This window comes from Aspergillus caelatus, assembly GCF_009193585.1.
Source record: "Aspergillus caelatus strain CBS 763.97 unplaced genomic scaffold BDV27scaffold_245, whole genome shotgun sequence".
In the NCBI taxonomy this organism is placed as follows: domain Eukaryota; kingdom Fungi; phylum Ascomycota; class Eurotiomycetes; order Eurotiales; family Aspergillaceae; genus Aspergillus; species Aspergillus caelatus.
Window position 1 is genome coordinate 1 of NW_022475508.1, and position 54,099 is coordinate 54,099.

The 54,099-nt window shown below is 47.0% G+C and overlaps 13 protein-coding genes across 13 annotated transcripts; 6 read left to right on the forward strand and 7 right to left on the reverse strand.

Annotated features, from left to right (window-relative positions):
• Positions 1–1,279: 1,279 nt before the first annotated feature.
• Positions 1,280–2,158, forward strand: BDV27DRAFT_149279 (uncharacterized protein; the record flags this gene model as incomplete). The annotated part of the gene is made up of 1 exon (XM_032071023.1): positions 1,280–2,158. One exon carries the CDS (start codon positions 1,280–1,282, stop codon positions 2,156–2,158), a length of 879 nt encoding a protein of 292 aa, XP_031922850.1.
• A 1,612-nt stretch (positions 2,159–3,770) lies between these two features.
• Positions 3,771–5,250, forward strand: BDV27DRAFT_168311 (endonuclease/exonuclease/phosphatase family protein; the record flags this gene model as incomplete). Its single annotated transcript, XM_032074736.1, has 4 exons — positions 3,771–4,231; positions 4,289–4,570; positions 4,626–4,796; positions 4,848–5,250. The coding sequence occupies 4 exons, from the start codon at positions 3,771–3,773 to the stop codon at positions 5,248–5,250; spliced, it is 1,317 nt and encodes a 438-aa protein (XP_031922851.1).
• Positions 5,251–8,586: 3,336 nt separating this feature from the next.
• On the forward strand, positions 8,587–9,404 carry BDV27DRAFT_168312 (glycoside hydrolase family 134 protein; the record flags this gene model as incomplete). Its single annotated transcript, XM_032074737.1, has 5 exons — positions 8,587–8,787; positions 8,854–8,885; positions 8,944–9,070; positions 9,123–9,250; positions 9,304–9,404. The coding sequence occupies exons 1-5, from the start codon at positions 8,615–8,617 to the stop codon at positions 9,402–9,404; spliced, it is 561 nt and encodes a 186-aa protein (XP_031922852.1). The 5' UTR covers positions 8,587–8,614.
• A 224-nt stretch (positions 9,405–9,628) lies between these two features.
• Positions 9,629–11,025, reverse strand: BDV27DRAFT_135582 (uncharacterized protein). Its single transcript, XM_032068574.1, has 4 exons — positions 10,866–11,025; positions 10,778–10,802; positions 10,560–10,708; positions 9,629–10,493 (listed from the first exon to the last, which is right to left on the reverse strand). The coding sequence occupies exons 1-4, from the start codon at positions 11,006–11,008 to the stop codon at positions 10,058–10,060; spliced, it is 753 nt and encodes a 250-aa protein (XP_031922853.1). The 5' UTR covers positions 11,009–11,025; the 3' UTR covers positions 9,629–10,057.
• A 281-nt stretch (positions 11,026–11,306) lies between these two features.
• BDV27DRAFT_135590 (uncharacterized protein) lies at positions 11,307–17,875 on the reverse strand. The gene is made up of 5 exons (XM_032068575.1): positions 17,493–17,875; positions 12,415–17,433; positions 11,702–12,364; positions 11,460–11,653; positions 11,307–11,410 (listed from the first exon to the last, which is right to left on the reverse strand). The coding sequence occupies exons 1-3, from the start codon at positions 17,839–17,841 to the stop codon at positions 11,730–11,732; spliced, it is 6,003 nt and encodes a 2,000-aa protein (XP_031922854.1). The 5' UTR covers positions 17,842–17,875; the 3' UTR covers positions 11,307–11,410; positions 11,460–11,653; positions 11,702–11,729.
• Positions 17,876–20,790: 2,915 nt separating this feature from the next.
• Positions 20,791–21,486, forward strand: BDV27DRAFT_162311 (uncharacterized protein; the record flags this gene model as incomplete). Its single annotated transcript, XM_032073367.1, has 2 exons — positions 20,791–20,807; positions 20,892–21,486. 2 exons carry the CDS (start codon positions 20,791–20,793, stop codon positions 21,484–21,486), a joined length of 612 nt encoding a protein of 203 aa, XP_031922855.1.
• Positions 21,487–22,391: 905 nt separating this feature from the next.
• On the reverse strand, positions 22,392–24,117 carry BDV27DRAFT_135598 (DUF3431 domain-containing protein). Its single transcript, XM_032068576.1, has 3 exons — positions 23,428–24,117; positions 22,811–23,380; positions 22,392–22,752 (listed from the first exon to the last, which is right to left on the reverse strand). Exons 1-3 carry the CDS (start codon positions 23,736–23,738, stop codon positions 22,695–22,697), a joined length of 939 nt encoding a protein of 312 aa, XP_031922856.1. The 5' UTR covers positions 23,739–24,117; the 3' UTR covers positions 22,392–22,694.
• Positions 24,118–26,618: 2,501 nt separating this feature from the next.
• BDV27DRAFT_135600 (Rab family GTPase) lies at positions 26,619–28,317 on the reverse strand. Its single transcript, XM_032068577.1, has 2 exons — positions 28,036–28,317; positions 26,619–27,971 (listed from the first exon to the last, which is right to left on the reverse strand). The coding sequence occupies exons 1-2, from the start codon at positions 28,079–28,081 to the stop codon at positions 27,142–27,144; spliced, it is 876 nt and encodes a 291-aa protein (XP_031922857.1). The 5' UTR covers positions 28,082–28,317; the 3' UTR covers positions 26,619–27,141.
• A 3,466-nt stretch (positions 28,318–31,783) lies between these two features.
• Positions 31,784–33,771, reverse strand: BDV27DRAFT_49971 (putative MFS monosaccharide transporter). The gene is made up of 3 exons (XM_032076783.1): positions 33,485–33,771; positions 32,759–33,407; positions 31,784–32,699 (listed from the first exon to the last, which is right to left on the reverse strand). The coding sequence occupies exons 1-3, from the start codon at positions 33,576–33,578 to the stop codon at positions 31,871–31,873; spliced, it is 1,572 nt and encodes a 523-aa protein (XP_031922858.1). The 5' UTR covers positions 33,579–33,771; the 3' UTR covers positions 31,784–31,870.
• A 5,209-nt stretch (positions 33,772–38,980) lies between these two features.
• BDV27DRAFT_135609 (L-lactate dehydrogenase (cytochrome)) lies at positions 38,981–41,027 on the forward strand. Its single transcript, XM_032068578.1, has 3 exons — positions 38,981–39,258; positions 39,312–39,625; positions 39,682–41,027. The coding sequence occupies exons 1-3, from the start codon at positions 39,150–39,152 to the stop codon at positions 40,759–40,761; spliced, it is 1,503 nt and encodes a 500-aa protein (XP_031922859.1). The 5' UTR covers positions 38,981–39,149; the 3' UTR covers positions 40,762–41,027.
• Positions 41,028–41,076: 49 nt separating this feature from the next.
• BDV27DRAFT_135610 (metallophosphatase domain-containing protein) lies at positions 41,077–42,408 on the reverse strand. The gene has a single exon (XM_032068579.1). The coding sequence runs from the start codon at positions 42,281–42,283 to the stop codon at positions 41,207–41,209; it is 1,077 nt and encodes a 358-aa protein (XP_031922860.1). The 5' UTR covers positions 42,284–42,408; the 3' UTR covers positions 41,077–41,206.
• Positions 42,409–46,290: 3,882 nt separating this feature from the next.
• On the forward strand, positions 46,291–50,738 carry BDV27DRAFT_135613 (RNA helicase SLH1). Its single transcript, XM_032068580.1, has one exon. It carries the CDS (start codon positions 46,307–46,309, stop codon positions 50,729–50,731), a length of 4,425 nt encoding a protein of 1,474 aa, XP_031922861.1. The 5' UTR covers positions 46,291–46,306; the 3' UTR covers positions 50,732–50,738.
• Positions 50,739–51,287: 549 nt separating this feature from the next.
• BDV27DRAFT_162318 (uncharacterized protein) lies at positions 51,288–53,151 on the reverse strand (the record flags this gene model as incomplete). Its single annotated transcript, XM_032073368.1, has 2 exons — positions 51,288–52,223; positions 52,285–53,151. The coding sequence occupies 2 exons, from the start codon at positions 53,149–53,151 to the stop codon at positions 51,288–51,290; spliced, it is 1,803 nt and encodes a 600-aa protein (XP_031922862.1).
• Positions 53,152–54,099: the final 948 nt, after the last annotated feature.

Here is a 54,099-nt window from a genome sequence, read left to right on the forward strand (position 1 = left end):
TGGCCCGCTCGTTGGTGTGGCCCGCTCACCGGTGAAATACGTTATAACCTGCTTGGTATTATTCGGGCACAGCTGGAGCCTCCTTATATCTCATAGCTCGGTCAAAGGTGTTTCTGCCCGAGTTCTTATCCGAGCTCAAAGATGTCACCGGATGAAGAGCGTACTATCTCCTGAGCTAAGCCAGAAACATACCATTATACTTGCGCATCATCTCCTACCTACTTGCGTCCAATTAAAACAAGGCTACCTTTCACAATTACTAGTAGATACCCCGCACTATGAATGCCGCATAGAAGTACCCAACCTAAAGGTTATATTGCGTTTCTGCATATTCACCTTTCCTTGCTTCTTTAGAATATATTGATTGATCGGTTGACAGCAGAGTAAAACATCTCACTACCCTTAGCCTCAAGAACGGTCTCGCTCAAGGTTAAATAGTATGCCTCAACGTCGTATCGACGCATACTTCTCCTACACATCGATACCAGGAACTCCATCGGGGACATCATTTTTAGATCTTCCATATTCACTCCGCCGCTACATCTATATTCTATCGGGGTTGGTTCGCTTCTGTCCCATTAGTTTCAACCGATCGGAGCTTGATGGTCCGAAATGCGAACACCCATATAGAGAAGAAGGATGCTTCTATAAGAATCGGCGGTTCCAAGGCAGGTACATACTTGGATCAGATGAAGATTTCATCAATAGATGTTCCTGCCCACCATTACCTATTCAGTTGCTCTATGTCTCGCCGACCATATCAGATGAAGTATCATCTATTTTGTATTCGGAGAACAAGTTCACGATCAGTCGGAGCGGTTCTTGGGGCTTACGCCCATTACGGAGGCTCAGTAGACATGCAATCCACTCGTTACAATCCCTTACTATTATCCTGAATAATTGCTCATGCGTCTTTCAATATGGACGGACTACCTTCCCGCTCATGTTTGCATGTCATCCGTTTTGTCGGAGTTATGGTCTCCATGATAAATCACTGGGTAGTGTGGCTCGACAAGACCGGGCAGTCCTGCAGGAATGGCAGACCATCCTTCAAACCCTAGCAGACAATATTCAACCTCGATTACTTCGTCTAAGCTTTATTTGTGATACTAGGGACCTTCAAACTGCGAGAGGCATTGTTGAATCTCTAGGATGTCTCCCCTTACTTCGTGATTGTTCAATTCGTCTCGGCCAGAACCCAGACTGGTCGACTTACTCTCTAGCCCGATCCATAAGCCTCCAGTTAACAGGCAAAACACCCCAGAGTTTCGGCTCCCGCATGACACCACACCTGCCTGATGAAGTCTTGGAACATATACTGTCCTTTACCGAACTTGTGGCTCCATTTCAGCTGGAATGGTGTCCTGATCGGGGCTTGTCTCCCTTTGACTGCTGCAAGACATGCAATGATTCCCTTGAAGGCTGCTGCTGCTCCTTCTACCATGCAGCCTACGCAACTGGGTGTACCTGTTGGAGATTGCCGCTTTCCATTTTCCTAGTCAATAAAAGGATGAATAGGATTGCCACTTCAATATTTTACTCCAAAAACACTTTTTTCATTGCTACTCTCCACCGCAGTTGTGTTATCTGGTCCCTAGAAAAACCACTTTTGGTCCCGACTATAACCACGGAATTCTTTAACAGTCTTCCGTCTCATGCATTTCCACACCTCCGCTCTATCACCGTAGGCTTCCTTGACTCTTGGCCCCATTTTGCCCTCACCCCCCAAGCCATGATGGGCTGGAAACAAGGCATTGATATAATGACCAAAAAGCTTGACCTCCTGAAGCTTACACTATCACTTGAGATTGAAGTACCCAGATATCTAGGAGATGGGTGGCTTCAGGCATGTCATTCAATAGTACATCCCTTAGTTCATCTGGGCAGGATCAAGGGGCTATTTATCTACCTCTCTGGTCTAGGAAAACGATATTATGAGAACGAAGGAAAACAATATGAGACCACGCTAGAAAAGACTGTTCTTGGGGATAAATATGATGCCGTGCCACAGGAGAAATATGATGCGAAGCTTCCGCTATGGTATGATGGCTACAGCCGGGAAGGCCCGGTTTACCAAGCTGATGGGCGGGAATTCTGGGCTCCACCTGAGGATGGCGACTCAGATTATTACTATGACTATTATGGGAATGCTCTATAAATCATGGAGCTCTAGTTCATACGTTTCTGCTCAACTAGAATTGTTTGTAGTTTAATATTTCTCGTGCCTTGTGGATACATTCCTCAGAATACCTCTTTGTGGGGCAATTTAATAGCCAGCCTACCAGCCATCCAGCGTTTAGTTCCCCGATGACAACTCCTAGGGCAAGGGGTACGTTGAAAATTGGACTTATTCACAGAGCAGTGAGACCATAGGGCTTGGTAAATCGTTTGACACCGTTAGAAAAAAGAGCAGGCTTCCGTAATCAAAACATTGCATATACAATATCGCCAAGAACACGGTAGCTATCTACCTTCATTGATATAGTTGGCAATGCTTTATGGCAGTCAGATTGAAGTTTACTCTTAATGGGCACATGTCAGTTACCATATCAAGAAACCTAGAGAAGGCGGTACTTTTGACGACAAGTTAACGTCGGATTTCTAGAAGGGGCTGAACTCAGACCGTACGTGACGGCGCACACGACTCCAAAACGTACTTTGGAAAGGTTTATATGGTCTAGAAAAACCTGATTCGGCTTTGTACATCATCAAGGTGATAGTGAATGCAGCTTGTGTTGTGCGTGATTCGCTCTACCGTGCCCTGGCTTGAGATTTCCATATTTCCGGGCCATTTGCGCGGGTCAATGTCGTTTAACTAATTGTTAATTTTGTCCCGTTAGGTGTATCAGGCTGATATTAGACTGGCATGCACACAGTATTCTGCAGTTTAAAAAAGTTGACAAATCTATTATCCTGTATTAAAGTAGACATCCTCTCCCACCACTGCGAGCGCGCCGGAGCCCTATATCTGGTTGGAAATGGCCAGCCATAGTGTGTGGCATCCTCCTTCCATGGTCCCAGTATCAGTTCTCATTCGAAATTCCTATAGGCGTGAGACAGTTTGGTAATGTTCGGCAGGTATATGATAAACTCGGATCGGTTCCAGTGCCTACGGCGAAGGATCTTCAGAAGGATCGGGTTTCATCCTAATTAGTCAAATAGGTTTCACCTTGGCATGTTGTTATTGAATCCATTGATAGTGTTTTTGTTTCCATTCCAGAATTACTCCGTAATATCTCCGGCCATGAATATTCTACGTTGTATGTACGTTGAGATCCAACAATTCTGAACTAGGGGATTAGGAACACTCGAAGCGAGGCCAGAAATTAACCATATAGCCTATTCGGCAAAATTTGTGCCTATCATTTCTCCACATGGCTTGACATTCTACGGCGATTCTTCACTGACATCATGGTCTAGCTAGTGTTAATTTATGCCAGAGATATTAATGCCCTAGGGCCAAGACACTACGGGCCATCCGATCCTTCCACGTGCAGGAAACACACCCTGAAGAATAGCAGTCTAAGGTCTTAGTATGAATTACTACTGCATTAGGCGCATACTCGTCACCAACGGCAGTTCTGCTACCGTCGAACTAGATCAATATTTTCGGAGTGCCCCTTTTCTTCTTCTTCCGAGCGACGATCCCCGACATGCAAGTACATAAGACCAGGCCCAGCGACGATCACTCCCCTTTTTCTTCACTTGTGACTTGACACTTTTCCTCACAGGCAAGCATAAAATAAATCAAAGAAAAAATAGGGAAGAAGATGCGCTCTATCGCATACCTCGCCAGCGGTCTTCCGGTCGCTTTGGCAGCCACCTCCGGCCAATTTGATGTTCTCTCCTTCAACGTAGCCGGTCTGCCGGCGATCCTCAACGGCAACGAAGTGCCCGGCGATAAAGCCAACAACTCCGAAGCGATTGGTGCCAAGTTCGCCGAATACGGTTATGATGTGATTCATGTACAAGAGGACTTCAACTACCACGCCTACATATACAAGACCGACAACCATCCTTATCGCACCGCCACTTCTGGAGGGGCGGCTATCGGGTCCGGATTGAACACACTTGCCAACTATCCCTGGGTGGACTTCGAGCGCGTCAAGTGGGAAACATGCTCCGACGCTTCTGGTGCCGATTGTTTGACCCCCAAGGGATTTACCACGATGCGCATGCGCTTCGACGAGGGTGTTTATGTTGATTTCTACAATATGCATACGGATGCTGGGTATGGACTTCCCACCTCGAAAAAAAAATAACATATCCAGATACTAATGTGTCGTAGTTCTGAGACCGACGACGTCAAAGCCCGCAGTGCCAATCTCCAGCAGGTGGCCGATTATATTGGAAACAATTCCGCGGGCAATGCGGTTCTGGTCTTCGGCGATACTAATGCGCGATACACTTCTTCTGGCGAGAATATCCGCGTGTTCGGAACTGAGCAGAACATGACGAACCCTTGGGTAGAGCTTATCTTGAATGGTGTCGAGCCTACAGAGGGAACTGATCCCTGGATGTGCGACAACCCGACGACGAACAACACCTGTGAGACGGTTGATAAGATCTTGTAAGTGACCGTTCAGCTTAATGTGTTGTTGAGATATAGCTAATATGTAAAATAGCTATCGGGGAAGCCGTTCGATCGAGTTGAGTGCGACCTTCTGGAGCTATGTTGGCACCAAGTTCGAACTTGATGGACATATTCTCTCCGATCATAACCCCATCACCTCCAACTTTACATGGACTTTGTCTGACTCAGTGCGCCAGAGTGATCTTTTCGGTGGACCTCACGGGTATGTATTATTCTCGGCACCTTGACTTTTGCACCGAGCTAAGTATCACAGAAACTGGTTCAACGATCTCTCCTCCGTCCCCTCATCTTCAACGGGACAGAATAAACCAAGCAAGATCACCCTTCGGGGCGAAAACCGCGTGGACAGTGTCGGCTTAGCTTTGACTTCGGGCCAGAACTACACCCACGGAGGAACAGGCGGTACTGCTTCCGAGCTTACCCTGGCGGAAGACGAATACTGGACTCAGGCCAAACTCTGCCAGGATAAATACGACAATCATACTCGCATCTTCTACCTGCTAGCAACGACTAGCGCTGGCAATACTGTCAGTACCGGGAAAACAACGAGCGACTGCAAGGAGTTTACTGCGCCGGATTCGTGGCAGATTGTTGGGTTCTATGGACGGGATGGGGATGAGGTGGATGAGTTGGGTTTTATTTATGCGCCGCAGTGAGGAAGGCTGGTGCTATGGAGGGAATTATCATTCCTTGTATATAATGTGACACCTTTAGTATTCTATGAGGTTGTGCGGGTTATGTAGAAAGGTCCTATAAGTACATAACGTTTGAGTGAATCGATTGCACGGCCTAGATTGATTAAATGGGCTTGGATTGATAATGTAAAGATGAAGCAAAAAATGATGTTTTAGGCGTCTCTATAGGGTAATTTATAGGGTTATTCTCAGGTTGACATGATGCCACTTATAAATTCTCGACCAATCAGAACTCAGACACTGAAAGTCAGCCTTCTCTATTGCTTACTTCGCTACGCTCCGTTGAGCAATTACGCACCAAAATATATGAGATTAATGATATGAGGACAGAGAACTTTGAGAAGTTCACTTGGGAAGTGTAGGGTTAAAGAATTGAGGAGTGCACTTTTGGAGTCAGAGGCGTCGCTTTGAGGAGTGAGTAGATGGAACAGACTGGAACAGAACATCGTGTTACGTGAATTTCCAGCGCATTGAGAGCCAGAATGATGAATAACCTATGGGATATGTCCTGTCCAGCTTCTCAGAAGGACAGGAGAATTACTGTCCTACACAAAACTATCCTCCTACCAGCATATTGCACAGCATTCATAGCTCCCTAGCCATTGACTTTATCTTCCTCGTACTAGCTTCCTGTTCTTCTTTGCCCCTAGCACCCAGAACTTGGTCAGAAAATCTCCTCTTTATTTGCCCTAGCTCATATTTATTCCTCCACCCCAATCCATGCAATTGTTGCACATGTTTTGGGATTTTAGCCACGTAGTTGCATTTATCAGTATCACCTGTATGTCCGAGGAACGCTTTATATAGACATAGGAAGAAAGGACGAGGAGGAGGAGGAGGGAGAGGAAGACGACGGAGAAGAATAAAGAAGGATACAAAGTAGGTATACTAAATATCTAGTTTATTAGATGAGGTGTTGGAATAAGTTGAATGGCATAGCTCCCAAAAAAAGATATGTGACTTGCCTATAACACAGCAATGAGCTATATCGTATAGGTCTCGCATTACTTGGCTCGGGACTTTTCAATCCTCATACAAACGTTTATGTGAATGATGAGAATTGCTGACAAAATCCTATATGATTGAGATAGGATTAAATGCATGCAACTATTCAATGGCGTACTGTGGTCGATGAAGAGAAAGAAAAAAAAAAAAAAAAGAAAAAAAGAAAAAAAAAGAACGAATGAGCTTTGAACATTCAAATGTGAGAAATTCATTCAGAGACATACTACAGGTCCATTCTTGTCCTCTCAGTTGCTAAATCATCAATGCTAGCTTATTCTCGAAACTACGTGACCGCTTGATACATCCCCTAATGCAGCAAAAAGCCACAGTGACCTATTAATAGACCCCCAGGGTAGCCACCACAAGATAAATATATCTATTAGTAAAACCGTTAGAAAAGAAGGATCTTGAAAATAAGACTTATCACTGTTGTGCTATTCATGCCAGCATACCCCTCTCAGTTAGAAAGCCAACATTGACAGTTCTTCTAAGCTTGCCCTATAATAGGCCCGACGTACCAGTTAATGCAGTGACAAATATCTTCTTACTTTGCTACAAACCCTTCTCATTGTACCTTAAATTACGTATAACAAGGCGAATAATGGGCAATCGGGCAACAGGACACGAATCAATGATACAAACCTCAAGACATGCTTTGTACTCATAAGTTTTATGGAGAACCATGTTCAAGAATAAGTGATACAGTGATGTAAGGAAATCATGTAAAGTCGCAATTGATGAATGCGCTGTATAATCACACATGGGCCATCAAGCTATATTTCGTAATTTGAGGGACAGGTCATGGCAATCGGTACTCACTGCGACTATCTCTACACTGTTTTCATTGCTTCTCACTGACGGCTCAGTCTGAGCTTTATAATATTATGACTATCCAAATCTCCCGTATGTCCATTCTCAACTCACGCTTTAACTGGCTTGATTCAGAGACATGTCTGTCAGTCAATATTCCTTCCAAAGCGGAAGTCATCCGAGTGTTCCGCTCCCACTCAGGAAATCAACGAAAGGGACTAAGATGTAGAAATCAATACTGACGATCAGTATCAGCTCAATGCTCACCGACCCGAGAAAGGTCAGCTTCTTGCAAGTCGCCCACGCTGTTAATATGTCTGCGCTGTACTAGTAGGATCCAAGTACAAGCGCTTTTCCAGATCAGGCTCTCGACTGGAATTTAATAGAAACTCGGATTGTTCGGGATGCCGAAAAGTCAGTGTTGGACCCATAGAAATATATTAGTCGAGATAATTATATCATTCAATACAATGTTGTTCTGTGTGCTTGGTGATTGTGATTTTTGTTGAATGTTATGAGTGATTATTTATCCCAGAGCAATACTAGTTTGTTTCTAGCACGCTCAAAAAATCTCCGTTCGTTATGCCCGCGCTCTCAATGCATCCTATTATTATTAGCTGCCTGAAACAGTATCAGCTTAGAAATGATTATCAGATCTCAGACCATGTATGTCACAATAGAGTTCGATAGCCAGGGCTCGGCAGCCAGGGTCCGGCGCCCGAATTGCGTAAGCTACGAGTCTTTGCTGCCTGCATGCAGAAAACATATGACAGATGCAAAGCCAGCCAATCCTTTACCTTCACTACATATTTCTAGTTCATCATCTTCAATTAACAAGACTGGTGGCGTAGCGGAAGCTGTATTCCGAAAAGTCCGTTAAAGTTTTCTTAGGGTTATGTGTAGCAGTCTGAAACTCGGTGAAGATCCCGTGTCCAGTAAAGAGGGAAGGAATTTGCTCCGTCTAAAATAGGGCAAGCCACCAGAAGGTTAAGAGCCGACTGGCTTGGTCCCTTCATTTATCGTACGCGGCTCTTCAGATACACGAGCTCCACAGGACCCACTGTTTTAAGCTCATCTTTACCCCTTTTACTCATTCCACAGCAAACACGGGCCATGTTCCAGGTTTCCAGAACCACAGTGCACATTCTGACCATTACCGTTGAAGAAGAGTCTCGGGGTGTTTCGGATTTTGTCCCCTTTTTACCGTTTTGGTTCCTTAAACGCTGGAGAGCTTCGAATGGATCCTGTTCTAAACTTTTATTCTCTTAGAGATCAGATCATACGAAATGGACCCAATGGGCACTAGAAGATCATTTCCTATTCATCCACGGAGCTCTATAGCTCTTTACTGTCTATATGAGTATTGATATCTGAATGATAGGCTATATAAGCCATGGGACACCCCATGAATAACTCTTCATACCAAACACAAACCCTGCCAACTACCAACTTCACACATTCATTTCAATCATTTATTCTTTCGCTCCTTCTATCCACCCAACTATTCACAATGAAGCTTTCTCTGAACCTTCTGCTCCTTCCTATGGCCCTCGGTGCCGCCATCGGTATCCGTGACGAGGGTCGCCGCGGCAACTACACTGTCCAGGGCTTGGGCGAGCGCAAGCAGGCCATCGTCAGCGCCGGCGGTAACACTATGGACCTGGCCATTGCCATGCTGGAGAAGTAGGTTCTATTTTGTGGAATTTGGAATAAGGCATCAGGTTTTATACTGACCGGTAAACTTTAAAGCGACAATATGGACCCCAGCACCTACCCCTACGGTAAGTCCATATCCAGCTAGATTGGTCTCAGTGAGCCAGATATTCTAACAGAACACAGGTGACGGCAAGACTGGCGATGCCACCAACTTCGGTATCTTCAAGCAGAATTGGATGATGCTGCGCACTTCCGCCACCGAGTTCCTTGGCCAGAAGGTTGAGGATGTCAAGAATGGCGAGGTCCTGAAGTAAGACACTCTGCTTTGCGGTTCTCTGTAACAAAATCTAATACATCTGCAGCACCAAGCTCGAGAAGGATATCAAGGCCCGTCACGACGGCGAGAAGAAGTACGGCTTCGATGTCTGGTACGCTGGTCACCGCAACGGCGCGTCCGGTCTCCAGAACCCCAACACTCAGGATATCACCAGTATGTTTTCTGAAAGATTTATATCTTTGTTCTTGTGCTGACTAGACGAATAGACTACAAGAGTGCCGTCAAGTGGATCAAGTCTCAGATTGAGAGCGACAAGAAGTACCAGAGCGACGACACCCGTTTCTGGGTTGATGTCGTTGCCATCTAAGCTGCTCCTCGAGATGGTGGCTGTTCGCTAGGGAGAGAAGACATGTGGCGGTTGTGTATTCGGCAGACTTCATTCTTTTTCCTATATTTAGACTCCGGGACTGGTTCCCTGTCGCTCCTTCAAATTTACTTTCAATAGACCGTGCTATATTACCTAGTCTTCCAATAATTGTCTATTTGCACTGCGTCCTTTAGTATGAGTCTGAACCAACTACTAATAAGTCATTTTGGCTGAATAGATACATGCTGACATTGTTATACCTATAGTACATATACATTAAGTATCATCTAAAACAAACACATCCCACATCTAAAACAGAAGAAACATAAACTGTTTCAATAGCACCAGCCTGGGGTTTCATCCTTACTCATTTTCTCATCATTTCTCTAAGCGTAAGGATATTGAAAGGCTTCAACGTCCCATGCCGTTCATACATATTCGTCCTATCCTGCTCATACAACGTAGCACAGGTAGTTTTTTTTTCACTCTTCCACCCCGGAATGTGTTCGTGTTAGTCATGTATTAAATGTAATGATTTCTCTTTTGCTGGTTATTCGGTGTCATTTATGAAAGACAACGTATTAACGGAATAGCAGGAGGACCATGATGTATGACTTGATACTCTTTCCAAAAGCACAGACCAAGTTATACGATCACGGTTTAGGCAATCGCCAGAAGGCACCTCCAGCAATTCCATGTCTGCCTTGACCTCTTTCCCTGCTTCTGTCACCCCCACCTGGAGATGAAGTGGGAGTTAATGGGGGCGAAGGCGCCCGAAACGAAGGCGCAGTGTCACTCTCACTGCATGTTTCTGGCACCTCTCTCAGATAATCTTTAGCTGGAGCAATAGCATGCGGGTAGGACACCTCATCAGAGAAGTCCGGTGATTGTGCTAGCCATCTATTTATAGTAGCCGCTTTACAAGCCACCGGATAGCTATTATTCTCTGAACAAACAGTCACAGAGTCATCGTCGGAGTCAATCAGAGTCACCTCATCGCTATCCGGATCAGGAAAAAGCTCTGGGAACATGAGGTGCAAACGCCGCTCGATTCGATCCAATCGCCTCGATAGTTCTTCGGCGGTTGGTCTGTACCCGTCAGTAAATGATCGCTTTTACGCTTACAGTGTCAGAAGTAAAATAAGATGCACAGACTTATCACTCTCCTGCCCTTCACGTTCCGTTACTACCGTTGGTAGTAGACATTGGCCCCTGGCAGGCTTCCAGTGACGCACGCCAGCGGTCTTCTTACGACAGATTCGTCCATTCAATAGACATGACTTGGAAAGAGATCTGTCGTCAAACTACCAGGCTGTTTAGCCGCCCTTCTGGCAAGATGTAACACCGCTTGTACAGAACAAGGGTTATCTTACCTTAAACTTCTTCCACCGGCAGTCACTATCTAACTCAGCAATTCCGTCAAAGCGAGCAGATACAAAATACAAGTTATCCCAGACCTACCAAGTCTTTAACATAGATCTACCCCGTATCTGCCGTTTCTTGACAGGCCTATCCGATTCGTTGTCACTATGGGAATCACCTGCAGGGCGCTTAGCACCTGTTTGGCGGTAGGCAGTTGTTGTATCGCTCAGACGTCGTGCCATTGTAATTTAAAAAAAAAAAAAAAAAAAAAAGGTTGTATATTGTTTGTATCCTAACATATTTCACTCAAGTATGTCAGTTGAGACTCTTCGCTCATTTGTACTATCGGCAGACGGTCCATAAGCGTGGCGTAGCGTGTCTTCCGGGAATCTCCAGATCGTTCCGCCACTCGGCACGATTAGTCAATTTCGGGATTATCGGAATTGATGCCTTCGAGAGTTTATGATTATATAGTAATAGTAAGCTTATCCTACTGTCGGATATATCGGATACTATGGATTCGAAATCGTGGAAGTGTGTGTTAATTCTTTTTACAAGCTTGACTGTTATGCCGAGGTGCCGTTAACCAGGCACGGAATTACCGGAACTAGGGGACGGAAACGCCGGAGTGATTTTAATGGACCGTAAGTTTCGGTGATATCTGCCTAGATATTATCTCATAATATATTCCAGGGTCTTGGAGATGTTGGAACTATTATATGGGTTTGTAGCATTCATCTATATTGTTTTTGTTCGCAAGAACTTGCTTAAGCACAAATGTCATTGACGCTTTGTTTGACTTGGTGCTATGAAGTACGTCGAGTTGTTACCATGAAATTGTAGTTCTTAACAAAACGAGACTATATCATATTCAATTCATTCAACTAGTAAGTATCATCGAGACTATTACATTATTACTAGACAGGAATATACAGGAAATCATAAACAAACACGGAACATAAATCACAAAGCACTAATGGAAATACGCTTGGCTCCCGCATTGCCATTCAACAATGCCGATCCACTGGTCTGTCTCAAATGGTTGTGATGCGTTTCCAGATCCTCGACATCCAAACTGAACCGACGGGGTCGCTCCCACATACCCACATTCTCATCAGCACCAGTGGTCGCTTCGAGCTGCTCCGACGAGAGACCAAACTTGGTGGCGATCTGCTGCACTCGTTCTTGTGCGGCCGCTGGATCAATGGCACCCTGACCCTCCTTGGTAAGGCGGGCTTGCGCATGCTGAAGCAGCTCCAGATGCTGTGTAACGGCCTCAATGGCACCTTCCTGGTGGTCGGTTTCACTGTTGAGAAGCTCGGCAAGTGCAGTTTCGTGCAACGCTGCTGCTGCCAGGTGGTTACCCGAGGCTGTGTACAGTCCGGACAGCAACTTGGTCATTTCCAGAGTGACGGGGTCACAGTTACCCCAGACCTGACGGAGGTTGTAGCAGATGTCTTTACCAAGCTGTGTGGCTGACGAAACGCGACCACGGCAGAAACGTGTTTCGACCAGTCGGCGCCCAATCCAGACAACAGCTGGGAGTGACCAGGTCTTTTGGACAATACGCGAGGTCCAGAGTTCGGTGAGAATGGCCTGCTTTGTTAGCATATCACTTGCTCTATATTTTTTACGGAAGTACATACCTCCAAATCCTCAAACATTTCATGTTCACCCAACACAGTGACAAGGTCATTTAGCTCTGCGAAAGGAAGTTCGGTGAACTCAAGTGGGAGCTCCTTGGTCTTGGTCATGATTTCTTGTAGCAGCATCTGAGACTCCATTGACATATTCTTTGCGGTTGTCTCTTCGGTACACTTCTTGGCCTGGTACCCGTTCAAGAACATGCAAAGCTTGATAGCAGTGAAGATGCTTTCCGGAGTACGCAATCCATCGGTTAGATGCACGAAGGAGTGGAACACCCCAGTCACATCTGCTGCGTCCTGGAATTGCGAACGATCGCAAAGGTTCTTCACCATACCCATGGTTGACGTGACTATGTTGATGTTATAGTCGTCCCGAAGTGATTCCCGCCTGCAAAGAGCGTAGAATTGCTGCACCGCATCCTTCTTCCGGAGCGGCTGTGCAACAGACAGGGTGTTGCAGAAGTAATCGTACAGCTTGTCCTGGGTGTCCTGAGCAGAGTTGTAGCGCTTCTGGTTCGTTTGAAGCGTGTAGAGTTTCTCGCCAGCTGCCAGTGTAGGCATGAGATCATGGCTGGATAGACTTCGCTGGAAGGCACTGTAGACCTGGCCCTCGCGAGACAGCTCGTCAAGGATCTGCTTCGACGAGCGTTGTTTACCAAAGACCTCTTCAAATGCAGCGACAAAGACGGCAGGACGATACTCATTGAGTGATTGGCGTTGAGCGGCAGGTGTCTCGTTGATCACACGCTGGTGCAGGTCGTCAATCAGTCGATTGCCCTCGTCAATGTAGCCAAGCTCCAGGTAAATCTCGGCTAGTCTATGAGCACGGTCAACCAATGCTTCATGGTTAGCAGTAACGTGCACCACTTCATCAACATGCTCATCAAGCAAAGCTGCGCCCTTACGACGCGACTCGGGGGACTCTTGGATAGCATGCATCCGAGCAATCTCTCGCAGCCACGAGAGTGTGGCCGGGGCGGAGAGCCCCTGCTGCTGCTTGGCCAACGCTAGCTCCTCGGCATACAGGGAACGTGCGGGTTCCGAAGTGTCCTTCTGGCGGAGATACAGCTGCGCCATTTGGTGCTTAATACTAATTGGGAGGGGCTCGGACATATCAGGCAGAGCACGCGAGCTTTCCAAGGGTGACACCCAGTCATGAGTATTCAAAACTTGATGGTAGTTGTTAATCGCCTCCCCGGCATGCTGATCGCTATCTGCGCAGAGGGCAGCAAGTGTAAGGGTTGCATCGCGTGTTCGTGCGTCCGTGGGGCCATACAGCTTGCGACATAGCTGCTGGTGCTGAGATGCGACCTGGTACCGCTCTGCATGGCTTCCTTGTGCAGCCTTATTGTTCAGAAGTTCCATATAGCCAGTGTAAGTCTTAGGTAGTAGTCCCTCGAGCAGCGCACGGTCATAGCCATCCTTTTCATCAAATCGGACAAGGGTAGGCCACAGATGGCGGTAGACCTCGAGCGCTGAATCCCACTGTTTGTTCTGCACGTAGATGTTGACCAGGGCCACTGCAGCCTTGACACCAGAAGAGCTAACTTTGCCATCGCGGATGCAGGCTTCGTAAATATGACGATAGCTGCTTTCAGCTTCAGCTCGTTTATCCAGGCGCAAGGCCAAATCGCCTTCATAGTATCGAGTATCGATTGTGTGTTTGTCGTGGTCGCCCAGTCGAGATCCAAAGAACTCGCTGACCTGATGAAGGAGAACCAAGGCTTTTTCAAACTGGAAAGTAGTCTCGTAGAACTCAACCACGGTCTTCACCACAGCGGTGACTGAGGGAACTGCCACCTGATCTGCCGTGATAGAAGCCTTGAATGCATTGCCGTATACCACAGAAGCAGTCTTAATGTCAAGGCGGCGGAACAGACAATATGCATGATCCAGGGCCAAGTTAGCCAGAATCGGAGCCTCACTAGAAGCGAACTTGGCCTTCGACTGTGGATCTTCCACTGTGGGCCATGCATGCTTCAGTACTGCCCATGCTGTGTCACTTCCATCACGCCACTCCTCATCACGAATATGCTGTGTGGTGAGTTGGTGACATAGTGTTAAGAGTGGCAAGGTTCGTTTCTCAGCTCCCGCAGAGGCAATAGAATCGATCCAACCTGGAAGGAGCTTACTCTCTTCGGGGGATAAAGCTCCCATGCTCTCCACATTGCCCTGGGCCGGGAGTGATCCCCTGGCCAGTGACTCTGCCAGGGTAACAGCCTCTGGTGAGTACTGTTGGCCACTAGCTTGGTAATATTTCCAGATCTGCAGCGACAACGCGCGTTCCATATCATCCAAGCCCATTTCGCGTGCTTCGACGCGCAACTCCTCCGCCCGTGAGGCCATTTCCGGGGATCTGACACCGCCCTCAGCCTCTAAGTCTGCTGACAGTTGGCGGAGAATGGTAGTTGCTTCATCAGGTCGACCTTGACGGCGCAGGAACTGTGAGTAGTAGAAAGCGACCTTTGTCTTCTGATCCCAGGCGGGGCTTGTTTCGACATTGCGCGCTGAAAGACCTGACCAGAGTCGGGTCAAAACAGCTTCGGCCTTGGCAGGCTGCCTGCTGTCTTCGTACATTTGAGCCAATTGCAGCGAGTAGGCAACACGACGTGGATCGGTAGCATCCATAGAACGCATCATGGTCTCATACTTGTTCCGTGCAATTTCTAGTGCCATCTCATCGGGAGGCGCTATGTTGAAATGTTGAGTGAGGAAGTCAGCAGCCTGCATTGCTTCAGACGAGTGGGAACCATATGTCATGACCGTCTGTCGGTAGAACTGCTTTGAGACGTCGTATGCAGCATCTTCTTGGTTGTTATCTCTGTAAGATTTAACCAGGCGATCGAGATATTGCAGGCGCTGGGCAAAGCTGATATCGGATGAATCCCAGCCAGACAGTGCCATATCACGTAGCGCGTCAGTCTTGAAGCCGGCTACTTGGTCTGCCTTACCACGGCCCTCAGGGGTGGCTACAAGGAGTTGCTCCAATTCGCGGGTGATGGGGTCCGATGAACCAAGCTGGGAACGGCTACGCATCCAGGCCTCATACAGATGATCATTCGCCCAGGAAGCCTTCGCCATGTCTGCTGCACGTGCACTGAGGATCAAACTCTGCAGCAAGGCGGGCGAATCGCCGCCCAGCACACTGCGGCGTACTGTAACAGCCAAACGATACAGTTCTACAATGCTGGATCGAGAAAACTGAGACTCGCGGTTGGTCAACTCCAGCTGAGCAAACAGGACTGAGTCTGGAATGGCCTGACGGAAGGGCTTCGGAAAGTTGAGCTCCTCACGTTTGGAGCTAGCAATTGGAGATGCTAACATATGGGAGAGCCAGTAGCGAGCCGTGTACTCAAGCAAAGTATATGCGTCTAGATAACGGTCACGAGCAGTGACGCGAAGCTTGTCCCAAGAAACCGCAGTCTCATCAGTAATCGACTTGCGAACCCAAGCCAACGAGCGAATCAATAGATCATAGTGGGCTTCAGATAGCGAGAAGGGCACCTCCTGGCCCATCAGTGCCCGAGCCTGTATGTGATCACGAATCAAGTGATGCTTGAAGGTAACAAAGCCGTCGCGGACGGAGATCAATCGAGATAGAGGCTGGAAAACTTCGCGTTCAGTATTCGATGGGCGAGATGTAATTTTCAGGGTCTTCAAATCCACTGCCAGTAGTTGCTCTATCTCCTGAATGCGTAAGGGACGCTCCGCAGCCAGGAGCCAGGCAAGGAGACTCTGGGTTCCTACACGGTTGAGGTCAATGCCGCGTATAAGTCGATCAATCAAGTCACCTAAGGTATGCGGGGAGGCCTTTACTGCAGATTGCATTTCGTTAAAAGTTGATACGCTTCGGATAGCCTCAATGGTGAGCTGAGCCCACACAAAACATCCCTGCGCTCGAGGAACAATAGCCGCTGCCAATGTATCTCGTTGTGGTGCATCAAGACCAGCAAATGCAGCATCGGAAGTCATCATGTCAACTAAAGTTGCATGAAGGTCATTCTGTGTCAAGGAGATGTTCATGGAAATATGTTGAGTCGTGGTTGTCTCCCTCATAGGCATCTGTGCAGCTGCGAGCGGTCGACTGAAGACGATAAGCTTTGACGGTGTATTGCGCTCGGAGACAGCGTCTTGAAGGCGTTGCAAGAACGGGCCGACGGTGACTTCCGAGTGTTTGAGCTGGTCAACGCCATCTACTACTAGCATAAAATGCATGTTTGACTGTAACGCTAAGCGAATAGCGGTCCATAGCTGTTCCTCCACTTGCGGGTCTGGTGCTCCAGTCATAGCAAGCTCAAGAGCATTCATAACGCTGGAGAGAATAGACTCATGGGTCTTTCGACTAGTGACACAGCGATCGAGAATCTGAGTTAGAAGACCCTTAAGGATGCTCAACGGCAATGTGGTAATGGGTACATCTGATCTGATTGAAATAGGAATGACGTTCCAGATATCGAATTCGGAGGATACCTGCAACTTTTCCATTGTCCACTGGGCCAATGCACTCTTTCCTGAGCCAGGATTGCCAGTGATCAGCAGCATATTGCGTCGGCTAATTGTAAATGTGGTCAAATGTGGATCAAACCATGCAAATGAACCATCAGCCAACGAATGATTATGTCCTTCAAGTAACATATGCAGGGGGCGATCTTGTAACTCGAGGAATTGATAAATGGCAGCGAGGTCCAAGGGGGTTTGCTGATTAGGTGCCCCCGTAGCCAAAGCGACTTGTGACATCCGGCGCCAGTGAGTGGTGAATCGATTAAAGTAGCAGAAAAATGAGCGGTTCACGGCCTCGCTCATGGATTGCCAGTTTTGTGAGCGCTCTGCCTCGCGGTATTCCATGGTGACATGCATAACAAGTTGAAGCACGTGGGCGTAGATCTCTGTAACCTCTTGCTGTAGAGCTCGGTAGGTCTGAAAGTAGCTTTCCTGTTGAAGAAGCAATGAAATTCCCAGTGTCACCTTGCCATACTGTCCGAATAGACTATCCAGGACGTCGATATGCTCAATGCCCAGCTACAATGGTCAGTCACTCTTGCAACAGGTAGAGTCAGGCTTCTCCATTTATGACTCACCTCAAGTTGTAACACAATAGCGCCCCAGATCATCTTGGCTGCCTCGTCTGCTCCGTCCATAAAGCCGGCCACGGAGTCTCTCAATGAGCCTACCGCAAAGGCTAAGCGAGAAGCTCGGCGTAGAGCACCATCTAACCTACTGCCATCTGGTGGCATGCGTCGTAGCCTCTCTGAAGCAATGGCATCGAAAAATACATCGACGGTGGGAGATTTTGTCAGAATCTCATTTGGGGACATCCCTAACCGCGTGGGACACTCCTTGGAGACATATTCAAGTGTCTCCCGGAGGAGTGGCTGCGAGTTAGAGTCCCCATTGGCAGCAGTATTCTCCGTCACGTATGAAGAAGACATGCTGTCCAATTGGTTTACTCAATGATGAAGTACATTAATTAGACATTCAGTACATACACATGTACAGTTGAGAGATGGTTTTCATGAATATGATATCGTCCGCAACAAGTCCTTGTTAAGGGCAGGCACTTTTGGTCTCCGGTACCTCATGCAATCCTGACATCATGAGAGAGACTTCCCAAGAATTTATTCCAAGGCTCATCATCGATTCCCGATTTCGATAAGGACCGTGGTTCACTGAAGTTAATTGAGCAAAAGATCAATACTGATTGTCGGATATTCGAAGGAAGAGCAAGGGCTCAAGGAGAAACACAAGTAATTGGCGTAGTCGTGGTGTCATAAGAAATCATCGTACCCATTTGTCACTTGTGAATGTTTGGTTCGATGCGTCATGGCCAATGTTTTGAGGGTTTGTAGTCATTTGATGTCGATGACATCACAGGCCTCGGGTTAGCCGTCGGAACATGTGAGATCTGGCTTAGAAGAATTCAGCAAAGTATTGGGATTGGCTGCGGTAATACATAAAGTTTGTTCATAATGCTTTAATGAATTCGTGCCGATTTCTGTTGGAACATAGTATCGTGTCCAGCACTGGAGAATGATTGATACATCAGCAATCCATTGCCACTAGGACTAAAAGTAGTATAAGATCGAATTAGGGTTACCATACCGGATGCCGGCTACATGTATCATTGGTCAGTGGACTATTTGATGTTAGAAATAAGCCAATCACTAGATATTGCCAAGGCGGTAGGTATAAATCGTTCACAAATACGACACCCTTCTATAGTTTTGCGCTCAATGCATTTCGAATTCCTTTGTGGACCATCAACGACAACGTCAAATGAAACGGTCATTGTGAGTTACTTAACTCTGGATAACAAGGGGAGTCTGGCATAGCTGGAGCTTAAGATGTCGCATAATTAGCGAGACCCACCAGTATTGGTCCTTATTTATTAATTGCGCTTGCCTTGGATGCTTTGAGATTACCTAGATGATTCTTATAATACTGCTCAATCGAACCTCTCGGAGGGGGCGGAAATAATAGTCTGCACCCTGGTCGTGGCATTTGTTTCTTATAGCTAAATATTGGCTTAATTGTAAGTTCCACAGGGAAAATGTATACCCAAAGAACTTTGATAAGTGAGACAAAGTTCTTACAAACAGCCACTTACTCTATGGCTATGTCAGGAGACAGAATACCAGGGAACTAAGCAAAGCTCAATATCTAGGTGGACAGCCTACCACCTTTTATCTGGCTAATGAATTAATAGCATATCAGCGTTATCCTTGAAGAATGGTGTGAGTGATCGGTTCTCTTAATGGAAAGGTGATAACAAAACTTACAACTACATAGCACGGTGATTCATATTGCTCGCTCTATCGTATCGAAGGAAGTCAGGTATCGATATAGATGACATTCAGAGTACGTTCAATACTACACGAATGGACGAGGGCGCTAGTCGCCTGGAAGGACATGGCAAAATGTGCGTGCATCGAATGAATCAAATTCTACCAATTCAATCATAGAACTGACGCCATAGAATTCTTGACTCACCAGTAGGGTCGCTAAGCACTTTTCTCTAGGCGGGCTAGGACAGATAAAGAAGAGCTCTTGGATCAAATAGGCCTCCAGCGAAAAGACAGCCGCGCTGGTGGTTGTGTGCGATGTATGGCGAAACGTTCCTTCTCGATCGCCCCGGTGCCTTCAACAAGAGAACCTTCGCTAAGATTTTGACATGGGTATCTAATATGAACTCTGGGGTAGTGCCCACGTGTAGTTGCTTAGCTGATGGAAGACCACCAATGCGTAAATATAGTCCAGCGGTATGGGTGGAGACGTTGAGGGAATCCTCCCTTTGGTGAGTAGCAGTGTAAGTACCAATGTAAACCCTATGTCAACCTCTTCGTTGTTTCCCGCTAAATTCAAGTAGGCTAAACAATTTCTCTCTCAGCAGGCAGTGGTCTCAATGGAAAGCTTCCTGGATCTTGTATATCCAGTGAGGGAACGCAATCTCGCATAAGCCAAGCTTTGAACCAAGACGATACATTCAAACCATCACCAGGGCAATATCTCATCATTGTATCAATATGGCCCCCAATGTCCCAAGAGTGTTTAAAGAACAAGCACACGCTACGAGCATCAATCCAGACACATCACGACCAAAGACCAATCTAGACCTTTACGATTCAAAATTTACACTTTCCATCTAGCTATACTCAATTACTATTCGAAGTTTCGGAAATGATTTCCTATCGGCCCTCACCTGATCATGAATGAGTAAACAAAAGGAACTAGAGTCCGACAACAATGTCCGTCCAAAGTATAGCTTTTCCTTACAGTTGTAACCAAGGTTGCTAAGCATACTCAACTGTAGGTGTGTTCTTGAGTAAATACATACACTAGTCCAATTCGTGGTTATGTACAAGATCAAGGATATGAGACAATTGTTCACTTTCAGAGTGCTTGTATGACAGAGATGCTGGAAAAAACCCAATAAGCGAATCATAATAAACCGATCGACAGGGTCCCATATAATATCGGACTCTGTCTAGCGGACAACCGAAAGATGAGCCGAAGGAACACCGAGGGCGCCGCTAATACTAGCATGGCGATATGAGCCTAACACAAAGGATCTCATAAATGAAGGAATTGATTGGAACAACGAAATGGTGGCGTACGGTAACCACACGGTTTGCCATACCGGAAAGCGCTTACTGATGCGGCGATATTACCCAGCAGTTATACTTGAACAGTGGTAGCTTATATCATATCCACGGGAAGTATGGCCGTCTATGAATCGCTAGGTTCGTAAGAAACCGTTGTCGTCAACCAGGTAGTTTCTATCGCTATTCATAATCTTCCAAGCTGCTCGATACATAAAGTGTCCGAGTAATCGAACAAGCGACTTTCATCAAACCGAATCACAAAACAACGCTTTCATAAGTATGCAGCTGCGGCATCGGTATGCAAAGTCTTTCATTGCCAGCCTAACGGGAGGCTCTGACGTGGTATATACACGAAGGTACTAATACCAGCGCCTATATAGTATCCACTCCGATTATTATGACCCCTTAGACTACCCTCAAACCCTCGATGAAGCGAAGGAGCGCCTCCGCATACAGGCAGAACACACCGCCCAGTATGCTAGTGCTGTGGCAGAAGACTTCCAGTGGAAAGCCGAGCAGGAGATGTCCTTTTTATCGGACGAGGAGATCAATAACGAAATAGACAGAATAAGTCAAGAAGCAAAAGAGGATATCGATAGACATATAGGAGAAACCACCGAATGGCTGAAGGCTTTCACGAGGAAAGCCGCTAGGAGAGATGTGGGAGAAGAGCAAGAGAGGCTGTTGGTGAGGAGCGTCTCGAAAAGACATGCAGGAGAGGAAAATGGGAGGTCATTGATACATTGTGCCAAGGAGACTTTTCATACCGCGTTCAAAGCTATCACTGACTGTTTCCGCTGTATCTTTGAAAAGATTCGACAGGGATGGTTGAAGTTTAAAGAGGGGGTACGATGGGTGGTTAAGGAAGTTAAAGAATTGATGAGGCGTGCTGTCTCCGATATAAGGCAGCTCTTCCAGGTGGATGTACACCTGGGTTATACTTTGTGGTGCCAGTCAGACATTCTGGGTTCTTAGTTTAGAATAAGCTTCCTGTTCGAGGGTAATGCGGTGGAGATGATGGGGCTATACACCTTTGTGGTGTTGAGTTTCATTCGGACTGCTGAGATTTGCACAAGAATTTAATTTATCTTATTGTTATTGTTATTGTTTTCATTTTTTTGAATCAACGTTTCTTCGACCATAAACAACCCATGATAATGGAATTGATTAATCACGATCTAGATGAAAACATGCCTAGAAATCAAATCATTTCAATATAAATACTTGAAGTACCAGATAGACACAAAGATCCCCATCATTTATAAGTACTTCTTCCCCATATAAGCTTCTATCCCAATGGACATACTTCCCGCCACCCAATGTAGAGATACACCAGCTGCAATTTAAAATGAAAATTGAAGAATGGAACACAATGTAACGGCAAGAACTGGCCCCTCCATTATGGAGTACAAGTGAGACATTCATTATACTTTCACCAACACCCTAAATTAGTGCCTTCCGTGCACAAAAGCTACCCATACATCGTGCGATAGGCTAATGATGCGAATATCAGAGTCTGTCGATCACTTTCCTTCATTGCATTCCGGTAAATATGACGGATTCGTGGGCGTGTAATGAACATGGGAGGTAATGTCCACAAAGGAGCCGCATTCTTTTGTCCTTTGCGTTGAAAGTTCAAAGACAACGTGGAAGCCTCGGCGTGGGGCGTTACCCACTTGATATCGATCGAGATTTCAAGCGACCCCATTCGTCGGCTTTTCTTTGTTGAGATCACTTTCATCTTGTTCTTTTTTTTTTTTTTTTTTTCCCGATAGTGTTAACATTTATAGGACGCGCCACTCTAGGCTTCCATATAAGCTACTAAATCCACGGCAGCGGCAGTTTATGCACACTAAAAATGGATGCTGTCTGCCAAGTAATCACGCAATCATACATATCAATTTCATATCAAGCAGGACGCTGATCAATTGGGAACTACTAGTAGCAACTTTATGCGTAAATCCAGCGCCAAGCTGCTAGTTCCATCCAAAAAATGCTTAGCATGCAATCGTGTTAGTATAAATTCCAGCCGAAAAGATGCAGCACACGCCTCCATGTGAATAATTTTTAACAAGAAGCTTTCAGCATATACAGTCGACATCCAGATAAAGACAAAATTTGCGGCATATATCGTGACGAGCTACAAACAACGAAACCAGAAAGGGGTATTTTATATACAAAAACTACCAGAAGTACGGATTTCCATAGACATCCGCATAACACTGCAGTGAATCGGGGCAGCTGAAGAAAGTGATGAGTTAGCCTAATGTTACCACCACAACGATTTCCATATACTTACTACACCGGATCCTTCCCGAAAATGATATGCCACGAATACTCCATCACTCGCGAGGTGACATCGTCCGGCAAGTCATTGGTCAAAACCCAATTATAATACTGCATATATTCTTCGAAAGAACGCTTCAAGACCTGGTCGCGTGATACCGCGAATTGCGAGCAGCACGGTGCACCAATGACTTCGGGAACTTCGGTGTTGTTGAACAGCTCTTTCCAGGCCTGCGCGTAGACCGCCTCAGTCGTTTGTCCGGGGCGCGGAGGGTTCCGTAAGGGTCTGAGCTCTTCAGGGCAGCCAGGTGTTTCCTGGCATCGGAGATTGGCGTAGCCACTTTGCTGAATAAAGTCGGCTTGAAGGTTGCGGATTGCCACGACGTTGCTGTACTCCATGTTATCGGTGTGCCAAGAAGCCGGCCAGCCGTCTTTGTGGCTGTGGATGAACACGATGAGCGACGGGAGGTCGTGGTAATGTTCGATGATGTACTGGAGGTACGCCAGGCTTTCGCGTCCCTTATTGATCGGGGTATGCCGCGTAGCGCTCAAATCATCAACCGTGTAGATCACATTCCGCCATCTGACATGTCAGAAAACCGCTTCCACAAATGCGACGAGACGACTCACTCATTTAAATCATTAGCGACCCATGACGTATCCTCCCAAGACATCTTGGCCATCACAAGCGCTCGGTCGTTGGGGACGATGATCGGGGTGGTCTCGTAATTCTGAGGGGAGATCACATCCGATTCCATAACTGCTTTGTCTCCCGGGACACCCTGATTGCCGCTGTCGGAACCCGCGGAACTACCTCCGAAGCGCCAGAAGGACGATAGCGGCACGCGCGAATCATCCTGAACGGTGTCGAGATGGCGCTTGATCAGGAAGATGGCGAGGATCAGGAGTGCGGCCGTACCAACACGGATGGATAGTCTCATTTCATAACATTAGTTGTCGACCCAGTTGAATAATATGTATGTATGCAGATTCCCGAGGGATCAAAGGGGGGAAGGAAATCCGGCGATGTCGGTGGTAATTAAAGGGAGGAGCTGTTAAGCGGCGTGTTACATGAAAAATTAAGTCAAACACCGGTGACGAACGTAGGTCGTGCAAAGAGAGGGGGAATGAAAGGATATTAAAGAGTCCCCGGATTCTAAGCCAAAAATGAAGGGATTCGAAGGAAAAGGAAGACAATGGCGATTATGAGGCCATAGGATAGATAAAGAATGCGTCAGAAACTCGATACAAGAAACGGGAAGAAAAGAGGAAGAGAGGACAAGAGGGAAAAAAAGAAAAAGAAAAGAAGAGAAGGAAAAGAAAATACAAAATAGAAAATAGAAAAAAAAAAAAAAAAAAAGAAAAAGAAAAAGGTACGATAGGAATCATAGGATAGTAAGATACCATGACATACAATATGAAAAAAAAAAAAAAAACGAGGCAGAAAAATGTGAACCATAGGAATGGCCACGATGGCCTCCCTGAGCAGTGCGAACAGAGAAAAAAATGCTTATCACTGGAGGCGTTGACACGCGGATTGGTGGGAATGGAAGGGGCGAGACACAACTGATCTGCAGGGGCCATTCGATGCCTCTCTTGCGTACGCTTGAAACGAGTTCCATGTTCCTAGTAGATTGACTGAGATGACGAAGGATTGAATCAACCACTGCAATTGTTCTAACAAAAGCCGAGTCTTCTTGATGGAACCTCATTTAATCTTGATTTCCCTGACATTGGTTGATTAGATCTCCTTAAACACATCGAGACACATTGACTTGTTATTCAATCCTCATAATTAGGGGGTTAGTCAGCCTGCCTGCCAACCAACGATGGCTAGTAGTACGTAGCAGTAGTGGACTAAAATAACCATCCCCCAACTACCGACGCATAATCCACCCACCTCGCTTCGTAGCCAAAAGGCTTGATCGTCAACGTCGGCCAAATACAACTCCGTCGGCCTCCGGGTGTCACACATCTTGTCGCTCTCCCTCTATATATCATCTGCGCAGATACGATGTACCCTCTTCAGAACTCAATACAGGGGTACCCCGAGTCTGGTCTTTCTCCTTCGGTCAACAAAAACCGAAGATCCCGTCTTACGATAATCTAACATGGTTACGATCCACAGTCGATGGAGTCTAATCTCTAACGGCCCACCCAGCTGTTTAGTCTGACTGGTCGGTGGTCCGTGACAGTGGCTCCCGTAGCGCCATCATTTTATTCTTTCATTTTTCCATCTCGCGGTTCAAGATTCGAATATACTTCAATAACCACACCCTATATTAACCTAGATGGAAGTCGCACACGACGGAAATACACAAACCGTCCACTCAGAATGCGGTACCTTCATCGCGGAACTCCCGGGCCGATCGTCGAGCTCATAAATGTCCGAGAGAACCCCCTAAGGGACTAAGGGTCTAGGGTTGTGTCTCCATGACCCGGTGATCGACAGATGAAGTCCCTTTTACATCCAGGGTCGAGGTTGAAACTAACCACTTCGGAATATCCTCCTTGTCTGAATGAAGTAAACAATTCTCGGCGAAATCTTGTCCCGCCTGAAGATGACGACGACGCCGGGACGTGCAGTTTAGACATGAATTTTTGTTTCTATTGTAGCGGATATCGAGTTACCCACGGAGCATTTACCTGAAAATGCGGGGCTGAAACGTCGGTTTCCCTTGCCCGCTTTCTTAATTTATTTTTTCCGGCTCGCTGTGAGGCTCGGTTGTATATCGGGTTTCCCCTGGATTGTTTACTTGCATCTGCGGAGTATATGGCTCCCCTTCTTGGTCCGACCAGCCACACACCTATCACTTACGATACATTCACAATCACGTAAAGAAAAATAAAATGAAATAAAAAATAGGAAAATAGAGAACTCTCTCCAACCCCATTGTATTATTACCTACAAACCTACCGAAAAGTATCACCCAGCGTGCTCGATATTAAAAGCGGATAGATCAAGCAGGGAGACGTAAGGGGACAACTTTTCAACAGGTCAATAGAGAACTCTATATTATACTTTTTATCTCGATAACGGCGAACCGCGGAGGAATGCCGGTGGCGCTTACTTACTTTCTTCATTTCCTTTTAAGTAAATAGAAAAATAAAATAGAAGCCGTATGTCAACAGCAACCGCTACCATTCTGACTTAACCTGGGGCTAACTTGAATCTATAGCACTTTCGAGTCTCGTCAAACCTAACTCAATAAGCAGTATCTATGTAACTGCATTGTAATCACATAACGATGTAAAGCATCTTTTTGCAAAATAACCCGAAAATTAATCAACCGCAACACATCTCTAGCTCGGATGGTCAAACCACACTTCATACTCTACTTAAGGGCCAACTTTCTTATAAAAAAAAACTAAACCCAAATAGACACTAAGTAATTATAATGTTGAATACACATTGACAGCCAATACATAATGCCTCGAATTAAAGCAACCAGTCGGGAAATAAACATGTGAATATGGACCTTAGAACCATTATTTGGTGACAGGCCCATGTTGGTAGTTATATCTTCGTACTCCGTACATACAAATAGACACACCATTAGCATTCTGCTGCATTATGATATCACCGTTAACTAGACCAGCTGCAGAAGCAGTACTGCTTAGTTGAATGACAGGGAGTGGCGGGTGGGTTTAGTATCAGACTAGGAGTTCCTGCTGGCTATATCAACAGTCCAATCGGGTTGCTCTGAATTTATCCAGGAGGGAATTTTCCTTGGTGGGGAGGCCTCGAATTTATACTTTACAGAGCTCAGAGAGGCTAGGTAAGGATTATGTAGCATACGGGGGTGTCAACATGCTTATAGTCAAGTAGATTTCATGCCATATTCAATTTTCATCCTTGGAAACCACAATATGAACATCCAAATCATGCTTTAAACATACCCAGGCGCCTGCGCCTTGAGCTTGCACACATAAATCATCTTGCCTCGTACAGCAACATCAGCTCACAGAAAGATATCAACTCTCCTCACAAAATAACAACAGAGAAGATAAACAAAACGAAAATTCCTAAAGGGAAAGTATACATGCAATATGCAATATGCAGCTTGGTCAACAACAAGAGAACGCCAGACCAATCCAATGCGGTTGTGAGAGGTATCAGAGAAAAATGTGAATATCGAGACATTGTCGATAAAAAACACGTCGGTCAGGTCATATTGTCCTAACTCGAGTGTAAGTTGGGTGTTGCAAAGCAGAGCAATACGGGAATTGAGAAGTAGATTCGCCAGTATCGGGGTGAGAGTGACAGGAACAGCCGAGCGAATGCCGAGGGCCGTTGATTTCAGCAAAAGTGAGTGTCGGACTGGGGGCGCCGCCGAAAAGAGCTCAGCAACATTTTCCCTTCTTCTTAGTAATTTCAATCCTTTCATCGAGCTCGTCTCCGACACTACTCGGGGGGAATCCAAGCCAGCTTCGACGATTGTCACCATGTCCCAGCCGGAAACTACCGTTTCCTTCGAGACTCCTCGGTCCCACCGGCGATGTAACGCCGTCCATACCTGATGTAGATCCCTGAGATGAGGTAATGCCAAGTTGTTTATTGCGCTGCTCCACCAGCTTGCGCGTGATGACCTGGAAAACCTCCTCGATGCCCTCTCCGTCCTTGGCGCTGATTTCATGACAGCAGTCCCATCCGATATCCTGTCCCCAAAATCCGCTACTGCGCTTGCTGTCGAGACCCTGGAGCGTGGTGCTAGACGAATGGCTGACGCCAGCCGTGGGTGGGGGAGTGGACGCCTGAGACGGATAGAGCTGCTCGGCGACGTAGGCGATGGTGCGTTCAAAGGGGACTTGACGGCGCAATGGATCCAGCGCTACGATGTCCGATTTCGTTCCGACGACATGGATTACAACAGGATCCTCATCGCTCAAGTTCTTCTTCAATTCCAATAACCACCCCGTCATTTCCAGGAAGCTTTGTTTGTCCGTAATGTCGTAACACAGGAGGCAGGCGTTAGCGCCACGGTAGTACAACTTCGAGATACTGCGAAACCGCTCTTGTCCAGCCGTGTCCCATATTTGCAGACGGACAATGGTATCCGAGGAACTATCGAGGACACGCTTGGTGACGAAGGATGCACCAACAGTGGACGCGGTTCCCACAGGGTTGAAAGCGTTCTTCACATAGCGTTGGACCAAAGACGTTTTGCCAACGCCTGGAACAAGTCGTTAGTCATTAGTGGAAAAAGAGGGAGAGACGGGGGAAATCGGTGTCCGTACCTTGTGAGCCCAAGATGACGATCTTGGCCTCGAGGGATGAACTCATGGCGGGGTAGACGCAAAGGCGGGGCCGCTGGAGAACTGAATTTGCATATTCCAGCAAATATTAATAGTAACCGTAGGAAGAGATAAAAGCAAACCAGCAGTGAAAACTACTCGTATGCAACGACATGCACGCCAGATCCCGGTCGTAAAAAAAAAATAAATAAAATAAAATAAAATAAAAAAGGAGAGAAGAAAGGAAAGATAATCTCCCGATAGGAGAGACACAATGGGTATTAATCAGACAAATCCGGACAACAGCGGAGATGGAGAATTCTTTTCTCACAGCCAAAATATGTGAAGGAAAGGAGAGAAGGAACGAGAAGATATTTCAGTGGTTGATGGCGGAGACGAGGCTCAAGAGAAATTTACGAGGACAATTTTAATTAGAATACCAATCATCGCGATCCTCGACGAAACGTACGTACAAGACGTGACAGGGCGAAGTCAATCAGCTGACCCTCACAGAAATCAAGATCTGGTCAGGTGTCAAACCCCATCTTCATTGTTTCCGGATTTATTTCTTCTCTTGAACACTCAAGTCGATTGTCCTTCTGCCTGTCATTCGCTGTACTTTTCTCACCTGACTTTGTGTTGGTTTTCTTTTTCTTTCAGCGTAAACAATTGAAAACCATGCGAAATGCTGGTAATTACCGATCAACAATCGTCATTGCGCTCAGACAAGGGAACAAATCCCTTACATTCTTGGCTCTAAAACGAATAATAACAACATAACCAAAACACTAATCAGGCCTTCAAACAAGTTTTCTCTACATATAGAAACTTTGTCTCGAGAATATATCATTATCATTTGGAAATTGAATGGTTTTCATCCTCACCGCGACCTTTTAATAGAATATATACCCCCGATGACATCATCCGGGCACCACTCTCAAATTTAAATCTGCCCTAGGTTTAATCAGGCTAGTTGACGGATACATTCGGAGGATTATATAGTCTACGAAATTCCATCCGGATTGTCGACTTTCATACTGTAACCCAGGAGTGAGTGGTCCAGGCAGATATCTTGTCTGGAAGTACATACCTATAGTGGTTTGGCTGCTGGTTTTGCGGATGAAGTCTAATCAGGAAACAGCAACGGTGCATCGGGCCCTACACACTTCGAAGCACTTGTATTGAAAGATGAACAATATAATATTCATAGGAAATCGACAAGGGGCGCGCAGCTGAAAAGCTATAATATAATCTATATAACATATGTGCTTTTCTCCCATCGTCTCAACTCCCCAAGGAAGATGAGATATCATTGTCGAGGATCCGGCTTCCCCCGATCACATTTAAAAGGCAAGAAGATATACACTTACCCTCAGGCTGCTATTTTTCCAAGTCCACAGGCAGCTAGGCTATGGTATATTCTCTGACATAGCCTAGGGCTTGAACTATTCATGGTCTAGTGGTGACTTGACTCAGAAAATAATTAAAGAGTATTAGAAAATGGCGCTGGTATTGTAGTTAACTATATATCTTTTCGTCAAGATATGGGAAGGTAGTCTATATATCATTGACCTTTGATGTGTGGTAACGCGTGGTCAAAATCACCCATGTGGCACCAATACATGGCAGCTGTCATGTGTGGACGTGATTATAGTTTGGGATACGGAGACAGTGTTATAAAAACAGCTGCGCTAGTGTTCGGTTGAAGATATATGATTGAGCCCACTTCCCCTTTTGTCTTCCCTCAACTGCCTCTTCCACTTCATTCATATATCAGTCAACATTAAGCATTCAATATCCATCTTGGCTACCTGTGACCGAAAATACTCTGTTGATCTAGATTTTACCAGGGTCTTTGAAAAGGTTACAGCAAGCTACTCAGCACCTGCGATGACTATACGCGAGAGAATCTTGGTGGCGAATCTGACGATGCTATCTCGGTGACTGTGCAGGGCGTGTGCGGCTACTCTGTCTCTGCCAGACCCAGCTCCGAATATGTCACTCAGTTTTGCCTCGAGTCCTTCAGCTGAGGATGGAAACTGTGAATCTTGTTTGAACCATTTCTGCACCCCCGGTCGTCTTCAAAGGGCAGACAGGGGAAGATGTCGTGGGTGAAGGACCTCTTTACATCTATATAATGAACCAATTACGAGCTACTAGTTCCTTGGGTTTTATCCTGGGGCATAATAGTCATGTGTTCAAAAACGCACCTGGGTTTTCGGCGTAGCGCAAGAATCTCGTAACTGAAGCTGCTATAGTATCCTCTGTCCTTCCAAGACGAGCCTCAGCATCTGCAAACGTTATATATCCGATTAAGAATACCTTGATCGCATTAGAGAGAATAGCCACTGTCGTAATATCAAGGCCGTAATGTAGTTTACGGTGTGGTCTAGTAACTTATCACTCAGAGATTGGCTTACAAGTCTCCCCTGAACCGTCCAACTGTCATTCGAAATTTGGTAATAATACCCGGTAGATAGGAGCTGCAATTAGGTAGTCATCAAGATACTTCATCAAATATAAAGACCAAGCTCCATACACGGCATGAATAGTAGTGGTATAAGGGTCGACTCAGCGTGAGTTTTCCTACAGGTATAAAGTCTCACTGTCTGCATTTTCTCTTGACCTTGTTATAAGAGGCTTCGATAACACCGTCAATATCTGACCTATATAGGGATCATCTTGCTGATACACCATGACACGTTTAGCCGATTAGAGGGAGCTTAGTTCCATTTAGCAATCTTTAAACAAGAAGGGAGAAAATGTATTGTTGAATTCATGTCAGTATGTGTAACTGTTAGGGCATACTTTGCCATCATTTTTAGAGTAGTACATTGATAGTATTGTAGGGTGTGATGGCGCATTTGGTCACTGGTTGAAGCTCTTCTGCTTTTATGAGCATACACTTCATGGTACGATTTATTATACCCAGAGATCATACAATAGTCAATATATACACATAGTATAGCGTTGAATACTATTGATGCCCCCTATCACTACTACAGTAGGAAGCAGCACGTGTGGTGACATTGCCACAGTGGTTCTGTTCGTCCCCACCAAAGTTCCATTCGCACTCTGCCACAATGCCAATAATCATCCCCACACAGTCTTATCGAAGGAGATAATCAGGGGGATACCATTTATTGCTTCTCCACATAAACGTGGGGACTGACTGAACTTTGACTTGAACATAGACCATGCCAAGAGCGATCGATGTTTAAGAACTAACAATTATTGCTATATGGAGACTTGTGCTTAAAATTTTTTATATGGAATGGTGGTCAACGTTCTGTTTGCATTTACCTGAAAAGTAACTTGATCGCTCATTTTGATAGTGACAGTGGCGTATTTCCGAAATAGATATTATCCGAGCCTACTGATATCTTGTTTCTTACAATCTTTCCAGAGAAATAGGAGAAATGTAGAAATTGACTTCGATATTCTATTCAGATCATCAAGTCTAATGCCAGTGATTGTCATTTATGACAATCCTTAGAGTATACACATGCTTTGCTCTTTGGCAATGAAAACAAAAATCCATAGCATCCGTTCCACGGAGAAAACTCAAGGGGTAATCATATCTGAAAGCCAAATAAACAAAACGGGGAATCAATTGAACAGCCGCACCGACACAGGGCAGCCGCGGCGCCGAATCCATCGGCATTAAAACTTTCAATATGGAAATGGTATATAGAAGGGAGAACCCGGAAAAAGAAAGTTGACCTTTGATAGGCTTCAGGGCGACTGGTGAGACGAAATGTCCCTCTCATTTTCGCCTATGTTCCATTTTACTTTTGTCTTTTTATTTTTGTTTTTGAGATAAAATCGATCGATCCCTTTACTCCGAGGTCGAAGGGGAGTATTCGGCAGCGGTGGCCTTCTCAGGATCTTCGGCGGAGTTGCCGAATCCATACTCGTTCGCCTTTTGCTCGATCTCCTCGTCGGAAAGCTTCGGCAGGTCCTTGGAGGCCTTGACGTAGCTGATGTTCTCGGTGTAGCCCTTGGCGAAGATGATATCGATTTCCTCCAAGCTTCGGTTGGCGGTCTCGGGGTAGAAGAGCCAAATGATAGGGATAAACAGGGCGTTCAGGGCAGCGAAGAACAGGTAAGTACCCCATCCAATGTGAGCAATCATGACGGGAGTAATCATGACAACAGTGAAGTTGAAGAGCCAGTTGCTGCAGGTGGAAACAGCGTTGGCCTTGGCACGAGTCTTGATGGGGGACAGCTCAGCAGGGTACAACCAGGGAAGAGGAAGCCAAGCAGCACCGAAAGCAGCCATGTACAAGAACAGGCCAAACACAGCACCCTTGGATACTTGCTTGTCATCAGGGATCAAACAAGCAAAGGTGATGATCATAGCAATAGTCTGGATAATAGAGCCACCCAAAAACAGCTTGCGACGACCAATCTTCTCGATAAAGAACCACGAGAAGGTGGCAAAGATGGCATAAACAATCATATTGATACCACCAATCAAAAGGGCTTCATCGTTGCTCTGGTGCAGGGACTGCTTCAGAAGGACAGGAAGGTAGTAAATCACAGCATTGCAACCTGAAAGCTGTTGGAAAATTTGGGAAGAAGACCCGATAAGCATACGACGCAGGTGCTGAGAACGGCCGCCAGTAAGAAGGTCCCTGTAGCGAGTAGTGGCTCCAGCACCGGAACTATTGTTCAAGTTAGTCACAGTCATATCGAGTATAAGCTTTCAAGACAGCAAACATACGCTCTAATAGAATCGATGACCAGGTTCTTCTGGATCTGGGTCTCCTGGTCATGGATCTCAAAGCCACCAAGGGCAGCAAGCACGTACTCTCCCTCCTGGATGCGGTCCTTAGAGATCAAATAACGAGGGGAGTCAGGAAGGAAGAACATTCCAACAATAATGATGACACCGAAGACGATCTGGAAAGCAATGGGGAAACGCCACACCAAGTCATCGGGACCATAGTGGGCTCCAAAGTCAATCCAATAGGCAATTGCAGTACCAATAGCAATGACACCACCCTCGATACAAATCAGGAGACCGCGGTTACTGGTCTTGGAGCATTCGGCCTGGTATGTGGGAATGGTGGAAGTGTTCATGCCGTTACCGATACCGGTGATAACACGACCAATGAAGAACTGAAGCAGAGGAATGTGGCCAACAAACGAGGTAACCTGGATGATGACTCCAACGATCATGACAATAGCGCCGGAGAAGATCATCCACCGACGACCAGTACGGTCACCAAACACCAGGGCAAAGATAGCACCTGCCAAACAACCCAATTCGTAAACAGCTGTTACCAGTGCTTGCATCGTATCATCGTCCTTGGTGGCAGTAAAAACATTGTTGAACGCCTTGTCACTAATGATACCAGACATGACACCCTCTGCAAATGATTAGCCTCTCCGCATATCCTATATGTTTTCCTAGTTAGAGGGAAGGGACGAGGTGGTAATAACATACGGTCATATCCGAACAGCAAGAAACCCATCGTAGCGACGGTGGACACGGCCAACGACAGTGGCCTGCCCGACAAACCAGCAAATGTAGGCGCCATGCTGGGCTAGGTAGTATGAAGAGAGGAATAGGCCAACAAGAGGTATGTGCACAGATCGATACAAATCTCCGTTGTTAGAAAAAGGAGATCGAGGAACGGTCGCGATCTTTCCCGGCGGTTTCGTTCCGTTCTTTTTGCCTGAGGATCGAACCTAAGGAGATTGACAGGGAAGGTAATAGACAAGCGATCAAACGCGGAGAAGTTTGGGGGGGAAAGGGGGGATTATTTCTACTTCTCCAGGTACAGGCAGTTGTGGCGACCAGGCACGCCTTCTGGGCAACCATCTGTTATTCCCCCAAAATGATACTCCACCAACTTACCATTTTTCATAGTTAACCGTACCATTGTTTGTTTTGTGGAGCAGGGGACCGGATGCATCAATAACGCTGGTTTAAGCATTTTTTTGGCGCGGTTCGCCAGGGGCTCCACAGCTCAGTGGGCCCAATAAAGTAGTCAAGCTGTGACATCACTCATGGGGTCCCCTGGAAAAGGCAACCCAGAAAAAAAAAATAATAATAATGGGTAAATCATAAAAAGCAAATTTTGAAAAAGAAATTATTATTCACGCTACTCCTTATGGGTCCCCTGCAGCCTTCTCGATCCACGATCATTGGCACATTCTTCCGTTCCCGACGGCTTCTTCAACTTCTTGCACCTCTGAATGCACAGCCTGTCGACTGTTGCCTCCACCGAGGTAGGTATTTCAGGTCCACCTTGTGCGTCGGTCGGCCTGTCTCATTCCTCGGTCGCTTTATCGAAGAATTCCGTAGAAGTCTCATTCCATGTATAGGGGGTATCGTTACTCCGTACGGGGAGGGGAGTAGGGCACAGCGGACGTCACATGGAGCACCCCCGACGCAGGGTTGACTTTCCTCTTTCATCTCCACCCTCCAACTCTTTGGGGAAACTAGAGCGAAGGGGTTTTCCGTTCCCATGGGGTAATCATAGGCGCATGACCAGATGAGCTCATCCACCATATCTCTAATCCAGTGCTATCCAAGCCTCCAAATATACACCATACTACGTTTTTATCAGCAAAAGTCGAATGCGGGTTATAGCTTCACGCCATTCCCGTCACTAATAACGGGATCCACGGTCTACCAAAGCTTCTCACCATCGTGCCGAGAAAGACGGCTCGAACGCTATCCTCGGACGATGTTCGGGAAGCCGTTCCCGTTTATTAGTTTCCCGACCGCGCCTAGCGTTAGCCTGCAAGGTGAGATGTTGAATGGCACCAATTATGTTCGTGCATTGATCAAAAAATGAGATTATTCATAAAAAGACGACAAAGCAATTTACACGAGTAACCACCATTGCTTTAGCGAATTTAGCACATGTTAAGGTAGGCGCATCATTTGCCTATCGCAGTAATGATGGGAGATGATAATCGGTAATTTGACGCCAGACCTGATGACCGCATGGGTATCCTCCACCGTGGGTTTGATTATCGACTTCTCATAGACTCAGATGCGGATTGGTCTCCACGTCCCCAATTTTTTGGTTTTTCATCTTTGGATTTGCATGGATGATTTTCCTTGCGTGGTTTCGACCCAATGAATTTTTTTTCTCGGCCTGCCGCAGTCTTCGGAACCCGCGAAACTTCAACTCCTTACCTTTAGCTGAAATTGCTCCGACACAACTGTTCCACCGGAGACACCGGCTGAAACCGTATCGTCGATGTCGGGTGGTCCATAACATGAACGAGGGTAACCAGTAAGACCGTGTCTAATACGCCCACCATTTTGTGTAGAACCGGGGGCACCAACCATATCACACATCACACGGCATAAGCTTAGTAACTCCCATACAATGCTCCTCGTGTGCCACGCGGAACCCTCGAGCAATAAGTTCACTTAGATAAGCTTCTGCCTTGCTTCGAAAAAAAATTCTGTTAATACCGCACTGATACACCAAATCCCACGTTCACGTTCTGCCTGTGGCACCGTGCCCGAGCAAACCGTCAAGCCGACAACAACATCCCACGACAGTAACCAGAACAGGAACTACATACGTAAATGGCGGCCCCTCACGGATAGACTGCCAAGCGCCAAGGGATTTAAGAAGCAGGGTTCAGGAATAAAAGCTCTTGACATTGTCGCCTTAGCAGGGATAAGAATTGGACAAGCCCTCTTAGCAAAAGCCCTAAGCAGTGGAAAACCAAAGGTGGTGGAGGCGAAGGTGGGGAGCAGCCAATGCTCGAGCAGATCCGAGTGGATTTCAGTAGATCCACAAACGACGCGCACCAAGTGAAAATCGTCATCATATCTGCCAATGACAATAACTTCGTTGCCTGTCCTCTTCGTTAAACCACCAATGATGGCTGATCGTTCCTGAGCTCCCAGCAGGCCTGTGGTATACCGTAACTCGTCAGAATTGTATGGCCCCTCACGTCCCCATCCAGTTTCGCATGGGCCCGTTTCCACACTAACATTTCATCTCACTACGTCAGAGGCGCATGTTACATCCGGAATGCGGCGGATAGCTCTCGAGCAATCATCGTGTGTACAGCGAAACAAAATGCTCCGCATAACCCACACAATCGACTGAAACAGTCGTGATAGTCGAGCGGACGGTTGTTCACACTTCATGCCCACCACGAGACGAGGCTCGCTCGTTCTCCGAAAAAGGGCTCACGCCCCGGTCGCATACCTGCAAGATGATGTTATCTGACGAAATGAATGGTGATAGAGTATCTACTCTGTACGCTCTGACAGCTGTCGATGACGACCACACGTGCGGCGCGTCCTGCGGAAGGATCATGAGATCGGTCTGTAAAATGACGTCGCAGCTGTTACTGCCCGTTTCGTCGACACATCCCATATCAGTGACTTGAATGCTCGTGTATAGCCGCTATAGCGTCGAAAAATCTGATGCCTGTCTGAGCTTCAGGTGGGCCAAATCTGACACCATTCCTCATCGGTAGTCCAGTGCATCACTGCATGCAGTCCATCATCTTCTTTTACACAGTACGCCCAGAACCCACCACATTGCATCTGTCTCAGTGTTCAGGCAAAACTTCGGCCGGCTTCAGACCCATCCCGAGTTGAAGAGACAGCGGGCCGATGCCGATTTTTCTCGGTCGGCTTTGGGAGTAAGCGTCGGGATCAGACCGTTTGAGGCAGCCGGCCCGCCTGCCGGGCAGAAAAGTCTTGGCTAGCCGGTGAAGCTCCGACAGGATAGTGAGAAATGAATGTGGGAAAAAAAAAAATGGAAAAGAAAAATTTGCAGACACACACCGAATGCCAAAACGATTGGTTCGTTGGATGAGGTGGAACGAATATGCGAATGAGAATGAAGGTTAGTCATCGTGCTGGTATATATTGAGTGCCAAGTGTTCATGGTACTCAACATTAAGTAATAGGAAATATGTGATGAGTTTTCGACATGATCAGATGTAGAAGTGCCGTGATGTAGAGAGGTTCGCCAGTAAAATGTAAAGTGTAGAGACCAGCGTTCTACCAAAATTCCAGGGCCGGCTACACAGGAGGAAATAGGTCGGGAAGCCGATGGCTTAAGTACAGCAGGCTCGGCACGCCGGTGCCGATAGGTGTATGCCGGAGGTCCCGGAAAACATAGTCACGAGGCAGAGAAAAGAATAGAATCATGGACGCGTCTCAGGGGCAAGAATTCCACAAATATCTTAATATAGCCTAACACTAGTCTAGATGCTTCAGTACAATCAATTCATGTTGTGACGTGAGAGATCTGAAGACCAGATTAACACTTTGTCATTGGACACATACTCCCCAAAGCAAGGCATATGGAGTATAGGAGATTGCAATGAAGTCATCAGCCATGCTAGGAGTATGCCAATGATGCACAGTGGAATAACGGGGGGCGAGATAGATTCATCTTACCATTTTTTCGAAGGTTGAAAACTGCAACCCCGCTTCTACGTTGCCTATCTTCAATATGATAATCAAGTCTCCATTTAAAAGCCATTCATGATTTCAAAAGCAGAGCCGGGTATCTCAGCTAGTCCGCATCTCATGACTTCTTTTGAAGCGCGAAATTCTCAGATCGAATCAATATCTCATTCTGCAAAACCATCAAACATAAAAACATAAATTGCACTTAGGTTGAAGACGGACGTTGTTCACGACGCATTCCCGGTCATATCACATTGCAAGATACCATTGGAATGACAGGTATTCATCACCAGACTTATTCATTACAGAGGTGCTCACGCATGCGCTTTTTAAAGCAATTCTTTCTTGCTCCTCAGATTACTCATTTTAGTGCATTTACCCAATAATTATAGAGCGACACGGGTGCAATGCCAACAACCAAGTGCGCCATTTTGCAAGCTTGCGGGAAAACGATATGGCTATCAGATAACCGCGCATTGGTAAGATATGATCGGAGATCATCAGCCTTACGTTCTCAGATCAGTTACACAGCATTTCGAGACCCTATGGGATTTTGATGCCTTGCCGCCTGAAAACTCTGGCTTCAACTTGGGCCCTAGCAGAGTTTGCATAGTTTGCATTTAACTCGGCAATGTTTCTCCCTTTGCTATCTTGTGTTTTTCTTTCACTGAGACGCAATCAGCATTCCATATTTGTAAATGCATGCAGAATGTCTCTTGCATGATTATCCTTATCGACAAGCCCTTGTTCCATTCGTTCTGGAAAAGCATGTGTCACAACATTGTGTCCCCTGCTTGGCTTGTTATATGAGTCTTAAGACTCGGCTTATGTTTCTGCAGGTCTAGGCCCAATAATATCTGGAGTTGTATCAACTCGATAGTACTTTCAATTAAACTTGCAATCCACACTGCATATGTAAGGGTAAGAACAGGGAAGAAAAATGTTCATCTGATGTGTTTGCCACCTACATTCTCAATGTGCAAATCGGATATTCCGACGTCTGTTTTGAAGTACCCTAACCAGCAAGCCCCATAAGAATGGGGGAGGCTGCCAATGCGACTTCAGAAATGGTTCACCTCTTGGGGTGGGAGGGGGGGGGACTGTGAGTTAATATACGTAGATCAATTGACGGGGATCTCCAGCGCTATTTATTACCAAATCATATCCGATCAGAAGAAATGAGCTCCCATAGAATTTAGAAGGGGTTTTCAGGGGCACTCCCTTTGTTTCCGTGAAATGTTCACGGGAAGGTGGCTGTTGTTCAGCGATGGTACATACATAATTGACCGTAGTGTAGGTACTCCGTACTCCGTACCCATCCGACTGGAAGTCTGGACCTTGGCAGCCGTCGCAACAAAGTCGGCCGAGAAGCCCATCGCCCGAATCGGATCCCCGCAATGATTCCCCAGGCTTCGTGGTTTAGCACATCAACTCCCGTTCTTTATCGTTTATCCGACCAACGAGTGCCCTCCGATTGCTGCGAGCCCCATTTCAATTCGCTGTCCATTATCCCGAGGTCCATTCATGTGTCCAGTCTAAGCCTAACTTGTAACCTCGTCTCTTGAATTTCTGGGACAAAGACTTTTTACTATCTCACCCACATATATAGCTTCCTTGGAACCTCCGGTTTCCTTCTGCCCTTCGATCAGTTCGTCTCGGGAAACACTTCATACCACTTTTCTTTTTCTATTTTCTATCCAAGATGAGCAAAGGCAAGCTCACCGGCGCCGATGTCGCCCAGCACAACTCCCGCGACTCTTGCTGGGTCATTGTCCATGGAAAGGCGTACGATGTGACCGAGTTCTTACCAGGTATAGTATATTGCGGTCCCTTCAGGCTGAGAGTCTTCTAACAGCGGCAACAGAGCATCCCGGCGGCCAAAAGATCATCTTGAAGTACGCAGGCAAGGATGCGACCGAGGAATTCGACCCTATCCACCCTCCGGACACTCTAGACAAATACCTCGATGGCTCTAAGCACCTGGGAGAGGTTGATATGAGCACTGTCGAACAAGAAGAGAAGGTTGCCGACCCCGAAGAAACAGAACGGCAAGAGCGGATCAAGCGGATGCCCCCGTTGCAAGCATGCTACAACCTGATGGACTTCGAGGCAGTCGCCCGGGATGTGATGAAAAAGACCGCATGGGCATACTACTCTAGCGGTGCCGATGATGAAATTGTAAGTGGCAACAGCACGAATCAGAGTATTCCACCATGCTAATTTAACTCCTCCAGACTATGCGTGAAAACCACTCTGCCTTCCACAAGATCTGGTTCCGTCCTCAAATCCTCGTTGACGTGGAGAATGTTGACTTCTCGACTACAATGCTCGGAGCGAAGACCTCGATTCCCTTCTACGTGACCGCCACTGCTCTCGGAAAGCTGGGTAACCCTGAGGGTGAAGTGGTGCTCACTCGCGCTGCCCACGACCACGATGTCATCCAGATGATCCCCACATTAGCTTCCTGCTCCTTTGACGAGATCGTGGACGCCAAGAAGGGTGACCAGGTACAATGGCTGCAGCTTTACGTGAACAAGGACCGCGAAATCACCAAGCGCATTGTTCAGCATGCTGAAGCCCGCGGCTGCAAGGGTCTATTCATCACCGTAGACGCCCCTCAACTCGGCCGCCGTGAGAAGGATATGCGTTCCAAATTCTCTGACGAGGGCTCCAACGTCCAAGCCAGCGGAGGCGATGCCGTTGATCGCTCCCAGGGTGCCGCCAGGGCCATCTCGTCGTTCATCGACCCCTCTCTTTCCTGGAAGGATATTCCCTGGTTCCAGTCCATCACAAAGATGCCCATCGTCCTGAAGGGTGTCCAGCGCGTCGAAGACGTCCTCCGTGCCGCCGAGATGGGTCTGGACGGTGTCGTCCTCTCCAACCACGGCGGTCGCCAGCTAGACACCGCGCCCTCTGGCGTCGAGGTCCTCACAGAGGTTATGCCCATCCTCCGAGAGCGCGGCTGGGAGAACAAGATCGAGATCTTCATTGACGGCGGTGTCCGTCGCTCCACAGATATTCTGAAAGCCCTGTGCCTGGGCGCCCGTGGTGTCGGTATCGGACGGCCATTCCTGTACGCCATGTCCACGTACGGCCAGGCCGGTGTGGACCGCGCGATGCAGCTTCTCAAGGACGAGATGGAAATGAACATGCGCTTGATCGGAGCCACCAAGATTGCAGACCTCAACCCCAGCCTGATCGATGTCCGTGGCCTGAACAGCGGTCATCATGCTTCTGTTCCTTCGGACACCTTGACCCTCCGTGCCTATGATCCTCTCCAGGCACCTCGGTTTAGCGAGAAGGCTAAGCTGTAGTGGTTGAAAATTTCATTCTTGGCTTCCTTTATTTTTGCATGTTCCTTCACGTGAAGCTTGTTTTGCGGTTATGTTGTTGACGGTCGTTGGCTGATAGATTCGCCACTTAGCCGATTGTATATACCCCATCGTCAGACGTGGTCCGACGATATATGATGGTGATTCCTGTACATTTAGTGAAAAGATGTTACGCACTACCAGACATATAGACATGATGTCTGGGTTATAAATATAAACATAAAGAATACATCTTAAGATTAAACAACTTTTATCATCTGCTTTCAACTAATCTCCATACAAAAATTAAGAATAATTATAAGAGGTAACGCCGCAAAAACACCATGCATAGCGCACCAAACGAACCTATGTACATACACACGTCAATCATTACCTCCCCAGACTATTTACAAACCCCAAGAACCATACTGACATGACTCTGTCGGTCTTATAAAACCACAACCTGCGGCTTATTCGACAACCCTTTCGAATCCCGAGACATGCAAGCTGCATTCACCATCCACCCGCAGCCGCGATTTTCACCACCCCAAACCTTAGCCCACACCACTCCCAAAACACCATACACAACGACGCGGGCCGAGTCAACCCATCCGGAAATATCGAACAGGTCTCGGAGGAAGCCGAAGAGCGAGCTGAAACGGCCGTTACGGGCCCGTCGTCGCCGCGACGCACAGAGTCGTTCCCACGCTTTCTGCGCCTCATCCCAGTAGACTGGCTCCATGCCATAAGCGGCGTGGATGTGCCCAAATACGTGGAGGGCGGGCTGGACACGCCATGCTTCTGTGAGGAGAAATGGGCAGCCGGTGGAGTAGACGGGGGAGAGATCTAGATGGGATTGTGGTGGGGTGTGGGTGATGAGAATGTCGGTGTTTGGGGGGACGGTGCCTGACCAGGCGTCGTAGTGGGGTGGATAGGTGAAGGCATGTTCGGGGCCGAAGGGAACAAGGGCGGGGATTTGAGGGGCGCCGTAGATGGTGAGAGAGCGGGTACGAGAGCCGGTGGATGAAGGTGGAGGGAAGGAAAGGGTGACAGCGGAGTGTTGGAGGTAATGGATGTCGCCCCAGTCGATGCGGTGGGGACTTTCGAGGTCATCGATGGAGCGGAGCGAGGCTGTGGAGGAGGAAACCGTTGCGAAGGATTTGTCCCGGTCTTCTTCCAGTCGCGACCGTATGTCGAAGTAGCTGTCGTGATTGCCGCAGATGACTACCTTGTGGGGATGGGGTAGTCCTCGGAGCCAGTCTACCGCTGCTTGGATCTCACGCACGCTGCCATCGTTGCATAGATCGCCGGCGTGTATTAAAAGGTCACCGTCTGGCACATCATCCCATTCGAGGGTGTGGGTGTCGGAGATACAGACGACTCGGATGGGGTGGGCGTCTGGTGGAGGTAATCGAGGTGGTCCGCGGAGTCTGAGGAGAATGTGGTGGAGAGGGTAGAGGAATGCGGCGAGTGGAGAGGCAAGGAAGTAATCTGGTATAGGACGGCGATGGTAGGGGGAGGTCATGGTTGAGGAAGATTTAGGGTGGAGAGGGAAAGTGTAGGTCGAGGGAGACCCGAGGGTAGTCTTTATCCTTGACTTTCTGTTCTCTGCCTGCCTTGAGGTGGAGAACTTATGCTGCGGGAGGTCACTGACGTTGTCCATAGTTCAGCCAATCACATGCTTTGTCACATACATGAGACCGAACTTCAACTTCGTTGGCATTCTCCCCACCAATGCCAGTACTTTATGGTTAGATATTAAAATTTATCTGATGATGTGGGTATTTTCTTGAGCATACAAGTGTTTTTGCTATTTAGTTTCATAAATTTTAATAGCTCACAGCTTATATGGCCAGATGCTTATTGGCATGAATATCATCTGCGGGGAAACGGCATTTGTATATCACCTTGAACCCAACTACTATATATTCTGGAGGAACCAATAATACTCTCTCTAATAAACCTGTGCTCTATCCTGGGGCTATATTAAGAAGTGTTCCCGTTTACAATCATGAACTTAATTTACATAAAGTAAGGAGCAAGGCTCCTCTATGTTTGAAGTTATATACTGAGATATTCTGATTGGGTTAGCTTTGTCATCTCAGGCAACGACCCCGCAAGAGTGTTCATCGCGGACTGGTCATCTAAAGTCTACATTCTAAAGTTCTTTAGCTTGTTACCCCATTCATCACTTTAAAATGTCAAGCACCGAACAGAAGCAGACTGCACAGCCTGTGGACAGTGAGCCAGAAGTAAATATCCTTCGCTCAGTTCCTGGCTTTTCGGTGTTACATCCGGAAATTGTCAAGGAAAAGGTTAACAAGAGCAACACTATCTCCCACTAGGGCAGTGTTAGGATAGCGAGGGGATGCCCTGGAGTTGTGGAAAATTCGGATCTCATGTCACACTCAATGAGGCGAAAAGTATGATATTTGTTGGAGAAAATACAAAGAAAATACCCGTACCAAAGATATTTGCCTGTTACACTTACGGTCCAATATACGGAGATATTCTTGACTTCGGCTGTCTATTCGATACTTACATTTTTATGAGCTTTGTGGAGGGTCAGACTCTGGATAAAGCTTGGGAGACATATGATAAGGCCACAAAACATCTTCATCGTTGACCATGATATTCGCAAGGCGTAGGTCTCCATGGGTGAACACAATCTGGTACTTATTCTGGGATAACAAGCCAGCTAAGAAGTGCTTAATGTGACATCTCGGTGTCAATAATTGATAAGCATCGATAGGCGCATCACTGAAAGCTTCTTCGGTAGTAAACGGTCCTTGACATGTATATTGGCTTTCGTGAAAATTCAAGCATAGACATCACTAACCTTGATTGGGAAGACGCTCCCAGATTGGATCCGTAACAGGGCCAAAGCTAACCGAGCCTATATATTCGCTAAGGTTAATCTCATGAAGTTCACAGATGCATTGTTTGAGCTGGATGTTGACACGATGTCACTAGGATTGTGGACTAGGAGTTTGGTAGTTGGTATCCTAAATACTAGGCGCTCTCAAAAGCTTTCGCGGACTAGATATGGCAAAATGATTAGTCCAATTACCTACAGAAAATTATTGCACCATATTACTATGAAAATGCGATTTATACATTCATGAACCCCACAGTATTCTGTTCTCAGCTGCGGCCGAAGCGCCCACCAACGTGTCCAACCAAAAGTCATAGTCGAAGTCTCTTAGCTCTATGATCATCAGATCGTATGCACTACTACTCCACCTTCCTACCTAAGGAACTGTCCTGGAATTTCACCATGATAGAAAACGCTATCTGGGTGTAAACTACATAGCCGATTACGTCAGCCCTGATAACGTATTTCACTAACGAGTCGGCCACACCACCGAGTCGGCCACCTCTGTATTCCATACTATTTCATCGTTTTTTAAGCTCTATTATCTCAACCACACCTTATATAATCTGTATAATACTTTTAGACTACTATGTTCAAGTAGGTCTGATGCCAATACCCGAATCTTATAGATTGTACATCTATATATCTCCGGGTAAAATATATTACGTTGTATTTTAAAGTTATATACTCTAAGCTGGTATTACTTATTATATATTCGCTTATATATACTTATACCGAAAAAGATATATTCTAAAAGTATATATAAGGCTATGGTTCATGTTTTATTATATATGAGCTAGTGGTTGCTGAGATATTGGAGCTCAAAAAATAATGAAATAGTATGGAATACAGAGGTGGCCGACTCGGTGGTGTGACCGACTCGCTAGTGAAATACGTTAGATCATTATAACTACCTGTATTAGGAATAGTGCATACTCTCGTCCTATCTACTGCTAATCATATCTGTAGGCGGTCTTTCATTCTGCCCGCTCAAATCTGACCTCTCCATCTCACTCCAACTCCACAGCTTTTAGTTGCTGCTTTATTCCTGTTCCCTGTCTCCATTTTGTACAGCATTATCCTTGTGCACAGTTTCTCATCATGGATGGACCTGAGTCTGTTGAGTCGCAGTGGCTTACGCAACTGGCTGCCATGCGGCAGGCCATTGCAGAGCTAAAGCTTCCCAAAGACCCCGCTAAAGACCAGCCTGGCTATGGCAGTGACTTGGATCTAGATCTTGACGAGGACTACTCTTCGCCCGGCACAGTCGACGATATCTGGGATGTCATCAGTTCCGACGATGAGTCCAGTGCTGATTTCGAGGAGTTCGATGGTTTTGCTTCTCCCTCAGCGTCGTCTTACGACCAGTTTTGGCTAGAGCAGAAATGCCAGAGCCTAACCTCTCAAAAGCCCGGGCTGGGTGCCAATGAGCTAGCTCAACAGATCACGGCTGCGCTAGCGACCGACAGCGGGGACGACGAACTGCAAATGTCCCTGGCTGAAATTGTTGGGTTCGATGACCTGGACTTCGTGATTGAGTTGATCGCACATCGGACGGAAATCCTCAGGAGCGTTCACAGTGGTCCGGAGGCGCAAACAGATGGTCTTTTCTCAGGAAGGTTGCAGACAAGGGCAGAACGGGAACAGGCCCTGCGGCAGCAGGACTTTGAACATAAGAATGCTCCATTGATGCCGGCGCAAACGAGACAGGAGCCACAGTACCCCCATGTTTTCAAGTCGCATGACAATAGGAACGTACTTTCATTTAGTGGAAAGAAATATGGGCTGCCTCTTGGTAGCAAGCAGATAGATGAGCAGAAATACACCGAGGTGGAGGTTCCAGCTTCCAGGGTAGGCACTTTGGGAACCACGCAAAAGCTGGTGCAAATATCTTCATTGGACGGTCTATGTCAAGGCACCTTCAAAGGTTACAAAACATTGAACCGGATGCAAAGTTTGCTGTATGAAGTTGCTTACAAAACAAGTGAAAACATGCTTATTTGTGCTCCAACTGGTGCTGGTAAGACGGACGCCGCGATGCTGACGATTCTCAATGCCATTGGCAAGAATACTATCCCAAACCCTGTTGAACAACCGGAGGCAACAGAGTTTGCCGTTCAGGTAGATGACTTCAAGATCGTTTATGTGGCTCCGATGAAAGCGCTGGCTGCTGAAGTCACTGAGAAGCTTGGGAAGCGACTGGCCTGGCTCGGAATTCAGGTCCGTGAACTGACTGGTGACATGCAACTCACAAAGCGCGAGATCGTAGAAACCCAAATCATTGTTACCACACCTGAGAAATGGGACGTGGTAACACGGAAGAGCACTGGAGACACTGAGCTTGTACAGAAAGTACGGTTGTTGATCATCGATGAGGTTCATATGCTTCACGACGAGCGTGGTGCCGTTATCGAGTCTTTGGTAGCCCGTACCCAGCGTCAGGTCGAGAGTACGCAATCACTCATCCGTATCGTTGGTCTTTCTGCCACTCTGCCCAACTATCTCGATGTCGCCGATTTTCTCAAGGTGAATAAGATGGCTGGTCTATTCTACTTTGACAGTTCGTTCCGACCTGTTCCTCTTGAGCAACACTTTATTGGCGTTAAAGGAAAGCCTGGCTCCAAACAATCTCGAGAAAACATTGATGTTGTATCTTACGAGAAAGTGCGTGATATGCTTGAAAGAGGACATCAGGTCATGGTCTTCGTGCATTCGCGGAAAGATACGGTCTTAACTGCTCGAATGTTGAAACAAATGGCTGCTGATGAGGGCTGTGAGAACCTCTTCAGCTGCCAGGATCATGAAAACTACTCAAACGGGCTCAAGGATATGAAACATGCTCGTGCTCGTGAGTTGCGGGATCTTTTCGCCAGTGGTTTCGGAACTCATCATGCTGGAATGAGCCGGAGCGACCGTAACTTGATGGAACGTATGTTCTCCGAAGGCCTGATTAAGGTTCTTTGCTGTACCGCTACACTGGCATGGGGTGTCAACCTTCCTGCTGCGGCAGTTGTCATTAAGGGAACACAGTTGTACAATCCCCAGGAGGGAAAATTCGTCGACCTTGGCATTCTCGATGTCCTTCAGATCTTCGGTCGTGCTGGTCGTCCCCAATTCCAAGATACGGGTATCGGCTTCATCTGTACCACACATGATAAGCTGCACCATTATCTCTCAGCGGTGACATCCCAACAGCCGATTGAGTCTCGTTTCTCCAGCCGACTTGTAGACAATCTAAATGCCGAGATTTCGCTTGGCACGGTCACGTCCGTCCCAGAAGCTGTACAATGGCTAGGATATTCTTACCTCTTTGTGCGCATGAAGCGGGAGCCTCGGAATTATGGCATTGAGTGGGCTGAAATACGTGATGATCCCATGTTGGTCCAAAGACGTCGACAGTTGATTATTCAGGCTGCCCTCGTATTGCAAAAGAGTCAAATGATCATCTTCAATGAACGGACAGAGGAACTCCGAGCAAAGGATGTTGGCCGCATTGCAAGCCAGTACTACGTCCTGCAGACCAGCATTGAAATTTTCAACGAATTAATGCGTGCCGAGGCAGGAGAAGCAGACGTGCTGAAAATGATCAGTATGAGCGGTGAATTCGACAATATTCAGTCGAGAGAAAACGAGTCAAAGGAGCTGAACAGGCTACGAGAAGAGGCCGTTCAGACAGAGATAGAGGGTGGAAACGATTCTCCTCATGCAAAGACCAATATTCTGCTACAGTCCTACATTTCGCGTGCTAAAGTTGAAGACTTCGCATTGGTATCGGATACCGGCTATGTTGCACAAAATGCAGCTCGTATATGCCGCGCTTTGTTTATGATTGCATTGAACCGGCGTTGGGGTTACCAATGCCAAGTCCTGCTGTCGATGTGCAAGTCCATTGAGAAACAGATCTGGCCTTTCGATCACCCATTCCATCAGTTCGATCTTCCCCAGCCTATCCTCAGAAATCTGGATGAGAGGCTGCCCAGTTCCTCTATTGAATCGATGAGGGACATGGATGTTGCAGAGATTGGGCAGCTGGTTCACAACCAGAAAATGGGCAAGACTCTAGCAAAATTGTTAGACAATTTCCCTACCCTCAGCGTGGAGGCTGAAATCGCACCTCTGAACCGCGACGTTCTGCGTATCCGCCTATGCCTTTATCCCGAGTATACTTGGAATGACAGGCATCATGGAGCTTCAGAATCGTACTGGATCTGGGTAGAGAACTCGGAAACTTCCGAGATCTACCATCATGAGTATTTCATCCTCAGCCGGAAGAAGCTCCATGACGAGCACGAGCTCAACTTCACCATCCCGCTTTCGGATCCATTACCAAGTCAAATCTACGTTCGTGCGATATCAGATCGATGGTTAGGTGCGGAAACGGTAACTCCAGTCTCATTCCAACATCTTATCCGTCCCGACACAGAGAGTGTTTATACAGACCTTCTCAACCTCCAACCACTGCCGATTTCTGCTCTCAAAAATCCTATTCTCGAAGAACTCTATGGACAGCGGTTCCAGTTCTTCAACCCAATGCAAACACAGATTTTCCACCTTCTCTATCACACTCCTGCCAACGTCCTCCTAGGCTCCCCTACAGGAAGTGGAAAGACGGTGGCTGCAGAGTTGGCTATGTGGTGGGCTTTTAGGGAAAAGCCTGGATCGAAGGTCGTGTATATCGCACCCATGAAAGCCCTCGTCCGCGAGCGAGTCCACGACTGGAAAAAGCGACTCACAGGACCTATGGGCCTGAAGTTAGTCGAGTTGACTGGTGATAATACTCCGGACACACGGACCATTCGAGATGCAGACATCATTATCACAACACCTGAGAAATGGGATGGTATCTCTCGTAGTTGGCAGACCAGAGATTACGTTCGCAAGGTCAGTTTGGTGATTATTGATGAAATCCATTTGCTAGGCGGTGACCGAGGCCCTATTCTTGAGATCATTGTATCTCGGATGAATTACATTGCTTCGCAATCCAAGGGATCCGTTCGACTGATGGGTATGTCTACTGCTTGCGCCAATGCCACTGATTTGGCGAATTGGTTGGGTGTGAAAGAAGGACTGTACAATTTCCGGCACTCTGTGCGTCCTGTGCCCCTCGAGATTTACATTGATGGTTTCCCTGAGCAACGTGGGTTCTGTCCACTCATGCAGTCTATGAACCGACCAACTTTTCTGGCTATCAAAAACCACTCTCCAGAAAAGCCTGTGATTGTTTTCGTCGCTTCTCGTAGGCAGACTCGTCTAACTGCCAAGGATCTGATCAATTATTGCGGAATGGAGGATAACCCTCGTCGATTTGTACGCATGTCAGAGGATGATTTAGAGTTGAATCTCGCGCGAGTCAAAGATGATGCATTGCGGGAGGCGCTCAGCTTTGGTATCGGCCTGCATCATGCCGGTTTGGTGGAATCTGATCGTCAGCTAGCCGAGGAGCTATTCGCAAACAACAAGATACAAATTCTTGTCGCGACCAGTACACTCGCATGGGGTGTTAACCTTCCAGCGCACCTTGTAGTTGTCAAAGGAACCCAGTTCTTTGATGCAAAGATCGAGGGTTATAGGGACATGGACTTAACTGACGTTCTGCAAATGCTGGGTCGTGCAGGTCGTCCGCAGTTCGACTCGTCTGGTATTGCTCGCATTTTCACTCAAGACTCAAAGAAAGCGTTTTACAAGCACTTCTTGCACACCGGGTTCCCGGTAGAATCCACTTTACACAAAGTCCTCGATAACCATTTGGGCGCTGAAGTTTCTGCAGGAACAATTACAACAAAACAAGATGCACTTGATTACCTGACTTGGACGTTTTTCTTCCGGAGACTGCATAAGAACCCTTCGTACTATGGCCTAGAGATCTCGGCCGAGGAGCACAATACTATCGCTGCTCAGACTATAGCGCAGGACTTCATGATTGATCTGGTCGATAAGTCGCTCGGCGAGTTAGCAGCGTCGTCATGTGTTGTGCTTGATTCCGCGACAGGTGAAGTTGACCCGACACCATTTGGCAAGGTCATGAGCTACTACTATTTGTCGCACAAGACAATTCGGTATCTCATGGCTCATGCAAAGCCGAATCCTACATTCCATGATGTCTTGAGCTGGATGTGTTCCGCGACAGAATTCGACGAGTTGCCTGTGCGACATAACGAGGATCTCATTAATGCAGAATTGGCTCAGAATTTACCACTATCTGTTGAATCAATGGGAGACTTACCAATGTGGGATCCCCACGTGAAAGCGTTCTTATTGCTTCAAGCGTACATGTCGCGAATTGATCTTCCGATATCCGATTATGTCGGAGATCAAACCTCTGTTCTAGATCAGGGCATCCGTATTCTGCAGGCCTCAATCGATGTCATGGCCGAGTTAGGTTACCTGCATGCATGTCAGATGCTCATGTCCCTGCTTCAATGCATTAAGTCAGCCAGGTGGCCTGAAGATATCCCACTGTCGGTTCTTCCAGGCGTTGGTGTCAGCGCCAAAGGACCCTTCCTCCCAGGTTCCCTTGCTGCGCTCTCATCTCTACCTATGACTGCTGTGTCAACTCTCTCCAAGAAACTACAGCTTTCTCCTCCCCAGGCCGCCCAATTCACCAAAGCTGCCTCATATCTGCCGAATCTATCGGTGTCAGTCTCCAAGGTCTCGTCAACGGGTATTAGTGTATCCTTGACCAGACGCAACCCTGCAATGGACTCAGAATACAGAATCTACGCACCTCGGTTCCCGAAGCCACAAACAGAAGGCTTCTTCTTGATCGTCTGCAGCGCAGCTTCAGACGGTAAAGACGGAGAACTACTTGCCCTGAAGAGAATCTCCTGGCCTCCCGTCGGGAAGCAGCGCAATAACCGTGGCAAGAATAACGCCGGATCAAGCAAGCCCGGTGAGAAGAACAATCAAAGAGGCGGACCTCCGCTCACAATCCGGTCATCCGTCAAATTCCCAGACACGGCAGCTAAGAACGGCATCAAGGTCAAGGTCATCAGCGATTCGTATCCTGGCATGGAATGGACTCTGCCGAATGTGGAAGTGGATATGGGTCCTGAAAAACAGGTCGTGCCTGAGTCAGCCAATTACCCAGAGAAGAGTTGAGTGGTTTTCTATACATAGACGTAGATATTTAAATAGAACTCTATGAAACAATTCAATTGGTTGATCTAAGCCAAAATACATCAACAAATGGGAGTATATAAAATGCACAAAATGGATGAACCTAACTGAAGAAGAAAGTTTATAACACCTAATCATCGACCACTACTCCTATCCTTTTAAAGATAATCCAAGCTCTCATGAGAAGAAATGCAAAAAAAAATAAAAGATCCGGCTCTCGCTTTCGGCGCCGCCATAAAAGAAGTCATGAATTTAGAAAAGAAAGATTGAACGCGAGGCTGTGCTCAAAGGAATGAATGGGAACGCAAATCGACGTCAATGACGGAACGAATATGCATAGTATGGATCAAAAGGAAAGAAAAAAGATAAAACCCATCAGTCGCAATGCTGGTTTCGAAGGCAATCAGAGAAATTCAAAGGAAAAGAGTCGCGAAAAAAGGAACGAAAGGTCAAGTCAAGTCGCTACTCAGGCACCGAATGCAACAGGATCTCAAAGCACGAGAGAGGGAGAAATGCAGCAATTATCAATTCCAGCACATCATACACTTTCGATGCGAGCATCCTGAGAATTGCCATGCCGATGACCGTATTGCCCATTCACCATTTGGGGAGTTCTAGCCCTGGGAGTGAGACGATCAGGTCGCCGTCCCACAGGGACCAAGACTTGTTTTCTCTTTGAGACGGAGACGGATCTTGCGATGGAGATCTCGATGGTCGGGAGGGGATCGGCTGGCTCCTGTTCTTGTTCCTCATGTTCCTGTTCGGCATCTGACTCTGGTTCCTCGGCCGGGTTGGGATCTGCGGGCTCATGCTCATCTGTCGTCTTGTCTTCTTCTTCGGTTGTGACTTCGTTGGTAAGAGGCATGCGGATGGTGTCCGCTGGTGAGACAGATTTATTACTATCCGAGGGAGATAACGGAGAGAATCTTTGTTGAACGGCTGCAAGGGGCGAGAGGATCGGAGACGATGCCGTCGACTCACTGTTCGCAGGCTCGGGCGATAGTTCTTGGGTGTTGAGCGAGAGCGCGGGGGTTGATTTCTGCGGGTTTGTTTCGTCTGCAGATGGCTTCCTCTTGTTGATCATCTCCCATTCTGGCTCGCCTTTTGGGTCAATGTAGGTTTGGACTGGCTTGAGCTTTTGCAAGATGAATTTTTCATCTTCTGAGTCAATGGTTGTGCTTGAAATGAACGAGGATACTGAGTCTTGGGGTTTGTGGCAGCCTATTGTATCGCTGCGCACCATGAGGAGAATGTGATCTTGTTCATTGGATGAGTCTTCCTTGCGCGACTCGGCTCTAGATACTTGGTTTCGGGGTAAGGGACTGGGGCCCCTTGGGAGGTTTTGAGTGCCTAGCACCTTGGAAGCTTTGCTCTTGTGTGTTGCTGGGAATAATGAGAGTCTAGGGGAATTTGAGCGTGTTGGCGAGGTGGCCCTTCGTCGGGGCGGAAGTAAGTCTGGTGATGGCGGTGATGTCTGATGTGGGTTTAGTAATTTGTACGTGATGTTATATCGGGGAATATGTTGGATTATTTACCTCGGTGTTGGGAGCGCTCATGTTTTCTAGTGTTCTGCTGCGCCTATTCAACGGGGAAGGCTCATTTTTGTTGAGTAGAGCGCTGAACATAACGCTGTATCGTTCCATCTCAATACTTGGGATATCGACCTGCAGTAGAGGTCCCGATTTCGACTCGGCAGACTGTTGTCTATCTTGAGCTGGCACCTGTGCGACACTGGCATTTGGTTGCTTCTCTTCGGCCTTGACCTCCGGCTCAAGACACGGCCATGCCTCTGTATCCATGACATGGTTGGATTTTGCCTCGCGAGCCTGATAATCAATGGAATGCGAAGAACCCTGCGCGAGAGGTGCCTGACTACCCTGAACCTGAACTTGATAAAAAGGCTGGCTCGCACCCGATGCAACAGCATTCTTCGCCTTGAACAATCCACCGATTTTCCTCCACTTGCTCGGCTTCCGCTGGAGCTGCGGGGCTGCTTTGGGGCGTCCGCGCGCAGACTCTAGCGCCTTCTCTTGCATCTGCGAAAAGGTGTTCTGTGGATTTACCAAGCGAGGACTACCTAGAGCGATCCCAATCATATTTTCTTCCGAGCCATTTTCGCTGTGTGTCGGCGATTGTATCGCTTCAGCTGGAGGCACCGCTATCCGAAAATCGAATCCAGGTCCGGGTATTTCTACCTTCCTGCCCTGCTGGCGTCCGTCTGATGTCGAGGGGCGCTGGGAGTCCCCGTGAGCCTGCTGGATCGGCCGATGGTGCGCTGTGCTACCATTTTTCAAGGCCTTGAGGTCATTTCGTGGTAACGCGTTAGTATGCTTGAAGATGGGATTAGAAATGTCTGATTCCCGTGGGGCACGGGGTTTCCCCAGAAAGAGACCTCTGGCCATTTGCGCGATTTGCGGCTCAGCGATGCTGAATTTTAATGATAGTAGGAGCTGATGGATTCCAACAAAGAATTGAATTCAGATAAAGAAACTAAACGAGTGATAGTGTGAAAGTAAGCTGACATGAGACTCTATCTCAGCATCGGAAAGGAAGATAATAATAACAACAATAAAAGGAACGGACAGCCTTCCAGAAGGCCCTAAATGGTGAAACAGTACACGAGAGAAAGAAAGAGTCAGTCAGTCCATGATAAAAGAAAAGGAGGGTTCAAGGATGACGAGGATTTGGACGCAGTGGAGATTGTCGCAGAGTTATGGATCGATCTAATCAGACACGGGTTGGACAAGTGTCGCAATTTAATTTCCAGTAGATTGGACGAAGCGAGATCTTCTAAAACAAACCAACAAAAGTCTCAGACCGACGCTGTGCCTGTTGATCAAGCGCCGGGGCGCTTGAGTCAAATCTGTCACAAAGAGGTCCCTCAGCCCCTCCATTGGACAACGCATGGGAGGAACGTGTACGGCCTGGTCCTCATGGCCTCCATGGACTGGTAGCGGTGGATGGAGTCCCTCATTCCGCCGTACCCTATCACGATGCTTATTTGGAAGGTTGCAAATGAACGTTGATGTTGCGAAATTAAGGGAGGACATGGTAAGTGACCCACCCCAGGTGACTTTTTACCCTAGATCAGTCTAGCGGGAGTTGCATGATTGGACTCTCATCTCCCGTGCCCTAACTGCCAGATTAGCGTCAAAGCGTCGGCGGAGACTTTCGTTTGCGTTATAGCCTCACTAGGTAGGAACTCCGTCATGCAAACAGTAATGAGTGGATATCCTAACCAAATGTACACGGTAAAGATGTTAGATGAAGACAATGGGGAAGAAAAAAGGGCAAGCTCAGCGGTGACTTGATTCAAATTATTACCATAGAAATCAGAGAAAGAAAAAAAA

Bases quoted from the DNA above. Each gene is read 5' to 3' on its own strand.
- BDV27DRAFT_135582 (XM_032068574.1), bottom strand. From the start codon at position 11,008: ATGGCACGACGTCTGAGCGATACAACAACTGCCTACCGCCAAACAGGT. The intron at 10,803-10,865 runs GTAGGTCTGGGA...TGAGTTAGATAG, and splicing joins AGATCTATGTTAAAGACTTG to TGACTGCCGGTGGAAGAAGT. The intron at 10,494-10,559 runs GTCTGTGCATCT...TGACGGGTACAG, and splicing joins GAAGGGCAGGAGAGTGATAA to ACCAACCGCCGAAGAACTAT.
- BDV27DRAFT_135590 (XM_032068575.1), bottom strand. From the start codon at position 17,841: ATGTCTTCTTCATACGTGACGGAGAATACTGCTGCCAATGGGGACTCT. The intron at 17,434-17,492 runs AGGTGAGTCATA...ACTGACCATTGT, and splicing joins CGCTATTGTGTTACAACTTG to AGCTGGGCATTGAGCATATC. The intron at 12,365-12,414 runs AGGTATGTACTT...TGCTAACAAAGC, and splicing joins TGAAATGTTTGAGGATTTGG to AGGCCATTCTCACCGAACTC.
- BDV27DRAFT_135598 (XM_032068576.1), bottom strand. From the start codon at position 23,738: ATGAGACTATCCATCCGTGTTGGTACGGCCGCACTCCTGATCCTCGCC. The intron at 23,381-23,427 runs GTGAGTCGTCTC...CTGACATGTCAG, and splicing joins GTCGCTAATGATTTAAATGA to ATGGCGGAATGTGATCTACA. The intron at 22,753-22,810 runs GTAAGTATATGG...CACTTTCTTCAG, and splicing joins TTCGGGAAGGATCCGGTGTA to CTGCCCCGATTCACTGCAGT.
- BDV27DRAFT_135600 (XM_032068577.1), bottom strand. From the start codon at position 28,081: ATGAGTTCATCCCTCGAGGCCAAGATCGTCATCTTGGGCTCACAAG. The intron at 27,972-28,035 runs GTACGGACACCG...GACTTGTTCCAG, and splicing joins CGTCATCTTGGGCTCACAAG to GCGTTGGCAAAACGTCTTTG.
- BDV27DRAFT_49971 (XM_032076783.1), bottom strand. From the start codon at position 33,578: ATGGCGCCTACATTTGCTGGTTTGTCGGGCAGGCCACTGTCGTTGGCC. The intron at 33,408-33,484 runs GTATGTTATTAC...AATCATTTGCAG, and splicing joins CTTGCTGTTCGGATATGACC to AGGGTGTCATGTCTGGTATC. The intron at 32,700-32,758 runs GTATGTTTGCTG...CTTGAACAATAG, and splicing joins GTCATCGATTCTATTAGAGC to TTCCGGTGCTGGAGCCACTA.
- BDV27DRAFT_135609 (XM_032068578.1), top strand. From the start codon at position 39,150: ATGAGCAAAGGCAAGCTCACCGGCGCCGATGTCGCCCAGCACAACTCC. The intron at 39,259-39,311 runs GTATAGTATATT...CAGCGGCAACAG, and splicing joins TGTGACCGAGTTCTTACCAG to AGCATCCCGGCGGCCAAAAG. The intron at 39,626-39,681 runs GTAAGTGGCAAC...TAACTCCTCCAG, and splicing joins GCGGTGCCGATGATGAAATT to ACTATGCGTGAAAACCACTC.
- BDV27DRAFT_135610 (XM_032068579.1), bottom strand. From the start codon at position 42,283: ATGACCTCCCCCTACCATCGCCGTCCTATACCAGATTACTTCCTTGCC.
- BDV27DRAFT_135613 (XM_032068580.1), top strand. From the start codon at position 46,307: ATGCTTGAAAGAGGACATCAGGTCATGGTCTTCGTGCATTCGCGGAAA.